The sequence below is a fragment of the Lithobates pipiens genome, unplaced genomic scaffold, assembly GCF_037356315.1.
Source record: "Lithobates pipiens isolate NorthernLeopardFrog02 unplaced genomic scaffold, aLitPip1_a1.2 Scaffold_27, whole genome shotgun sequence".
Lineage (NCBI taxonomy): Eukaryota > Metazoa > Chordata > Amphibia > Anura > Ranidae > Lithobates > Lithobates pipiens.
The window spans coordinates 149,758,005-149,818,952 of record NW_027507788.1 but is presented as its reverse complement, the minus strand read 5'-3'; the positions used below and the strand labels follow the sequence as shown (position 1 = coordinate 149,818,952).

The 60,948-nt window shown below is 44.2% G+C and overlaps 1 long non-coding RNA gene across 1 annotated transcript; it reads left to right on the top strand.

The window, feature by feature from the left end:
- The first annotated feature begins 338 nt into the window (after nt 1–338).
- On the top strand, nt 339–33,792 carry LOC143934230 (uncharacterized). The gene is made up of 6 exons (XR_013263228.1): nt 339–455; nt 8,175–8,318; nt 9,081–9,392; nt 13,318–13,455; nt 14,074–14,124; nt 33,575–33,792. It is a non-coding gene; the product is annotated as an uncharacterized LOC143934230 (long non-coding RNA).
- The last annotated feature ends 27,156 nt before the right edge of the window (nt 33,793–60,948 follow it).

Genomic DNA, 60,948 nt, shown 5'->3' with positions numbered 1-60,948 from the left:
TTCCTGTTCACACGACTTTTGTAGAAGGAGCTGGGTGGGAAATAGTCGGCTGAACAGTGATGCATTTAAGAAGATGGAGGAAATGTCTCTTCAGAAAGCTGTGGGTACTGGCTGCTAGAATACAATATCCATCCTGGTATTTAGCATGAATGGAGCAATCTCTGCATGTTTGGCTATTTAATAACCTCAGAAAGTCAACAAAAAGGAAGTCAGACTATGTGCCTCATATAGAGAAACTAAATCGGCTTCTTCCTAAAAAAAGAATCTTGTGATTTCTGGTGAGGTAACCCTATCCTTCTGTGTCTTGTAGTGACGCGGACGTTGTTGGGAGGAACCATTGGCACTGCAGGGGGGCACATGGAGATCGACATTCCCAGAAGTGTTGTTTCAAAACAGATTTGGTGGATGATTCCTTAGTAACAGCTTAGCGTTTGATGGCGCTGCAAGCAGTAGTCGTAAGTATTTATATTTTTTTTTTCAAGTAACGTCTGTACATAGAATAATATTTTGGTGACAGGGTCACTTGAAGCTCCCAGACCTCATCTGTTAGATTTATATAAAAATAAAATGGGGGGGGGGGGTGGCAGTCAAGAGTTAATGCACATTTATACTCCACTAAAAATGATGCAAGAACTTTTCTTCTTCATATATATATTTTTTTTACTTTTCCATGTTTTTATTTGTATTTTGCTTTTCCTTTGCATATATTTTCATTTGCATAGTTCTGCTTTTACTATGTATAGCATTGGTGACGTCCTTGTCATGCTCCATAGAAGGGAACTCACAGTGAGGTTCCTCCCTTTGATATTTTTGTCCTAGGGATAGCTTCATGAAATGTATACTGCATTGTTTTGCAGTATAATAAATGATGCTGTTCCAAATTTGTTCAGGATGCGTTTTACAGGAAGGCTCTAGTACATACCACTACACAAAATAAACATTGTGTGGCCCATGGCCTGGAGGTCAGCAGAATTCCTGACATCTCCTCTGTATACAGCGGAGAGACGAAGCAGAGACGCGGAAATCATAGTAGCCCTAGTATCCAATGCAGACATTAAATGGGTTGTTTCTTTTGGGTGATCACGTGAAGATTTGCCAGTTTGTTATAAGCAATCAAAATTACTGTTTGTGAAACACAGAAATCCATTCTGCAAAATACAATTTGGTCAGCTAAAATATGGTCAGCTAAGGCGCTGAAACAATTCTTGATAGGTATAGTCTTTAAGAGACCATTTACACTGTTGCACTTTAATGGATAAAACGCATGTTCCCAATTTCCCCATAGTAAAAATAGTATCTATTCCCATCTCAGTGCGGCAGTGCAATGTGTTTTAAAAAATACAAGGCGTCCGGTTTTTTTTTGCCTTTTTAATTTGTTAAGAGGCCCATAGAAGTCAATAGGAGGTCATCAAAATGCATAAAACTTGTTTCAAAGTATTTGTGTTGGCAACATGCATTATTAAGTCTTGATCAATGGCTGTTAACCACTTCAGCTCCAGAAGGTTTTACCCCCTTCCTGACCAGACCATTTTTTGCGATAAGGCACTGTGTTGCTTTAAAGAGGAAGTAAACCCTCAGCAAAGAAACAAAAAAAACAAAAAGCCCTGCAAGACAAAGGCATAATTAGCTAGTATGCATAGCATACTAGCTGATTATGTATCACTTACCTCAGATTGAAGCCCCCGCATCGGTCCACGTCTCCCCCTCCGTCCGCCAACATGTTGTCCCGGAGTGACTTCCAGGTATCGTGGCTCCGGCGCTGTGATTAGCCGGAGCCGCAATGATGTCCCTCTGTGCATGCGTGCGGGAACGGCACAGTACAGCTGAAGCAACGGCATTTAGCCCCATTGCTTCAGTTGTCTTAAGTGCACATGTGCCGAATGATGTCGGCACATGCAAATACCATGCAGGTTTAGGAGATATCCTTGTTAGCTACAGGTAAGCCTTAATATAGGCTTACCTGTAACATAAAGTTGTAAACAAGGGTTTACAACCACTTTAACTGACAATTGTGCGGTCGTGCGACGTTGTACCCAAATATAATTGATGTCTTTTTTCCCCCCCACAAATAGAAGCTGCTATTGGTGGTATTTGATCACCTCTGCTGGATTTTTTTTTTGCGCTATAAACAAGAAAAGACCGACAATTTTGAAAAAAAAAACAATATTTTTTATTTCTGCTACAAAACATATCCAAAATGTAAAAAATCTAATTTATTCACCAATATGTATTTTGCTACATAGTTTTGGTAGAACAAATCCCAATACACATATATTGATAGCGTCTGCAAACGATGGGATAGATTCATGGACTTTTAACTTATTTTTTATTGTTTTTACTGGTAACGGCGGCAATCAGCGATTTTAAGTGGGATTGTGTCGGGCAAATATGACACTAAGTGAAATTTTTTGGGGACCAGTGACCAATACAGTGATCAGTGCTAAAAAATGTAGGAAATGGGTTAACATCAGGGCCGATCAAAGGGTTAAGTGTGCTCCTAGGGAATGCTTGCTAACTATGTGGGGGGTGCTGACACTGGAGGAAAACAGAGATCCGTGTTTTTTACCAGTATAATTTTGTATATACCATACCTGGCCGATGGTCCCTGGAAGCTGGAAATCACTGTTGTAGACACCACAACTCCAGTGATCTCAACTTGCATCAGGATCCTGTGCCAAGCGGCTGCCCTGCTACATTATGAACTGGTCAGCACAGGCACCATTTAAAGAATGCTTTGCATTCTATTAATTAATGCAAAGCATTCTCTGATTGGAGGAGGTATAGAGTGTTGCATCACCGACTTGCCTCTCCACCTCATCCAATTAGAGAATGCTTTACATTCATTCAATAAATGGAAAGCATTATCTGAATGGCACAGCTGTTCAGCATGTGACCTGGAAATAAGTGGCTGGAACAGTGACATTGGCCAGGTATGGTGTGTGTGTGTGTGTATATATATATATATATATATATATATATATATATATATTGCTGGAATGTGACTACATATAAAATATCCATACCTGGGATTCTTCTTTAAATATGTTATCCTGCTGCACTGACATTCTAAAAGTACCAAAATAGTTTTTTTTTCTGTTTTGTTGTTTACAGTTTCTTTTTTTAACAGCTTCAGATTTTACCCCCTTCCTGACCAGAGTACTTTTTGCGACTCGGCACTGCGCCGCTTTAACTGACAATTGCACGGTCGTGCAATATTGTACCCAAACAAAGTTTACATCCTTTTTTTTTCCCCACATATAGAGCTTTCTTTTGGTGGTATTTGATCATCTCTGTGGTTTTTATTTTTTGCGCTATAAACAAAAAAAAGCAACAATTTTGAAAAAAAAAAACCCACAATACTTTGTACTTTTTGCTATAATAAATATTCCCTTTTTTTTTGCTTTTTAAAAAGTAAATTTTTTCTCAGTATAGGCCAATATGTATTCTTCTACATATTTTTCGTAAATTGAAATAAGCATATATTGATAGGTTATAGTGTCTACAAAATAGGGGATATTTTCATAGCATTTTTATTATTATTTTTGTTTTTTTACTAGTAATGGCGGCGATCTGTGATTTTTATCGTGACTGCGACATTATGGCGGACACATCGGACAATTTTGACAAATTTTTGGGACCATTGCCATTAATACAGCGATCAGTGCTATAAAAATGCATTGATTACTTGTTCCCTAATGTGTGTTCTAACTGAAGGGGGGCGGGGACTGACTAGGAGAGATGACAGATCGCTGTTCATACTCTGTATGAACAAATGAACTGTCACTTCTCCCCTCAGAGAACAGAGATCCCGGTTCTTGGCGTTTTATGAGCAATCTTGGTCATCGAGACTGCCGGATACTCGCATCGGCACCGGGGGCAAGCAGCGGGCACCACTGGCAGCACATGTGCGCCCCTAGTGGCCACCTTAGGAATCAATGTAACATAAAGGCGTTTCGTCTGCCTGTGCCATTCTGCCGCAGTACAACTGCGGCGGCTGGTTGGCAAGTGGTTAAATTAAATTCAAATGCTGAAAACTCACAGTGCAATGGGAACATATATTTATTAATGTTTCCACCCTAGAATTGCACTACTTTCACCTAAAATTCACCCCTAAGACACTGTTAGAAAGCGGGAGAATCGTGGATAAACGTTATGTGGATCTGGGGTGAAAACATTGATCAATAGACCTTATAGTAAGGGTTTGTAGCAAGAGCAAGCATTGGGTCTTATGTTGAGTTACCAAAATTTTCTATATCAGTAGACTATAGCTATTGGGTTTCCCAGTATGTATAAATTTACACATGGTATGGAAATTAGATGGTAAACTGGTACACAAGGACTAATGTTAATGAATAAACACTTATTGATTGTACATTTGAAGTTTAGCAAACAGAGGAGTATAATATTGTATAAAGTGTTGACCTTATTTCTCAGGCCTTGTATTGTCTTCTGTCAGAAAACAAATGCATTAGACCCCTTTCACACTGCTTTTAACCCTCACTAGCAGCCGAATAAAGGGTTAAATGCACCTGAAGAGCGCTGCTGCCGAATCACTTTGCAGGCGCTTCGGCAGTGGTGCCCTTTCATTTCAATGGGCAGGGGCAATGAAGGAGCGGTGTATACACAGCTCCTAAGATGCTGCTTGCAGGACTTTTTCCAACGTCCTGAAAGTGCACCTCTCCAGTGTGGAAACACTGAGGCTTTCACACTGGCGCTGCAGGGGAGGCGTTTTTCAGGCGCTTTACATGTGCTATTTTTAGCCCTTTAGCGCCTGAAAAACTCCTCCAGTGTGAAAGGGGTCTTTGTGCTGTTAAAATATTGTTCATAGTAAGAATCTGAAATATAGGTAATTAGCTAAGACTGTTGTGTTTTTTTTTTTTTGTATGTTTGTTAGTTTGTTTTTATTGTACCCACTGAACCTTCTATATCTATACTATACCAGGACTAAACCAATTGCAAGTGCCAAGTATTTACAGTAACTAAGAAATAACTAGATTGTCTGACACTTTCATACTGTTGTCAGTGAAACCACATCACATCCTAGCCTTAAAAAGTGCCTGCTGACAGATATAACTAAGGGACTAGATATTGAATTCTACATGAATTTACCAACCCCTGGTAACACATGATGGGGTACTCTACATCAGTGTTTTCAGTTAAGGCACCCTTTAAATTTATAGGCATTCTTAAATTACCTTTTGAAAGTATGGACAGCCTCAAGGCACCCCATTCTAAAATGTAAAAAACATTCTAATAGTTTTACATAATGCAGCAACATCCACACACAAGACATTCAACGTTAGAGGTGATTTATTCTCCTAAAGCAAATACACTTTTACACACTGGTACTGACTAGTATTTCTTTGTTTCTCTTCTCCCTCAATTCTCTCCATCAGTCAGCTAATGTGACCCAAATGCTGAGGGAGAGGAGCACAGGAGGGTCAAACAAGGATGCTGTGGAGGCAACAGACATCCTCCTTATCAACTGATGGCGTCATTGGTTGTTAGGATTCCAGTGTCTAGAAAGTCTTAATGGTGCATAATAAAAACCCATAGATTTGTGTAATTAAAAGGCAGGCTTGATACACCTGTTGGCTTGTATACAATTTTTGATAAATTTTTCGGCATTTTGCCAAGGCACCACAGGGTACCTGGGCACCCTGGTTGAAAAAGGCTGCTCTGCACCAACACAACCCTAGTTTCCGTGAACTATGGGGATGCAATACTAGATTGCAGCTTTAGTACCATCTGCTGGTAGACTCTGGTATTTGCAGATCTTTAAGTCAAAGATAATGACAGTATATGGATACATTCACAAAAGAAAATCTGTAAAACCAGCTGATGAGTACAAACAAAAGAAACATTATCCCCATGTTGGTGTTCGTTTAATTGGACAAATTACAGTAAACAGCTGTTTTAAATGTGGGGCCATTTTAAGTAAGTCTTTCATACCTGTAAACCTTTAGATCATAAGCTCTCACAAGTAGGACCTTCCTAAACCTCCTGTTTTTAATTGCATTTTAATTGTACTCCTTCCCTTTATTTTGTAAAGTGCTACACAAGCTGCTGGCACTTTATAAATCCTGTATAATAATTAAGCTGACAGCAGGTTTTAAAAGCAGGCACCTACAGTTGTCTGTTACTGTACGTAGATCTCAACACTGATGAAGAAGGTCATGTTCCAGCCCCAACCTTCTGTACCTGGTCAGTGAGACTGCCTATCAACCTGGCCAATGGCAAAGTGTAGAAGACCTGGTGCTCAACATCCTCCATTGAAATCAAGACATCCCACAAAGTTTCAAAGTTTTCTAGCTTCTGGGGCCCTCTATTAACTTAACATTATAATTAATGTTATGAGTTTAGGAGCATTCTTTTAAAGCCTGCTAAAAAAAATAAAAAAATGAATTACTTGTGTAACAACGTTATTGCTATCTGGTGCTGCAGATGTCAAACATGGTGCATACATCCATTTACCAAAAGGAATGTGATACGGGGATTATTGCCCTGGGCCTACTGCACTCTGAGTCCTAGGGACTTGGTTTACTGAGCAATAGATTGAATTGGGGGAAAAATTATAATGAACACTAGGTATTTTATATATATAATGAGGGTTCATGAATTCAAAAACTCATTTTTAAGTAGAGGGAGCCAATAGATTCTACCATTGGTTCTCAAGGGAAAATGTTCGGCCTGGAAGAGGGGGATACAACCAAGTGGCCCTTTCATGGTAGGAACAGATTCCTTTGCGCCATACAAAGTGTACCTTTTCATATCCTCCATCATCAGTTTTCTTTGGAGCTCTTGGCATTCAATCTTGACATATGATCTTAGAGCCACAAAGGAAGTTGATGCTGGATCAGTTCCCTCTGCCAGACGGTGTGATCACATGTCTGAACGGGGCCAGATAGCTATATAACACCCACCATGTGTCGCTGACTGCGCATCGCACTCGTACTGATGTTTGAATAATTAAGTATCTCTACTGAGGACCACCAGCCCAGCATACTGTATCTTATTAGTACTGGCCCAGAGAGCACATGCCCCCCAGCTCAGCCCTCCTGCTGGTCACAGAGGTAAGTAAGCTTACAGCATAATCTATATTCATTTTCAGTACTGAGTGAACTTAGCCTTTTATTCCAACTGGAATGCGCCCATAATAAAACTGGCAGGCTAAAAGAACTAGATGGTTTTCTCAGATGGTTTTCTCACTTCCCATAAAAAATCTGTATTTCTGTCTATGAATGAACATCCAAGTTAATAATGACAGTCAAGTACTCATACTGCTTTTTCCCTTCTGTACAAATGTACTTGGATTCCAGTCACTCTCCCAGAGACAATAATCTATTTAAGAACAATCACTTATCATATGCCGCATATTGTTTGGTCCATAATGCCGGAAGATACACCATCTGCTGACTGATCAACAATATTCAAATCAGAATTGTAACAGCAGAGGCCCATGAATTAGGTTCCTAAAAAAAAAAACCATTAACATGCAGCTTAGTAGACCCATATTTTTCGACATTGCTCATGTGCCAGACACTACATTGGACACATATGTTTGGTTGTCGATTACCTTCATATTCAACTGTTATTTTACAGAATGTACACCATTGTGTGTGTATACACTCAAACTACTCATCAGATCAAATAGCAAAGGGTATTGGAGATTTGTCTTGCATTCAGAATTTAGGGTTACTAAACAGGAAAAGTTTGACACTTATTTCAATCAAATGGCCCAACATCATCCATGGGCAAGAAGGGATCACCCCTTATATCAGAAACCCCCTCTATAGTCTACCACAGACAACACCTTTAGTACTTTGTATGATTGTAATTTATCTTGCCTTTGTTTAGTTATATATAGAACATCAGGAGGAAGTACAATCAGTCTGTCGGACTTCCAAAGAGGTCATAGGTGCTTCTATAGCCTCAGGGCTAGTTTGTGCCTTCCCCCCAATAAAGCAATGTAGGAGAGCCAACTCATGTTTTTATGTCATGTGAACATACTTTAGATTTAAGAAATGACTTGTTATTATTTAATTTTCTTCAATTTTAACAAATACACATGAATATGGTTCAGAAATAAGCGGACTGACATTTTATAAATAGTCAGTTCACTGTTTAAAATTACACATAATTCCCAGCATGCTGAGCATTTTTTTTTTCTGCAGATATTTTGTTTTAGAAGAGAAGAGACGTCTGGAATGTCAACGCGTCACAGCTTCAAGCTAAACCTGTCTTGATGAGTCAAGAATTGCTAGTTCCAGGAAGATTGTATCCCTCATGCCCCCAGCTGGTGACACTGAATATTACAGGTTAGTAGAAATGCTAAGTTTCTACGGTCATTTAACCACTAGCCGACCTGTCACCGTCGTCATACTGCAGCAGGTTGGCTCTCCTGGGCAAATCGCTGTAGCTGTATGACGGCCCTTTAAATAGACTTAGCAGGCGAATGCTCGCCACGTGATGTAGGAGCTGATGCACGTGCCCGGCGGCTGTGTTGTCCATCTGGCACCTGCGATCGCACCTCAGAGAGAGAGAGAGAGAGAGAACAGGAGATCTGTCAATGTAAACAGAGATCTGCTGTTCCTAGTGATTAGAAACAGTGATGTCTCTCTACTCCCAGTCACTATACTGCCCCCACAGTTAGAAACACCTCCCTAGGGAACACTTAACCCCTTGATTGCCTCCTAGTGTTAGCCCCTTCCCTGCCGGTGACATTTATACAGTAATCAGTGGCTATTTTTAGCTCTATGTATAATTCTCACTGGTCCCAAAAAAAGTTTCAAAAGTGTGCGATATGTCTGCTGCAATGTCGCAGTCCCACTAAAAAAAAATCACAGATCGCCGCCATTACTAGTAAAATAATAATAATAAAAATGCCATGAATCTGTCCCCTATTTTTTAGACGCTATAACTTTTTTTTTTACCAAAAAATATGTAGAAGAATACATATTGACCTAAAGTGATTAATACATTTTTATTTTTTATCTTTTTGGGGGATATTTTTTATATCAAAATAAAAACATATTGTTTTTGTTTTTTTAATCAAAATTGTCTCTCTTTTTTGTTTTCAGCGCAAAAAATAAAAAACTGCAGAGGTGATCAAATACCACCAAAAAAAGCTCTATTTGTGGTAAAAAAAAGGACGGAAATGTTTGGGTACAGCATCGCATGACCGCGCAATTATCAGTTAAAGAGATGCAGTGCTGTATCGCAAAAAATGGCCTGGTCATCAAGAGGTCAAATCCTTCCAGGACTGAAGTGGTTAAAAAGGAACAGTCCACACTGCGCACCATCTATGGAGCCTATGACAAAGGGGGTACTGCCTGGCTGCATTTTTCTAGTGGCATTTGACTAATAATTCTGGATAACATGACTACCTACAGGTATACTGTATAATGCAGTCTTCTATCGGACTGAATACTATTATATTGTTGTACAATTTCACTGCTTATAGTTTTTTTTACTGCTTTGATAGATTAAAATGATTGTAAAGGATTTTTTTTTTTTTTTAATAGCAAACATTTTCTACTTGCCTTCTCTGTACAATGATTTTTTGATTTCTTCTGGGGCCCCTCCCTGTCCAGTACCCATTATAGCAAGCCATGTGCAATAGAGGCACTCATGCAGGCTGAACACTGAGCCGGCTCAGTGCATTCATAGACACACAGAGCTCAGTAGTTCGGCTCCACCCCCAATTCCCCACCACTGGCTGTGATTCACAGCAGCCGCTGTGTCTGATTCAATGAGGGAGAGAGCGGAGAGAGCCTCTGCTCTCTTGCACACCACTGGATCAAGATCAAGCTCAGGTAAGAATGGGGGTGGGGGTGCTGAGGGAGCTGCAGGTTTTTTACCTTCATGCACAGATTGCACTGAGGTAAAAAAAAAATTGGATTTTATATATATATATATATATATATATATATATATATATATATGTGTGTGTGTGTGCGTGAACCCTTACCTTGGAAAAACAACCCATTCAGTTTCAAATAGAAATGAAAGGCAAAAAAATGACAAGTTATCACGTACCCTCTGTTTTCAGTTGCATAAGGAGCTTGGAGAGCTAAGGCAGGAGAAACAGCAGCACACTGGTCTTCCCAGTGAATGCTGGAGAGCAGGCTGAGTTTCCAGCACAGCCAGAAAACTGACCACATTGTGCTCTCATGCCTAATTCAGTTTTTAAAAGGAAAGCAAAGGGACTGGCAGGAACACCAGGCATTTCACACAAACACAAACTACTTTTCACTTACTTTTTCAAGTACATGGTACAGCAGGCACATATCAGGTGTATGAAATGTTGGGTTAACACATTCTTTAATAAAAGAAAAGTTTAAATGTATTTTTGCATACAGCTAATATAAGTACCTGAATCTGTTTTGATATTATTTTTGTACACAACAGCACTTAGACTAAGCAATGAATGGGAAGCAATGTGAGCCAGTTAGGCTCTACTGTTTTTCTCATGGAGAGGAGAACATTGGGATGAATTGATCAGTAACGGTGATGCTCCTATATTGTGCAATTTGGGGTGAACATGCTGAATTGTCTGGAACTGTGTATGGATGACTGCTGCGTTAAAGTAGAACTGTTTGTTTTATTCACCCCCAACAGTACAGTAAGCATCAATCTTCCAGTGCTGACACTTTAAGTGCTGACTCTCATGGCGAGCATAGAGTAATGACTGCAAGTCACTTATATTCCACCTCCTCCATTCCTAAAACAGCTTGTATTCTTTTCACAGAATGCAAAGCATTTTTTTAAATGGACGAGGGAGGGGGAGTAGTGGATGCCCATTACAATCTCCCCTCATCCAATCACAAAATGCCCTGTGTTCTGTGAAAGATTTTAAGAATGGAGGAGGTGGTGTATGAGCAGCCCACTGTCATTACTGTGTGCTTTGTATGAGAGAAGGAACTGTGAAGTGTTAGTAGTGAAACTTCGTCATTTGGCATACTGCCGGTAATGAATGAAACTAAGAGCTCTAACTAATGCAGCAGCCACCCCCACATGGGACATACCAAAATAAAAGTCATTTTCTGAAGTTTAGCTTTAACCACAATAGGGCCTCATGCACACAGACATATGAATTTATGCTCAAAATATGCCAGCATTATTACTTCAAGAACGTGACAAAAAATGGCTCCAATGTCGTGTACATATGCCCGTTTATGTACTTATGGCTTTGAGCGTAAATGCATTCTGCAATATTAATTCATTCTGGCCATTGGAATACGTTTATGAGCATACATGTGAGTTTATGTATGACTGACCTTTGGTGTGTTATTTTTCTGCCTGTAAACGCTGTTCTTCAAATTTTCCTCTATGTGTGCATGGCCATGTAGGCTAAAGCCTCATACACACGGGATGATTGTTGGACAACCCAGTGCCTGATTTTTGTCAAAAGGGCATGCGCCAGGATCTTTTCTTGCATACTAACATTACACAAATTGTCGTGCCTCAAACACAAACGTAGTGACGTACAATGAGGAATTTCAGCTCTTGAGCTGCTAATCTTGTGTTTGGTATGCATTGATACAGAGCATGCTTGTTTGTACTTTCGACTTTTGTGTGACAGATTTGTGTACTGACCATCTGAAAATCTGACATGGAGCTGTCATTTCACAAAAATTTACTAGCCTGTCATCCAACATTTGTTGGCTGAAAATGGAAAACAATTGTTGAAAGGAGCATACTAACGGTAAGAACTTTGGACAACAGCATGTCAAATGACAATCCCCTTCTGATTTTCGTACCGTGTGTACGAGGCTTAAGACCCCATACACACTATCAGATTTTCTGCAGATTTTTTCCTTCAGATTTACCAAAACCATATAATATGAGGTCAAACCTTAGGAGTTTCAATGTGTATGCAATGAGGCAGGCCCTTGTACTACATGGTTTTGGTAAATCTGAGGACAAAAATCTGCACAAAATCTAATAGTGTGTATGGGGTCTAACAAGGAGGTGTGTTTACAGGCATAAAAATAAATAAAAAAATGCTGAACGCCTGTATAAGTGGTGTTTTATTTTAAGCCATGTGTGCAAGAGCCCTAAAGAAATTGAGGTCACCAGCTTAACTGCACTGTTTGGCAGGAGTACCTGGATCATAAGGCTGGATGAACAGAATTGCTTTAGCAGGAAGACCGTTCACATATATGCCTTTCATTTATGTATTGTGCCTGTATTTTGTTGCTTTAAGACAGAGGCTGAGCTTCAAGGAGGCCCCATAATTATGTGGATCACCATCATGTATAGACACATGAACAGGGTAATCACATAGCTAAGGAATCCAGCTGTAAGAGAATGACATCTTCATTACCGGCTTGTAAGAAAGGGCAGAGATACAAACTGAAAATCTAAAATCTTCAATTGCTTGTGTATCTGAACTGAAAAACTAGTTTTAGGTGATGTTTGCATTGAAATATGTTATTTTATATGTGATTATCACAATTTAAAAACAGCAAAGTGTGCTGGTATTTGTAGTTTTCTGACATCAGAAAGCTAAAATGACAATTCGGTTCTTTGCAGCTTTTCACTATGTAAAGTAGTTCACTATACTTTTTGTTCTACAAAAGGCTATAAGATCGGTATCCTTCACATTATAAATCTGCTAGTATGCCAAGTGCGAGGTCACTTTCACTAAATGCAAACAATTTCTAAGCCCAGCTTTTTGTGAATGCAAAACTTTCTAAACACAATAGCACAAATAACAGAAAACAACATTGAGCAGAGCTAATGCCATTCCCAAAGTGTTAGCAGCTGCGTGAGAGACCTTAATAAACCTTTTGTAAGTTTTTAGGGAATAATTCTAAAAAACGAAAGCATTGTGCAGGCATGAGGTGACAGTTACCCAATGTGGCCATTTTTAGATTGCATTGCACAGTGGTTTCATGTCTCTACCGACGGGCAGATGCTTGGTATTCTCTTGGGAGTAACTGATCACTAATATAAGCAATCACTAATATCCTCATATCCATGACATAAGCAGTGCTGGCAGGTAAAATAAAAAAGTACACAAAAGCCGCATACATACGACAGTTTTTTTCATCAGAAAAAACCCTGATGGTTTTTCCGACAGAATTCCAATGGAGTTTCGCTGAAACGGACTTGCCTAAACATGATCACACCAAAGTCTGATTGTTTAGAACGTGGTGATGTACAACACGTATGACAGGACTAGAAACAGGAAGTTCAATAGCCAGTAGCCAATAGCTGCCCTTGTGTCGTTTTTGGTCCGTCGGAACAGCATACAGACGGCCGGTTTTCCCGATAGAAATTGATTCAGTTTAATACATGTTCTCTTTCTAGGTCTGTCAGAATTTTTGGAAAAAAAAAAGTCAGCTGAAGCCCACACACGATCGAAATATCCGATGAAATGATTCCGTCTGACTTTTTCTGCCGGAAAGTCCAACCGTGTGTACACGGCATTAGGCATTCACTCTTAAGGTAAGCTTACCAGCCATCCACACTGGATTGCTTCTCAGTAAGGATGAGCTCCAGCGTGTTTGCATGCTCCACGTGCAGAGCCCGCCAGGAAGTCAGCGCAGCGCTGCGCTAATCACAGGCAGTGAGACATTTCCCGATGCGCGGCTGCAGAGATCAGGCAATGTCTCACTGCCTGTGATTAGCACAGCGCTGCACCAATTTCCTTGCGGGCTCTGCACCTGGAGCATGCAAACTCACCTGAGCTCATCCTTACTTCTCAGAGGGCAGTATAGTAAATTTTACCCCATTGCCAGCTATGGAACCATTCATATCACCGCGACTCATGTTGCAACAATTATGAAAAAAGTTCCTTCACTACTTTTTACCGATTTCACTTCGACTTATTTGCATAGACTTCTGTTAAATGAAGTCACAAGCCGCAACGAAATCGGAGATACAAATTGCACTGATGTCCAGCTTTGAAATCATGCTGAAGTAGTATGATTTCAAAGCCGCACTGGTGTGAGCCAGGGCTTAACAGGTGTTTAGGAAGTGTTATTGCTGCCTCCCAATGCCTGTTTTTTTCTTCTTTTTTTCTTCTTTTTTTTTTAATTGCTGAACTACAATTTTATATTGCAGGACCACACCGCAACTACGAGCCAAACGTTGTGATTCACATTGAGTTTGACGGTAAGGGCAGCTAAGAGTTAAAAATGATATGGCCGCAGTATGTGTACAGCCCTGTCGGGCTGTAATGTTAGGACTTGGTCCCAGGCACATTGAAGACAGTAATATTTTAATGGATAGATATAATTAATTTCCTATATTTTTATACTCTACATCTATATTACACCATCACATCACATTTTCTGTTTTGTTGCCATTATGGGTACCAATGTTACAACTTATTGTTTCAATAATACAGTAATAATATCCTGATGTTGCTATTATAGTCCAAGCTGGCTGTAGCTATTGGACAAACTGATACACATTTATTGATCTATTGCATTTGAAAACACAGACATTGCAAAGGACACCCCTTGTTCCACTTCTATGCTCACTTATGACACTCCTTCCATGCGCTTTGGAAAAGACCTGATTCTTTCGGGAAGGAAATTTTCTGGTTGCTGTGTCTGTGAGCCCTCCCTCTTTCACTTTAGCAGTAGCTAGACAGGCTAGCCCTTTCAGCTGGCTCTGCAGAGTCAATGGTGGGATGTCTCTTGTGTCTCCTAGTAAGTGCGGGGGAAAGTCTCTTATAGCTTTATTAAAATAAACGGCTGCCTGGCATGGATGCTACAAGGAAATGTAAGGTCTGATGGATATACACAATTACCTAGCATGCAACCTAGACACTGACACTTGCTATTTTCTGCATAGATATACAATGACAAAAGGATTTCAATAATACCGGAAAATATACCAGATAAATCAGGGCTCTGGCTTGACAGGCCTTCCACGGCCAATAAAGACTTGATGAGAGTGAATTTAAATTTTACTCTGGAAAGAAATGACAATTTGCTTTAGGGCACATTCACACTTGCCGTTCTTGTGCATTGCTTTAGTGCAGACTCATTTACACACGTTGTGTCATACATGTGTGTTGTGAAAGGGCCTTTTTACACTTGCGGTGTATTATTGCACATGCATTAAGGCGCGTTATCCTAGCTCCCAACTGTCCCTGATTTCAAGGAACTGTCCCTGATTTGGAGCAATGTCCCTCTGCCCCTCTTTCCTTCACATTTGTCCCTCATTTTGGTCTGATCTTTATAGTTGTATATAAAATGCACCTTTTATCTTTCAAAAAGTGTTTCCCAGTGCTAAACCTTTCATTCAATTTCTAAATTGCTGCATTTGTAAATTTTAAAAGCCAATATAAAGGAATAGTAGTGGTAAAAAAAAAAAGCCCTTGTGGATTTAATGAACTTTTTTTGGCTTAATTCTCCTTTAAGGGGGTGTGGCAGGGGGCATTTCCTATGCCTACATATGTTTGCTAGTTGGTGTCTCTTATTCCCATCTCAAAATGTTGGGAGGTATGTTAACATACACTGCATTAGGACAGCCTTTTAAAATCAATTCATGAAAATATACCAAAGATCGAACACGCAACAAAATCTGTGATTGGATGCAGCACAGTATGGAGCATTGCTGAGTTGCACCACAAGGCTTTAGAGCATGCAATGTGCATTGCAGTAACTTGTGTCTCCCCCCCCCCCCAAAATATATATAGGAGGTCCCCAGGTTACAAACCTCCGACTTAAGAACAACTCCTACTTACGAACGATAGGTGGCGCCGGGCACATCGGAAAACGACGTTGGAAAACAGCGGAAACCACCATTCTGCGCATGCGCGTCCGAATTACGAACAAATCCGACTTAAGAACAAACAGGCAGTCCCTTACCTGTTCGTAACTTGGGGACTTCCTGTAGATGTAAATAGGCCATTAACGACTTGAAGTTCAGGCCTTTTTCTGACATTTGTTGCTTACAAGTTAGAATCTGTATTTTTTGCTAGAAAATTACTTAGAACCCCCAAACATTATATAGATTTTTTAGCAGAGACCCTAGAGAATAAAATGGCAGTTGTTGCAATATTTTATGTCACACTGTATTTGCGCAGTACAGCAATCTTTCAAACACAAATACACTTTAATGAATGAAATGAAAAAAAAAATGTTTTTGTATAATGTGAACGATGATGTTACACAGAGTAAATAGATACCTAACATGTCATGCTTTAAAATTGTGCTAACTTGTGGAATGGTGACAATCTACGGTATTTAAAAATCTACTACATCCGCAGGCATCATTCCAGTACAACCACTTGAAGCCAAATGACCTAGAGGTGTGTGATATGTGTTTTGATTTTTGTCATTTTTTTTACACAAATAGACCTTTTTTTTGGTGGTATTTAAACACCACTAGGGTTTTTATTGTTTGCTAAACGTGAAAAAAAGACACGTTTAAAAAAAAAATGTTTTTCTTAGTTTGTGATAATATTTTTCCATAAGTAATTTTTATTCTTTACTGATGGGCATAAATGTGGCAGCACTGATGGGCATTGATAAGGGGGTGCTGATGAGGCTGTACTGATATGGGGCACTGATAATCTGCACTGATATGCAGATCATCAGCGATGGGCTATGATGAGCTGCACTGATAGGCAGCAATGATGGGCAATGAAAACTTGCACTGATAGGCAGCACTGATAGGCACTGATGAGCTGCACTAATGGGCACTGATGGGCTCTGATAGGGGTCACTGACAGATAGCACTTATGGGCACTGATAAAGTGGCACTGGTGAGGCAGCACTATTATGCGGCAATGATGGGCACTTATGGGTAGCACTGACACTGATAGGTGGCACTGATAATCTGCACTGATAGGCAGCACTAATGGTAAATGATAGGTGGCACTGATGATCTGCACTGACAGGCAGCACTGATGGTCAATGATAGGTGGCACTGATAAACTGCACTAATGGGCACTGATGGGCAGCACCGATAGGGCTCTGATAGGTGGCACTGATGGTCAATGATAGGTGGCACTGATGAGCTGGACTAATGGGCACTGATAAGGTGCCACTGGTGAGACAGCACTATTATGCGGCACTGATGGGCAGCACTGATGTGTGACACTGACACTGATAGGTGGCACTGATGATCTGCAGTGATAGGCAGCACTGATGGTCAATGATAGGTGGCACTGATGAACTGCAGTAATGGGCACTGATTCAATGCACTAATAGGCACTGACAGGGCTTTGATAGGCGGCACTGATAGTCAATGATAAGTTGCAGTGATGAGCTGCACTAATGGGCACTGATGGGCTGTGATAGGCGGCACTGACAAGCAGGACTCATGGGCACTGACAAGGTGGCACTGATAGGCGGCGCTGATCAGCTGCACTGATAGGTGGCACTGGCACTGCTGAGCTGCAATAATGGGCACTGATAGGTGGCACTGATGAGCTACACTGATAGGTGGCACTAGCATTGATTGGATGGCACTGATGAGCTGCATTGATAGGCAGCACTGATAGGAGGCACTAATAGGTGGCACTGATGAGCTGCACTGATAGGGGGCACTGGCATTGATTGGATGGCACTGATGAGCTGTACTGATAGGTGGCACTGATAGAGGGCACTAGCACTGATAGGTGGCACTGATAGAGGACACTGGCACTGATAGGTGGCACTGGTACTGATTGGTGGCACTGATCGAGGACACTGGCACTGATAGGTGGCACTGATAGAGGGCACTGGTACTGATTGGTGGCACTGATAGAGGACACTGGCACTGATAGAGGACACTGGCACTGATAGGTGGCACTGATTGGTGGCACTGATAGAGGACACTGGCACTGATAGAGGACACTGGCACTGATAGGTGGCACTGGTACTGATTGGTGGCACTGATAGAGGACACTGGCACTGATTGGTGGCACTGATAGAGGGCACTGGTACTGATTGGTGGCACTCATAGAGGACACTGGCACTGATAGGTGGCACTGATAGAGGGCACTGGTACTGATTGGTGGTACTGATAGAGGACACTGGCACTGATAGGTGGCACTGATAGAGGGCACTGGCACTGATTGGTGGCACTTATAGAGGACACTGGCACTGATAGAGGACACTGGCACTGATAGAGGACACTGGTACTGATAGGTGGCACTGATAGAGGGCACTGGTACTGATTGGTGGCACTGATAGAGGGCACTGGTACTGATTGGTGGCACTGATAGAGGACACTGGCACTGATAGGTGGCACTGATAGAGGACACTGGCAGTCTGGCACTGATAGGTGGCACTGATAGAGGACACTGGCACTGATAGGTGGCACTGATAGAGGGTACTGGTACTGATTGGTGGCACTGATAGAGGGCACTGGTACTGATTGGTGGCACTGATAGAGGGCACTGGTACTGATTGGTGGCACTGATAGGTGGCACTGATAGAGGGCACTGGCACTGATTGGTGGCACTTATAGAGGACACTGGCACTGATAGAGGACACTGGCACTGATTGGTGGCACTGATAGAGGACACTGGTACTGATAGGTGGCACTGATAGAGGGCACTGGTACTGATTGGTGGCACTGATAGAGGGCACTGGTACTGATTGGTGGCACTGATAGAGGGCACTGGTACTGATTGGTGGCACTGATAGAGGACACTGGCACTGATAGGTGGCACTGATAGAGGACACTGGCAGTCTGGCACTGATAGGTGGCACTGATAGAGGACACTGGCACTGATAGGTGGCACTGATAGAGGGTACTGGTACTGATTGGTGGCACTGATAGAGGGCACTGGTACTGATTGGTGGCACTGATAGAGGGCACTGGTACTGATTGGTGGCACTGATAGAGGACACTGGCAGTCTGGCACTGATAGGTGGCACTGATAGAGGACACTGGCACTGATTGGTGGCACTGATAGAGGGCACTGGTACTGATTGGTGGCACTGATAGAGGGCACTGGTACTGATTGGTGGCACTGATAGAGGACACTGGCACTGATAGGTGGCACTGATAGAGGGCACTGGTACTGATTGGTGGCACTGATAGAGGACACTGGCACTGATAGAGGGCACTGGTACTGATTGGTGGCACTGATAGAGGACACTGGCACTGATAGGTGGCACTGATAGAGGGCACTGGTGGTACTGATAGGTGGCACTAATAGAGAGCACTGGCACTGATGAGATGCACTAAATAGGCACGGATGGGTTGCCTGCACACTTGCACAGTCACTATGGAGTTGCAGTTAATAGACTCCGCCCCCCCCCCCCATGTAAGTTAACCACTTCAGCCTGAGTCTAGCCCCGTGGCTTACTTTAACTTAATTGTGCTGTCCAGGCTGTCCTTAATGAAGATATTATTGTGGCTCGCCTCGCCGCTCAAAGTACCGCCCGGCGCCCGCACAGAAGTGTCCGTCCAGTCCACCTTTCCCAGGCAAGCCTCAGGACGCTGGGGAAGGCCTCCGGATGACGTCACGCCAGCCGGGACGTCAAGCTCCGCCTACAGCCGGATGCTGCCGAGCAGCTGAGCACGCTCAGCCTCGGTGGCGCACCGCAGTGTCTGCAACTGCAAAATTATATCAACCGGCCGCGCTGGCGGCGGCGCTGCAATTACATTAGCTGGCTGAAATGTCTGTCATATATCTGTGGGCCTATAATTAATAATGCAGCTGCCTGGCAATGAAGATATATAGCGGCCGGCGGCCGACGGCCGGGCCGTGGTGATTGGCTTTTTTGTATGTACTTAAGTGTTTGGGCCTATAATATGATGGGGGCCTGGAGCTTCAGCTCCAAACGCCCCTATGTTAATCCGGCCCTGTGTATAGGCAGTAAACCATGCTTGTTATACTCACTGTGGAACCTAAGGGGTTAATCCTCTGCATTGTGTAAATAGGCTGTTTGCGCCTGTCTTCTCTGATCCTCCCCTTCTTCAACTGTCCCCAATCCATTTCCTGATAGAACAGAGCCCTGGGGGCACTCTGCACATGCTCAGTTTGGTGTGTATTGCTAGAGAGTTGTTTTTTCTTTTCTTAGAAGGGTGCATTTGATTAGCACAGGGACAATCAGCACTTCCCAGACAGAGGGTCAGGGGTGCTTCAGCCTCATAGGACAGTCAGAGTAGAATGAAAACTCATCCTACAAGCTTTAACCAGACACTAATAGAAGTAACAAGACTGCTATATACTACTGATAAGAAAAGATATTTAGCAGTTTATATTTACTAAAATAATTAAATTTTCGTATTCTGTGTACTGGGGGAGACCAGTTATAGTGAATGCAGAGTCCTGGATTTAGTAACACTTTAATTGTGTTGGTGTGCCATTCAAAATAAAAGGCAACAAAGCACGCTAACACTTACATGTGTTGCATTAACACCCCTTCCTGCAATGCACTGAATTGGAGAAGTGTAAACAGGGTCTTAAGGTGACCCTGTTGCTGACAAAAAAGTTAAAACTATAAGCATTTGTAAAAAGGACAGTTTATACTTGCCTTGTCTGGCACCCCTTCAAGAAATCTCTGCAGCAGAGTGGATATTCCATGAATAGGTACCGGATTGAGATAAAAAAATGTCTCTTGTTTAATTGTCTTTATGTCTGTGACAGGGTCCCTTTAAGAAAAAATAACCTTTTATTAATTTTGCAATGCTTTTGTGATTAATATTTTAGAAGAGAAAAGGACAGTTTTCAAATCCCTGTATGGGACATCGCCACCAAAACAGATTTTTCATGTTTTTGATAGTGGGATCATATGTTGGCTGATTCCCTTTGGAATGCTAATGACAAAAGTTCCTTGCTAGAATTTCTAGTTTCTTCAAAATACCAGAGCCGTTCCAAAGCCCTGTGATGATTTCACCATATTTTTTATATTATAGAACAAACAGATATCTATGGAATCCAGCTGACAGGCTGATACCATCATTCTGGCTGGGTGGGAGGGGACAGAGACACAAACAGCTATTATAAGGAATTCCTACTACTTGAGTCACCAAGAAAGATTCCAACTACATCTGTATTATCAGTTTGGGCTGGAGTTCGCTTATAAAGTCCAACCCTAGCCAAAATCTTTTTGTTTTGAATAAAACGAGGAAGGGCTTTAAAGCCAAACTTCAGAATAAGAAAATATTGTCTACATACAAGAGGAATGAGAATTCGTACTTAAAGCGGGGTTCCACCCTAAAGTGGAACTTCCGCTGATCGGAACCCTCCCCCCCCTCCGGTGTCACAATTGGCACCTTACAGGGTGGAGGGGGGTGGAGATACCTGTCAAAGACAGGTATTTACACCCACTTCCAGGCATAGACTCCCGTCATTTCCTGTCCTGCCGCGCTGTCTGCTGGGACACACACGGGTCCCAGTGACAGCGCGGAGAATTCCTATTGCGCTGCGCGACTCGCGCATGCACAGTAGGGAACCGGGAAGTGAAGCCGATTCGCTTCACTTCCTGATTCCCTCACCTAGAATGGTGACGGCAGCAGCCGAGAGCCGAGCGATCGATCGGCCTCGGCTGCCGGCATCGCTGGAACCCGGGACAGGTGAGTGTCCATTTATTAAAAGTCAGCAGCTGTAGTATTTATAGCTGCTGGCTTTTAATATTTTTTTTGAGGTGGAATCCCTCTTTAAATCTGGGTGTGCTTTGTGCATTTCTGCAACATCTGTGCAATAATCCTGTGTAAAAATGTATCTCTGTGCAGAAGCTTCCTCTAATAAAGACCAATCACTGCTGCTCTCTCTCCTTGTGCAGATTGACTGGTCTTCTCTATGCCCCCTCTTGTAGATTTCTACAGGCAGCCTGCGATGGATGGAGCTGCTGGGCTCCTCCCAAAGTTCTGCCCTCTGACCAGGCTTTCTGTAGCACAGGGATGATGTCACTGCTACCTCTACAAGGCGAAATGCAGGTTTGTAAAGGCATTTCATGCACACAAAGTGGATTTATATTCTTTGTGGCACATCAGGAATATATTTCCATTAAAGATTTTGTGCCTAGAGTTTGGCTTTAAATGCTTTGTGTCCCCTTTTGGGGTCTTGTCACCAGGATAGGATGTGAGGGTAAAACTCCCTGTTGTGAACACAGACAGTAATAAAATTCTAAAGGTATATACTACCATTTTTTTTCATAATTTAACTTGATCTATCACAATATCATTGATTATAATATTAATGTAGTCACCAAACGTCAGTTATTATTCCTTATTGATATTCTCATTTTATTCTTGTTATAATCATGATTTATTGATGTAGTTTTTTTTGTTATATAGTTTCTCTTAGGATTCTTAAAATGTCAAATACAATTTTTGTGAATGGTATAACTTGATTTTTCTATATTTGTCTTTTCTATAAAGAAGGGGTGCATTGGTGCCCTCAAATTCAGGTAGCGGTTGGTCAGTATTCGCAATGACAGCTTTGTCAATGAATTGCTTCATCAGTATCTGGGAGAGACCCAATCAGTTTACTCTTGGTGCAAGTGAGTTGCAGCTGTGATTGAAGTCATGACAGCGCCCTCTTCTTTCTTCAGCAGGAGCAGGGGAAGAGCACTCTTCCCGGACTAAGCAGAACTCACATAATGACATGAGCACTATTCAGTCCTGGAGTACAGTGAGCCCAGCCTGCATAATGATGCCCTATGGGCTTGTCATTAACCGTCTAGGCCAGTGATGGCAAACCTTGGCACTCCAGATGTTTTGGAACTACATTTCCCTTGATGCTCATGCACTCTTCAGTGTAGTGGAGCATCATGGGACATGTAGTTCCAAAACATCTGGGGTGCCAAGGTTTGCCATCACTGGTCTAGGCTCATGGGAAATGGGCAAAGAGACATGACTGTCATTTTGTCCAAAGAATTCTGGCGGTGCTGGACCAGGGAGGCAGATGGGGACATTTGCAGAATTTGTATTCTTTCTTTTAATAGGCAGGTTAGGGGGAAGGGACTAAACATTTCTTAAAAATTGTAACTGGAGTTACACTTTAAATATCTGTGTTCCATTGGGGAGAGTTCCCTGGCTTTCTGTGCCCAGGAACACAACAGGAAGTGAGATTAAGCCTCTCTAAAGGCCCCATTTACACTAGTACAATTTCTCCTGAATCTGCCATCATGCTGCAAGGCGCAACAATGGAAATCACATTATTCTCTATAGTGATCATTCCCATCAATGCAACATGGTGCAGTGCAATTTTTTAAAAGGTGCAGGTGCTTCTTTGTTGCAGCATTGTGCGTTTTTGGCCACTTATACTACAATGGAAGCGCATGAAAAGTTAATCTACATGCATTTTTGGGGCTACATAAATTCACTGAAAAATGCATAAATATGCAGCAGCACTAGTGTAAACCTAGGATTAGTCAGCTGTTACTAGAACATGTGTCTCTATTAAAAGATGAACCTCCAATGCAATACTGACAATATACACGTTTCTGCACAAATGACTGTATCTTAGATTGGGTGCTGAAATGACCAATGGCTGGAACCGACTCCAATCATGAGAAGGAAGTGTCACCAGCACACCAGGATCTCCAAAATTGGATCCAAAACTTTAATCAAAGCGACGCTTCTGACCCATTCAGGACCCCTTCATCAGGCATGATGAAGGGGTCCTGTGTGGCTCCGAAATATCGCTTTTATTTTTTTTCTACTATGTGATTAAAGTTTTGGACCCAATTTTGGAGATCCTGATGTGCTGGTGACACTTCCTCCTCCATTAAAAGATTTCCCTTTTTTTCTGTTTTGGTGAAAATTGTAAATTTTTGTCTTTTTCTTTACTTTCTGTATAAAAGAGAAAGTTAATTTCTCACCAGCATAACACAACATAGTGACAGAAGAGAGTAGGTGCAGCAATCCCATAACTAGAGAGGAATCTGTGGATCTACTAACAATTAACCAGGGAAACTACTGCCTGGCAAACTAAATTTACTAGCAACCTTGCCTAAACACCACGGTGCTACATCCTCCTCCTACCTATGAAACAATGTCTCAGAGAAAATAATTTAACTCTGAAGCCTGAGTGTGGATGTCCTGGCAAAACTGGGATGTCCTGGGGAAACAAGGAGGTAAGAAAAAATAATGACAAGACATGCGGCGTACCACATTAAATAACAGTGTATTTTTATAGGCAAGTAGCATTTCACACAAGGGCATATAAATAGCAGATAATATATACAATTTTACATGTGGCATACCACCCGAACAATATAAAAGGGGAAAATATATAGGGACAACTGCAGGGACAGAATGCATGGCTGCAGTCAAACAGCAACTTCATCAAAAGATCCCCTTGCATGTGGAATCTCAGTCTGTCCACACAACAGCCGGGGACTGAGAAAAGATTTCCTCATTTGTTGAAGAAACAAAACACGTCATATCAACATGATACTTATCAGAGGGAAGCACACTGGCGATTCCAGAACAATAGCCAGAATGACTCAAGTGGGCACTCCTGACCTCTGCTGGCAGAATGAGATCCAGCAGTACAGCCAAGCAGGAATGTCCCCCCTAACAACTTTCCAGAGCAAAGGTGGAGTGGCTCTCAGCATAGCGTCCTGACTCCATAGAACACACATTTGTAATCCACATGGTTTTGATGAATGAATACAGTTCAACAATATTTTACCAATAGTACCTAGGATCCAGTAACTGTAGAGTTTCCCCTCTTGTATACACAGTGGTAATATGATAACCAATGTCTTTTTTATTAGGCCTGCGGATGACAACACAATGGGGATTGATTTGACGACCATAGTCCCAGGTTTGTAGAACCGAAGGTTCTTTCAGCCATTCTGGGTGACAAATGGTTAAATTCCAAGTGTAGAGGAATTTTAAGAAAGCTCCGCACGGCCTTATCCACCCACTCAGTTGTCTTTTCCTGCAACTCCCCCCTCCAGTTGCGCCTGTATATAGAGATACAAGTAGCCATACTCCTCAGCCACTTTCTTGATGACTATGCGCTGTGATTTAGACGACCTGGGCAGTGTTTTAGGGTCTCCATACCCAGTTAAGGCATTGGAATTGTTAGCCAGCAATGACATTGGGTTTGCAATCAAACTTAATTACGTTGGTTGGTTTGGTTGGCACAACTTTACGGACCCATTTTGCCCAGCGATCCTCCTCAAAGAATTTAGTAATACACACAGTTGGAGCTGTAATGGCAGACAGTTCAATCTTAACACTTGCAGCTGGCCCAGAAGGAATTTCTTCCTCCTCCAGGTCACATAATTTCTCTTCTTTACTATCACCCCACTTTCCAGTCCATAACAAATTATCTCAAAACAGTTCAGAGAGCCGATCGGATGAGATCAGAATTGGAGATAGGGGAGCACTTTTTGTCCGGGAGTAGGTTGCGCTTGGAACTAGCAGCAACTGGTGCAACAACCTTGTCTCCCCAACTGGCCACAGGTATTTCCGCCCCCATTGGTACACTATTTCCACCCATTTCAGGGTTATGTGACTCCAGCATCTTTTTCCCCGGTGATTCCACCATCAAGGAGCACAGATGGGGCCCGTCCACGACCTTGAGGGATAACTGGAGTATTGGGTCCTGGAGCAGCCACAGATATAAGAGGAACAGCTTCTCGCACAAGCTGGGTGATAGCAAGGGGACTCTTAGTTAATTTGGCTGAAACCACAGTTGGGTTTCAGGACTATTTCTCTAAATTTCTGGTTTCAGTACCAGTCCAGCTGGGTTGCACTGGGTTCTCCTTGACTGCAGGTGTCGCTTTCACCGCCGCCAAGAGTAGAAACGCAGTCTAGCTGGGTGAATTGAATGCCATTATTTTCTCAGAACCAGCCCAGTGGGAGTGTTTTCCTGCTGTGCATTCTGGGAGGTGGTATTTAAGGTACCAATGCCACGTGGCTCGGGGTTCCATCTTTTATTTTCTATCTGTTCAGTTCTGGTGGTCCTCCTGACCAAGCCCCATGGCCCTCCTGGCCTGGGGTGCTGAACCATGCATACCGAGTCTCGGGGCCGGCTGGCCCGAGGCGACGCACCTGCAGGGACAGGCCCGAGTGAAGTTTCGGGGCCTACTGATCCAAGGGTGGTCCGGTGCCGTCTCATCTGAATGGAGAGGCACAGCAACTGAAGAACCCTAGGGGAGGACTCTTCAGGAGAAGGCAATGCGCAAGGCTGGGTTCTTTGAAGGAGCCTGGAGGCTTAGTTGAAGGACGCAGCCTGGATCAACACTCATACGGTATCGACGGATCGGCTGAGAGAACCTGGTACCGTATGATAGCTCTTTAAATTTATCTACGTCCCTCAGTAACGCTCACGTGTACATCACAAGTCTGTGGCAGAGACTTTGTCGAGCACCCTACCGGCTGCTAGGCCTAGTGAGAGGAGGTCTATCTGGAGGTTTTAAAATCCAGTTGTGAAACAGTTGCTATTCTCTGGATTTTCCTATAAAAGTACAAGTAATACAAGTACCTGAACTCACTCCTAACCCTCTACCTTTTATTGAAAGACTCTGTTTCTGTTCTAAATAAATAACCCAAAAGAAGATTCAGTGTCAGTTTCCACATTCTTTGGGCCATCTATCACGGGAACCCCTAGATGGAGAAGCAAACAAGGAGGTAACGGTAAGCCCAAATAAAACCAGCAGCTCCTTCGGGGTCAGTGCTACATAAATTTAATAGCAACCCTGCCTGAACACCAAGGTGCTATATCTGCTACATGGTGTGTGTGTGTGTGTGTGTGTGTGTGTGTGTGTGTGTGTGTGTGTGTGTGTGTGTGTGTGTGTGTGTGTGTGTGTGTGTGTGTGTGTGTGTGTGTGTGTGTGTGTGTGCGCTCTATATATACACATATGGTGAGGCAAGCGCTCTTAAAAATGATCTTAGAACTTTAACTTTTTATTTTTATTTTTTGATCCACAAGTCTTAGCGCTTGGGCTCCTGCAGAAAATATTTGTCTCTTATCTGTGTTCCTTCATACAGTGTTATTGCAGCTGCTGATACTACCATTGCAACACTGACATCTAGAGGGCAGAAAGAAACAGGTTCTGCACATCGTCCAATATCTACTTTTATCGATAAGCCCCATGCTTCCTCTATGTTTGTGTAATGCAATTTATTGATTAATAACATATTGGGTTATTTTGAATGAACAGATTGACATCAGCGAGCCAACAAAAGTTACTATGCCAGCATTTTACACAGTGGATTTATAATTTGACTCAATCCCAAATTGTGAGTTGTCACTGCAGTAGGAGTAGCATGGAAAGATTCCAGAGGGAAATAATAGGGGATTTACCTGGTTTGGAGAGAATTCTCTTTCACTTCCTGTTGTCGCTACATAAAACGCAGTGAAGGAAAAGAACATCTCTCGACACAGATGGTCCAAATAAAAAAAAAAATGTTTTAACAATTCCCTTCTCTATCCAAAAGGACTTTAAATATGCTTTATTTTAAAACTTAAAATAAAAAATATAGATGTCTCAACTGTATACCAATATTTTTAGATGCTAACAGACTGGTTAGCTGTGGACAATATCTCTGTAAATGTATCAGAGGAAATGCACATTTTCGTAAAAAAAAAAAAAAAAAAAGGCATGATTATAGTCTGGCGGATTAGGTTTATAAAAAGCTGCAGCTCTGCTGTGTGCAAAGAAAGGGGCTCCTTATTCCCAACTACCCACAGCAAGCCATCACACCGCAGGTCTGTAAAATGAACAGAACAAGCAGAGTGTGGAAAGTTTGTTTTTAACTTGCAGCATTATGAAGTATTCTGAACATTTGCTGTATTTTGACTACGGTGGAACTCAAAGACGCACGGCTGCTAGATTTGAATCCAAAAGGAAGTGCTTTCTTTTTGTGTTTGAACAAAACAGCTTCAGATTCAAGAAAATTAATTGCAGCTTTTTGATCTTTCATATTTGACCAATGTATTTAAAAAAAAACAATTGTGCAGATTTACTTTAGTAACAATATTCTTACCTTAAAGCAGACCTTCAGTCATATTTTCATATTTCCATCTATTAAAGTGGAGGGCCACCCTAAAAAAAAAAAAAAAGACATTAACATTCACAAAAAAAAAAAAAATTGAAAAAAAATCTTTTTTTTTTTTTTTACTAACCAGAAACCCCTGATGCTAGGCAGTCTTCAGAATCTGCCTCTTCCTATTCCGCTGCGCTTCTTCCTCTTCGGCGAGTTGGCCCGTTGTCTTCTGGGACATGTGTGTGTCCCAGAAAACAACAGGACCATTCACAAAATGCCGCGCGACTCGTGCATGTGCAGTAGGAAACTGGCAGTGAAGCCGCAACACTCCACTGCCTGTTGCGCATTGTTAAGATGGCAGTGGCGGCACCCGGTCCGATGGACGGATCGGCCTCGGGCGGCCGACATTGCAGGCTCGCTGGACAGGTAAGTGACCTTATTAAAAGTCAGCAGCTACAATGTTTGTAGCTGTTGACTTTAAAAAAAATAAATAAATTGCGGCTGGAACAACGCTTTAAATCTTCTGCCCTTGTTGTTTTAACTTTGGATAGTAAAACATTTTTTTTCTGCTAGTCAATATCTTATACAGCCCACGTCCTGTTTCTTGTCTGGTAATTAGCCTAGGTTTATGACATTATGCACAGCTCTTTTTCTCATTCTGTAGGGTTTGCCAGGAAGGAAGGGGGGGATGAGCCATAAAAGAGCCAATGAGAGCTGCAGGGTTGGAGGTGTGCCTCTGTGTGTCTGTGTAAATCCAGGAAGTGAACAGGCAGCAGCTTCAGATGCCCACAGTTAAAATAAATGCAGCCATACTTAGTGGAGGGAGATTTCTGCAGCATATTTGGCAAGTATAGAATCACAGTATATATAAAATAATATGCAAATTGTTTGGAGGGAAGCTTCAGAATGGCAAAGATGTTACAAATTTTGTGGGCAGACTGCAGTTCCTCTTAAAAGTGAACCTGTGGTATGTCCTTGCTGGTTTTGAGTGCATGTAGACAGTGCATGTAGACATGAAATGAGTGAAAGAGGCTGGAAGAGATCAACATCACAAAACACACCACATGTGTTCAGGTGCCATCCATTACATTGCCATCTAAATGCGGTGCGGTTTTGCCATGGTTGTCACATAAAAAATCAATGCAAACCACAACACATGAAGTCTGTCGCCCAAAAGAAGCTCCTGCTTCTTTTTTGGGTGACAAGCTGTGCGGGTTGCGGTTTGCTGAGCGATTTATCGAGCAAGAAACACGGCAAAACCACATCGCATTTAGGTGCCATTGGAAATGAATGGTGTCCAAACATGCATTTTGTCATTATTGCAGTGCGATTTGAGATGTGGGTAGAATCTCAGTGATTCTGTGTAAGATCACAAAACGCCAGATGTTAGCTGGGCCTAACATGCAAAAGTAGGTGAAAACATTCAATATTTTAATAAGACAAATTGCAAAAAGTATGATAACCAATGCTTTAGCAATATCAATGTCAACAAATAACATTTTAGATCGAATTTAAAGTGTTTGGTAAGCCACTACTATAAAAAAAACTCCCATACCCTCTGTAACATAACAATATGTGTCCCTGTGTTATATAAAAAAAAATGCCAGTTTGTACTTACGGTATATCAGAGAATCTCCCGGTGCTCATGTGACTCCTGGGCTCTCTCTTCTGCCCAGCTGACAGCGCCAGCAGGCGGGGCTGAGCACTACCAATGACATCAGCCAGGGAGGCGAGGAGAGGGAGAGCCGAGGAGTCACGTAAGCGATGGGAGACGCTCTGATATAGGTACAGATTGGCATATTCTTTATATAACACAGGCACAGGGACACATATTGTTATTGTCACAGAGGGGATGGCAGGAATTTATTGTAGTTATGAGAGCAGCAGGAGGGGTGGGGGTGGGCACTGACACAAGCAGACAGGCAGAGAGAGGGGGGAGAGCAGGACAGAGAAGGACAGAGCAAGGCTGCAGAAGACAGGGACGCGTAAACTGACCACGGTGTCAGGGCTAAGCAGCCACTATAAACCGTGGTTAGTTTACGCGGGGAGGGTATAGCCAGTCAGGATCAGTCAGGTTTTTTAGGTGACAGAAGGGGCCAAATTACACAGCACGAGCACTGTGCTGTATAACATGCTTTAAGGGAACAGGATCTGTTTGTCTTTGTTTGTTTTTTAGGTTAACATACACTTTAACAATGACATCATTGTTGTTATAGTCGAGTAGTGACTGGGTGTGCAAAGAGGAAAGTGCCAAAAGTAGAATGTACATTATATTGTACAGATTCAATTTTGGTTATCTCTTATATCATAAAAATCCAACGCGTTCAAAGGGTCCCCATACATCAGGGTTTGGTACTTTTGAACAAAGTGTGCATTGGACTGAATAAAATTAGGAGAGATCTTGAGGGGTAATTATTATGATTGTCCCAAATGCTGCATAAGCTTTAAGTAGCATCATACCCTTATGTCTCAAAGGGAAAAATGTAGGTGCCGCTCAAGTCAGAGGTGCAATCCAAAGCCAACCGAAATGAGTGGTGGTCAGGCTCCTTGCTGGGGATGGCCATTATTAAGCTCCAGGAGCAAAACACGTTGGGCGCATGGCCTGGCCATAGCCTAGGCTGAGGCTGGCATTTATCCTTTCACACGTGTCTGCTTCACGATGTGCGGCTCACAGACATTTTTTTCTGCCACAGCATCACAACCCTTCATACGTCTCTCCTCTGCACAGTGCCTGTTGTTATACCCACTGAACTTTTGCACATACTGCTTGCCATCATACTCTCAACACTTCTCGCTTGAGACATCATGAAACCCTACACACACACCTCTTCCCAAAATACTGCCCACCTTCATACCATCCACAGTTTCTGCTGCACATTCTGCCTGCCGTTATTTGCTTTGCACTCTTCTCCGGCACATCATGCGTGCCATCATACCCTCTGCACTAGTCTCCTGTACATACTGGCTGTCATAATACTCTACTTATTTCTCTCCTGAACATACTGCCCCCCCCCTTCTTCTATTGAACATACTGCCCACCATCATACCATCTGCACTTTTCTGAATATCCTTCAACTATCATATCCTCTCTCCACTCTTCTCCTGAACATATTACCCTCTATTATACTCTACGCACTTCTCTCCTGCACATACTGCTCACCATTTTAACCTCCACTATTCGCTTCTGTAGATAGTGTTTGCAATCATTCCCTCCACAATTTGCGAATCCACATCTACATACTAAAATACTTCTTCCTTTTCTTCATATTGTTTGTAATATAACTGAAACAACTCACATTTTCTAGTCTACATGCACCACTGCAAAGAGCTTTCATGGAATCAGGAATTCATTCAGCAAGCTCAGAGTTCACTGGGTACAAACTCTGCAAAACATGTACTTAGCCAAAGAGCCCCATTGGGCTCCCTGTGGAGGCACAGTCACTTATCTCATTTAACTTGCATTATATAACTAAGCGTGTGTAATGTCCACATTATGCTATTCAATGACATCACTACTTGTGGGACCAGAATTCCCTGTTATGGGTTGACGAGTGTAATTACATCAGAGTTCTAATCTCTGTGACCTGTAGCCATAAGAAAATGTACATTGAACTTCCTGCAGAAAATGCCCCCTAACCTTTTCAACTGTATTTCACCTTACCAAAGTCATATGATATTAACTAGGCAAGCAAAACATTTCCCGTATGTTGAGTATGTTAGAAAATCTTTTCTGGCTGTTACAGGGCTATTTTTCATGTACACGGGTTAGATTTAGGTGGCTATAGACTTCAGTGGGCAAATTCATACATACACTTTACGTTCGTGAAAAACTGAGCTCCATGGAGATCCAAATAATTTACTCATTATATAAAATGTTATATAACATTGCTACATGTGATTTTTAGATAATTCTTATGTGGTTTACTATGTTGGACTTGTTGCAAGAATGTGTGCTGGACTTCTTGTTGCAAGAGTCTGTGCTCCTTTCCTGTCTGTCCCAGAGACTGAAATTAAATTTCAATAGATGTTACTTGGAATAGCAGCCTTTCACCTAAACTTGGCTAATCATGAACTGATCTGCATCACCAGATCAGCAGAACCAAGTAGACTTTATAGTGCACCAATTATTAAAGCGAGCCCAAACCCTCCTATCCATTACAGCAAGGGAATCTGCCTCTGTTTGATCTGTAGTTTCCATCATGCTGCACTTGCGATCAATTATGACACCAGCTATTTGATGGCGTGACGGTTCAGTTGAGAGCACAAGCATTTTTCACATTTATGGTTAACAGCATGCCTATAATGTAACCGTTTTGGTAACTAGTTCAGTCAATAGGTTTAGCTTCAATTTAAAGTGAGGCTCAACATTATAATACAATTCTTGCAAGCAGGCAGCTCTTTATTGCAGAAGAGACATGCTGCTCTTCTGCAATAAGACACACTTGCCTGTCTGCTGGCAGTCTCTGTTAAATGTACACTTAGTGGTTGATTTACTACAAGTGGAGAGTGCAAAATCAGGTGCAGCTGTGCATGGTAGCCAATTACAGTATCTCACAAAAGTGAGTACACCCCTCACATTTTTGTAAATATTTTAATATATCTTTTCATGGAGCTGGTGGCTGTTAGAGTCCCCTCCACTTTCCGTTTGAGGATGCCCCAGAGATGCTCAAGGAAGGTAAAAGGAGGAGAAAGGGGAAGGAAAGAAAAGGAAGTGGAGATAAGAAATAAGGAAAGAAGGAAAATTACGTAGGCCTGTTTGGACGCTCCATAAAAGGATGTTCATGGCGGCCCTCATTCAGATGGCCGCCACCCGGGGACAGGTCCTAATCTAGAAACCACAAGGTAGGGCTGTTCTGTTTGATATTTTACTAGCGCGGGTCCAAAATGAGGAAGTATCTGACACATTGTCATCACGGCCCATGTCATTTGGCTGCCGCTCCTGGTATGGAGTGGCTGTTTCCTTCCCCTTTTCTCCTGCATACATTCATTGTACCTTACTTTTTAGCCTAACGGCTGCAGAGGATCTATCTATTGACTGTGGTTGAACATCGGAAATGGCCATAGCCATTTCCGATAGACATTTCTATACGTCATTTATTGGGTGGGTCAGTTTTTATCTGGATTGATGTCTTTCCCTTCCCATTTCTTTCAACTTTTCTTCCTATTTTCCCTCCTAGATCCTCCTCCCAACACCTCTCCCCTTTCCTTTTCCCCCCCAACACCCCCCCTTTTCCCCTCCTTTCCCCCTCCTTTTTCTTCCCCCCTTCCCTTTTTTCTTTTGCCATCCCTTTTTCCTTCCACTCCCCTTTTCTTTCCCCAATATTAACCCGCCATTTTTCCTTTTTCCCTTATTTCTTATATCCTCTTCCTGTTCTTTCCCTCCCCTTTCTCCTCCTTTATCCTTCCTTTCCCCCTCCCCCCTTCACCTTCCCATTTCCCCTCCCTTCCTTCCCCTTTCCCCTTGTCCCTCTCTCAGACATAGTATACAGATTATACAGACCCACATGGGCTGATTTTATATTTTCAATCTTTGCCGCGGGGGGAATACCCTGTCAGGGTGCCTCAAATTGCGCCGCTTGATACCCTTCATTGGGGTCCTCACTGGTAAGCCATGCCCGACTATAAGTACCCGAATATCTATGTTGATGTAAATTGTGTATATTTTTCATTGATTGTGACCATATAACTATAAAATTGTATCTCTTTATAGATGTTTTAAGGTCAATTTCTCCTGAAGAAGTGATTTTTATTGGGAAGCATGTTGAGGATCAAGTTTTGGACCTACATCTCTTTTTTCCATACTACTCTGTGGGGTTCACCAATCTTTTGTTTATACTATTTGTAATAGTAAGAAATAACAATTTTTTTATATATTGTTGTATCTAATGTTTTTTCAATTTATGTTTCTTCAATAAATGAACAATTTTATATTTACCGTGTCCAATCCCTGAGATATTCCACAATAATCCCTGTTGTTGTGGGGCACTATGTTGGAGTAGTAAAAGGGATTTTCTTATTGGCTCCAGGGTTACAGAACAGCCGACTTGTTTCATTATGTAGGTGTGGTGAGCTTTGGTATTGGCCAGTCAGGTTGATTTACTAACACTGGAGAGTGCAAAACTTCAGCTTGTTCAATTAAGCTTTGAAAAAAAAAGTGGAAGCTGATTGGTTTCTTTACAGAACTGCACCATATTTTGCACTCTCTGGTTTTAGCAAATCCACAGTGAACAGTTTTAGTTTTAGTTACAAATTATATATTATAATACATTTGTTGAATATTATGTGAACAAATGTGCTAAAATCCTTCCAGTTGGGATCATCACCAGATTGGTCTTTTATGCTTTGGGCATGGCTGGTACGGGGGGGGGGGGGGGGGGTCGTTGCATCCTCTGTTGCTCCTACAGTCTGCCCAGAAGCGGGGCTAACAATGTGCCCACACCTATTGGCTGCCTCCTCTGTACAGTGACATCCATGTCCTATCTCAGAAGCTAGAGGGACGCTCTCTCCCAGGCCAGCCTCGAGTTCCTCTCAGTCTTGCCGACTCCATTGGGGCTGTCACAGAAAGAGCTTCTCTACAGGGGGCAGAGCAAGAAGATAACACTACACTGCAGCCCAGATCACTGCTTCCCGTCCAGCACTGCAGACAGCAGAGCTCAGCACAGGGCAGAGTGAACATGTGAGCGGATGGATTCGCACTTCTTGAACATTGCTGGATAGAGATGGGGCTCAGGTAAGTATTAGGGGGGCTGAGGGGGACTGCAGCACACAGAAGGTTTTTTTTTATCTTAATGCATAGAATGCAATAAGATAATAAACCTTCTGGTTTTACAAATCACTTTAACAACCAATGAGTCATCAGCTGTCAGCTGGCTTCCCCACTGACAACTGTAATGTAAACAAAACAATGCAGGCAATAGAAAATTCTGATAAAAACAGGGTGGGGACCCCCAATTAATATCAGGCCCTTCGGGTCTGGTACCTCACACATATTTCTTTTTAAAAAAACAGCATGGGGTCCCCCACAAAATCCATACCAGACCCTTATCCGAGCATGCAGCCTGGCAGCTCAGGAAAGGGGGGGACGAGCAAGCGCCCCCTTCTGAACCATATCAGGCCACATGCCCTCTGCTCCCCACCTTAAGGGCCTCATACCCAAAAACCTGGCCATTGGTTGTGGGGGTCTGCAGGCAAGGTCGTTATCAGAATCTGGAAGCAACCTTTAACAACTGGGACATGGGAGTATGGGATACAGAGTATCACTACTTATTCACCAAAAATGTGTACAAAGTGAATAAAGACTGTAAATTCGTTTTTGACAATTCCTTAACCACTTACGGACCGCCCGCCGTTTTACGTCACTACTTTGAAGAGGAATATCGTTATTATGGCAGCAGCTAGCTGCCATAACCCTGGTATCCTCTTCTTCAGTGGCCGATATGCTTTCAGATAAAAATGGTCTCTGCAGCGAATTCGCCGCAAGATCACTTTTATCGGCGACGAGAGAGAACCCCCCTCCCGTGGAGCTCCGGTGCCCTCCGCTGCTTACTGGAGCCATCGGTAGCGGTGGAGGTGGTCGGTTCTTCTCCCTGCTATGCAGGGAGACGAGTGGGGGGAAAATGACCCCCACCTGTCTCCATATCAAAGCAGGGCAAAAGCAACGTCAAAGCGTCACTTCCGCCCATAGCTCTTAGCCCTTGTACACACGGTCGGAGATTCCAACAACCAAATCTGTCGGAGTAATTCTGACAGATTAATTCCGGAAGAGGTCCAGAAGTGATGTTGCATACACACAGTCGGACTAAGTTGTCGGAAAATCCGATTGTACATAACGTGATGACGCTATTTCGTTAGGACGGGACTACGTTCAGGCTAGTAGCCAATAGCTTTGGTCTAGGAATTTGATCTGAGCATGCGTGGCACTTTGTCCGTCGGAGTAAGCTACACATGATAAAGTTGGTCCGTCGGATATTCCAACAGAAACAGTCCGATGCAGACCACACACAGTCGGAATATCAGACAAGACGGTCCGATAGGAAACATTCCGTCGGAATCTCCGACCGTGTGTACAAGGGCTAAAAGGGACTTTTTTTTTATGACATTTATTTTTATTTATTTTTTTTTATTACATTTTAGTGTAAATATGAGATCTGAGGTCTTTTTAATATTTAAGAGGTCCTGTCATGCTTTTTTTTCCATTACAAGGGATATTTACATTCCTTGTAACAGCAAGAAAAGTGACACCATTTTTTTTTTTTAAAGAAAAGTGTAAAAATAAAAAATAAAAGGTAAAATAAATAAGAAAAAAATTAAAAATAAACGTGCCCCGTCCGACCAAGCTCGCGTGCAGTAGCGCCCGCATATGAAAATGGTGTTCAAACCACACATGTGATGTATCGCCACGGTTGTTAGAGTGAGAACAATAATTCTAGCCTAGACCTCCTCTGTAACTTTAAACATGCAACCTGTAGAATTTTTTCAAAGGTCGCCTATGGAGATTTTTAAGGGTAAATGTTTGACGCCATTCCGTGAGCAGGTGCATTTTTTAAGCGTAACATGCTGGGTATCAATTTATTCGGCATAACATTATCTTTCACAATATAAAAGAAATGGGCTAACTTTACTGTCTTATTTTTTAATAAAAAAAAGTGATTTTTTTTCCTAAAAAGGGCGCTTGTAAGACCACTGCGCAAATACGGTGTGACAGAAAGTATTGCAACAACCACCATTTTATTCTCTAGGGTGTTAAAAAAAAAAATTATACATATAGATAGAACTCCTTTATATATAAACGCTTTGCGTTCACAGGCAGATCAGTGGCTAACACCGCTCAATTTGACAGTTGGTAAAGTGGTGTGTGACAATGGTGCCAATCTGCTTAGCGCATTGAAACAGGGCTTAAACGTGGTCATGCAGCGATTCGTTGTCAAATACCCTGGGATCCAGGACATCTTGCGGCAGGCAAGGAAAATCTCGGCCCATTTCAGAAGATCTTACACGGCCATGGCTCGCCTTGCTGACATTCAGCGGCGACACAATCTGCCGGTCAGATGTCTTATTTGCGATTGCCCGACGTGATGGAACTCAACCTTCTATATGCGTGATAGGCTGCTCCAGCAGAAACGTGCAGTTAACGACTACCTGTACGAACTCTGCGGCACAACAGGTTCTGGGGAGCTTGCTTTTTTTTCACCGCGACAGTGGCTGCTCATGCGTGACGCATGCAGACTTCTGCGGCCATTTGATGAGATCACCAAACTGGTCAGTCGCAGCCATGGCGCCATCAGTGACATCGTACCTTATGCCTTCTTTATGGAGCGTGCACTGCGTCGTGTCATTGATCAACTCGTGGAGAAGCAGGAAGATGAGGAAGTCCCAATGCTGGATGAATTCCCAGGGGGGCTATTCTATCTGAGACAAGTCAACAACAGGAGTCTGAAAGGAGTCAGAGGAGGATGGTGCCGGGGCGGATGAGGAGGAGCAAGAAGAGCATGCTTTAAACCTTTCTGGGATCCCTGTTGTTGTCTGTGGATAGGGAGAGGAGAACGAGGAGGATGACATTATCCTGGATGATGAGCAGGAGCCAGGCCACCACACTGCTTCCAGTTTAGTGCAAATGGGGGCCTTCATGTTCCAGTGTTTTAACAGGGACCCCCGTATAAAAAGCATAAAGGTCAAGGACCAGTACTGGGTGGCAACGTACTTAGACCCCCGGTACAAACACAAAATGGCGGAAATGTTACCACCATCACAGAGGGCTGTCAGACTGGAGCACTTCCAGGCCTTGCTTAGAGAAATGCTGCATTCTGCTTTTGCGTGCGCTGGCAGAGGAATTCCCACTCCCAGAGAAAGAGTTGCGGGTACCAATCCAACAGCGCCTGCAAGAAGAGGGCGGTTTGAAGATGTGTTGGTCACTTCTGATATGAGATCATTCTTTCAGCCGACCCATCGACAGGTCTCATCCGGATCCAGCATCAGGGAATGCCTAGACCAACAGGTGTCTGACTACATCGGGTTAGCGGCCGATGTGGACGCTCTGAGGAGTGATGAACCCCTGGACTACTGGGTGGGCAGGCTTGACCTCTGGCCAGAGCTTGCCCAATTTGCAATGGAACTGTTGGCTTGCCCCTCGTCCAGTCTCCTGTCCGAAAGGACGTTCAGCGCAGCAGGGGGGATCGTGACCGATAAGCGCACTCGCCTAGCTCACGACAGTGTTGAATACCTCACATTTATAAAAATTAATGAGGCATGGATCTCGGAGGAATTCAACACATGTGACCAGTAGACCATGTATATGCATAACTCTATAAACGATTTATATAATCTAGCACACGGACCTTTTTCTACCTTTTGGCTCACTTCCTTGTACAAAAACACACCGTACTATATGCCCATACCCTCCTGTTTGAAGAGGTTGAGCAGTGTCATATTTTTGAGTCCTGCAGCGAGTTGCTGGTATCAGTGCTGGTGTCAGTGCTCTCAATCTCGGTGCTGGTGAGGTGTCAGTGCTCTCTATCACGGTGCTGGTGTGGTGTCAGTGCTCTCTATCACGGTGCTGTTGTCAGTGCTCTCTCTCTATCTCGGTGCTGGTGTCAGTGCTCTCTCTATATCTCAGTGCTGGTGTGGTGTCAGTGCTCTCTATCTCGGTGCTGGTGTGGTCTCAGTGCTTTCTATCACAGTGCTGGTGTCAGTGCTCTCTATCTCGGTGCTGGTGTCAGTGCTCAGTCTCTATCGCGGTGCTGGTTTCAGACAGTGAGGAAGATAGCAGCGGAGAAGCCAATCAGCAGGCAGTGCCAGTACCATGGCTGAGGATCAGCACTGGACTGACACCTCCAGACCACCGCAGTGGAGCCCTGCATAGGTGGGGGTAAGGGCCAGGCAGAGGGAGGGGTCAGGGGCTCAAGCACAGGTTGGCACACTGGGACAATGGCACAGGACTGCGCTGCCCGGACTGTGGCACTGATCATCTCCTGCACCTCCTTCATAGCCTGGCCTGACCTTGCCTCTCCTCCATGGCCTTCACGCACTCCTGAATTGACAAGATTTCACAGATAAAAAAAGAATGCTTGTCGTTGTCGATCCCAGATTCACTTAATACTTCTGGTATGTCAGTGTCCATGTTGTGGGACTATGTGTGCACAGCTAGTAAGTATTTTGTGGCTGAAAACATGACCTGGAGGTTTTTAAGGTTCACCCGCCATTAAAGTCAATGGGGTCCACCAACTTTTGGCCACGTTCGTGGTTCGCGTTCGCGAAACCTCCCGTCAGAAGATCGTCCATCACTAGAGAGGACTTACAATATAAAACAGGGTATATATCAGTACTCAATGAGGTACAACTCGTGCCATAAAGGTCACTTAATGTGGGCTGCCAGGTATATGTTAGAACACTGATCAGTTGCATTCCAGTCCTATCAGAGTTAAGACATTCTTTTTGTAACACCCTGTTCAAGTGCCTCGTATTAAGAAAAATAAAAGTGAGTCTTGAACAACTGTACCCGATAAAATTGTGTGTGGAATTTAGTAGAAGTGCATCAGAAACTTTAGAAATGGTCAGGAGAGCTTATGGAGAAGCTGCGCTATCATCTGCATAAGTGTGCAGATGGCACAAGCAGCCTTCAAAGGAGAATGAGAAGGTGTTGAAGACGAGCAATTAGGACACCCCTCTTCGGGAAAAAAAAAAGGAAACAGAATGTGGATACAGTGAGGTCTGTTCTCAACCGTGAGCGACAGTTCACTAGAATCAAAATGATTGCAGAGGAAACTAAACTTTCCAAGTCAATTGTTCATGAAATCATGACTCAGGATATGAATATGAGTAATGTGTGTGCAAAACGTGTTCCAAAGAACTTGGATCACCTGATCAGAAGGAACACCGTTAACTTGTTTGCCAAGTCTTGTTGGTCCATTTAGAAAGAGAATAAATAAGGTGGGGGGGTGCTGGATAACTAGATTAATAATAACGCTCAACAGTGATGAATACCATGATCACAACGAATAACAATATAAATGTGTTACCAATGATGGGTTCGGATCACCCAAAACCACAAATACATCAGTGTTGCAAAATTATGTATAAATAGTATATACATAAAAATTAAAAATGTTCAATCAAATGTGCTCTGCAAGTGCTAAACAAAGCTTATCTTCAATCATAAAGAAAAGTTCACTGTGCAAAATTCTAATCCAAAGTGCAAATAGGCATCAAAAAAGTGCTGCTTCCACTATGTAGATAAGCCACCTTCACCGACTGCACTGTACACCCAAAAGTGCTCTGAAGTGGATGTTTGCTTACCAGAAGTTGTTGAACTTATTAATTAAAAGAAGGTCAAATACAGCCTTGAGCAAGAGATCGCTTGCTACCATGAGCAGGATGAGCCATGTGGGAAATACCCCCTCCTCTCCACCAATATGGGTAGCCGGACATATGTGTAAAAAGGATGCAAAGATCAAAATAGTGTAATCCCATTTATTAAATCAAAATAAAAACAGAGGCCAAGTGGCTGCTTACATTAGAAGGTGCCTTCGCCCGGCGCTCGTCTCTAGGTGGAAATTCCGCTCTGCGTGTGGTGGTTTCTTGGCGTGCGTTCCATCGATAGCCGCCAACAACCAGAGGGACCGGAAGTGAGGATTGAATTGCGTAACCAGGCACACCTCTTTGCACTTTAGATTAGAATTTTTCACAGTGAACTTTTCTTTATGATTGAAGATAAGCTTTGTTTAGCACTTGGAGAGCATATATGATTGAACATTTATACATAATTTTGCAACACTGATGTATTTGTGGTTTTGGGTGATCCGAACCCATCATTGGTAACACATTTATATCGTTATTCGTTGTGATCATGGTATTCATCACTGTTGAGCGTTATTATTAATCTAGTTATCCAGCTCCCCCCACCTTATTTATTTTATTTTCACTAGAATTTCTATATCTAGCACGGGGATAGCAGCTCTAATAATTTTTTCTCATTTATTCATTTTTTTTGGTGTGAAAATTTTATTCATTTTCATCATTTAGAAAGAGAGCCTGATTTTTTGAGTCGAGCCACTAAACAGGGTCTGAACGCTATCCCACTTGAAGACTTTCAGGGATTCTATGAAGAATGAAAAAAATCACTGGGAGCATTGTGTACACACAAGGTGCACACTTTTAAGTAACCAATGTTCAATTGTAACATTTAAATTATTATTTTTTTAAATATCATTCTCATTACTTTCTGAACACACTTCGTATAAATATACCAGGTATCACTTAAAGCCCGGATCGGGGCAGTGGGGCTGTGCCTGCACCGCATGGGTCAACTGCTTGTTTTTTCTAGAGGTGAGCACAAAGTTTATACTCCCCTCACCTGCCAATTCTCCAGAAAACTGAGCTCCCTCACAGGAAGATTTATAATAAGCATAGAAACACAACCAGAAGATATTATTAGTAAATAAAATGTTTTATGCATTTGTTTAGCTAGCTGCAGCTTTTAGTACATTCTGTTTGTAGTGCTGTAACCCAGCAGCTCTTTCAGACAATACAGTGATAAACACCAATAATGTTTCAAACACATTTGGCATAAAATATTCAGAAAACATAATTTGCCACTAACCTTTCTGCTGTTGAGCCTCTTCATTTTCACATATCCCACATTCTTTTACCCACAAAATATGCTTTATTAACTGTGCCACACATGAGAGTCTTACAGACATGTTAAAAAAACAAAACTGTTTGATTACCATTCATTTTTGCACACAATCTATCTTAAAGAAAATCTCTGAGTACTTTACTTAACCACTTCAATACAGGGCACTTTCGCCCCCTTGCTTCCCAGCCCAATTTTCAACTTTCATCGCTCTAGCGCTTTCAGTGACAATTACGCGGTCATGCTACACTGTACCCAAATTAAATTTTTATCATTTTGTTCGCACAAATAGAGCTTTATTTTGGTGTTATTTATTCACGACTCCGTTTTTTATTTTTTGCGATATAAGCGCAAAAAAAGCGGAAATTTGGAAAAAAAAACAATATTTTCTTTTTTCTATTTTAAAAGAAATCCAATAAAATCAAATTTTGTCATAAATTTAAGCCAAAATGTATTCTGCTACATTTTTTTGGTAAAAAAAATTCCGTTAAGTGTATAATAATTGGTTTGTGTGATCACAGACATATGTACCCAAATGATCATGTACATATGTGTGCAGGTGATCACGTACATATGTGTGCAGATAATCATTGGGACATGTGATTTTAGTGGGACATATGTGGGGGACATGTTTTTATTATTAGGGACATGTGTTTTTATTATTAGGGGACATGTATGTTTTGGGGACATGTGTGTTTTGGGGACATATGTGGGGACATTGTGTTTATACTGTGTGGTGTGTTGTGTGTTTACACTAGACTGATGATCAGTCTGGTTCGATCGGTTCGATCGGACATACTCCGATCATGTGTAGAGAATTTTGATCGGACCAAGTGCCACGCATGCTCAGATCAAATTCCTACATCAAAGCTATTGGCTACTAGCCTGAATGTAGTCCCATCGTAATGAAATTACGCCATCACGTTCTGAAAGATCGGATTTTTCGACAACTTAGTCCGACCGTGTGTATGCAACAGTTTCGGACAAGATCTGACGGACAAAATCCGACGGGCAAAATCCGATGGATTTGGTTGTCGAAATCTCCGACCGTGTGTACAGGGGCTTAGAGTGCAGTAATCGGGAGTATGTTACATTAAACTCAGTGTACAGAGTGCAGTGGTCAAGAATATGAAATGTACTGCATTGACTGCATATCCCATGGGGTGCTGGGGTGAGAGGCATGTAATGTACAGAATACAGAGGCCAGGAGTGGTTATCACAAAGAGTGTAGGGACCAGGCATGTGTAAAGCACAGGCCCATGTACAGATTACAACCAAAACTTTCCCCCTTCCCCCAGTACAAACCCCTCTTCCCCTCCAGCCCATATCAGCCCAGTACAGCACCTTCCTCACAGCCCCAAATACCCACCCAGTACAGATTTCCCTCCAGAGTCCTAAAACCCCCCCAGCACATACCCCCCTCCCAGCCCCTTCCAGTAAAGAACCCCCCCCCCCCCCCCACTGCAGACCCCTTCCCCAGTACAGCCACCCATCTCCACCAGTACAGACCCCCCTCCAGGACAGTCCTGATCCCTCCCCACCAGTACAGACCCCTCTCCAGTACATATCCCTTCCCTCTCTAGCAGAACAGACTCCCCCCTCCTGTGTATTCCTTCTTCCTCCCAATTGGTACAGCCCTCCCCCCCTTCATCCCACCAGTACAGACCCCTTTGCCCTCTTTAGTTTACTAATTAGATGCAAAGGAGACAAGCAACAGTCGCAGGAAGCCCTCCCTTTAGCTGTGCAATGTGACTGGTGCTAAAGATGACTTTCCTTCAGATTTCCTTAAATTGGTTGTAAACCTTTACATACTGAATACCCAGTGAAGTGACTGGCCTCAGGTTATAAGTGACTCATGCTAATACCAGAGGAACATAGCAGCAACCAGAAATGACACTTTGTGCTCTGGTTTGAGACAAGTACACACTATATAGGGATATGCTTTGTTCATATTTAATATCTGAGGTTTAAAACCACTTTAAACCTGGAACATGCTAAAAGTTTTTTTTTTTTCAATCAAGCGTGCTGAATGGGAAAAAAAGAGAGATTGCTGTACTTACATAAGAGATGCTAGTGTGCCGATATCCACTGCTGTGCTATTTTATTCTCCTTCCCCACCAGAACTGATCAGTGCTCACCGCCATTTGCTTCAAACGCTGATTGGATACTGGTTTTTCATGTCCATTCGACAAAAGCCAGTCATTCTGTCAGTCAGGATGCTGTACACACTGATTGAATGTTGGTCAGTTTCTGCAAAACTGGCCAACATCGGTCGATATTCGGCCCATGTATACCCACCATTATAAATGAGCCGAAGGGGAACATGCATTAAAATGATCCAGTGAAGCTCGTTCATATGAAAATCCTGCCATGGTTTCATGCTAATGCATATCCTATGCCGGGACATACATACTGTATGCAAATCCAGTAGCGGTTTGCAAATGAATGAGCTGTGGGCACATTGTACAAGGGCAGAATCTTTACAGACCACAGTGCCTATAAATGAAAAATCAGGAGAGTTCCGCACAATCTGGGACTGTTTGGAGTTATGCCCTTATGTATACCATGTAAATGTAGGACTTTGTTCACCAATCTAACATTGCCTGAGTAAACAGAAAATCTCCAAAACAAATTAGATATTCATTCGTTGTTTGATTGTATTGACTTCAGTAAATGTTGATTGCACAGGTTAATGTCCTTTACATATTGCCTTGTTTATCACATAAGCCTGCATATGTATATTGTATGGTGGATTTGATCATATTGTCTTAATTTCAGCCACTCATGCAATCCACTCTGGCTGTGCCCATCGTGTTCTGGTTCCTGTAATTGCCTCCTCCTCCAAACAATTAATTTGCAGAGCAGCCAGAGTCACTGCAAGCCCAGTTTTAGCCAGCAAGGGTTTCTCCACCAAGTACATGTTTTGCTTGGGGATCAAATACTTATTTTTCTGACTGAACTGCAACTAAATTTATAACATTCGTTTCATGTGCTTTTTTCTAGATTTTTGGTTGATATTCTGTCTCTATAATTTAAAATACACCTATGAAATAATGAAATAAATAAGGGTAATCCTTCCAACAGTCATATAGAGAATAATGATACTTCTTGGAGATGGGTAATAATTTTCTGTTTTGAATCACTATTTTTGTCCCCATTGGGGACCTGTGTGGTTACCAGGGCAGGAAGTGAGTGGAAACCTCTCCAACGTGGACACAAACAGCTATAAACCTACCTGACAGAGATCTTGGCCTTTTTATATAAATCTATTAAAAATAATTTGGCCTATAAGTGGGAAATACCTCAATGGGCTTCGTGCTGAGCTAAAGCCTATATCCATATAACCGCCGTTGTTGCTGTTTTGTTCTTCGAAGTGTGCTCACTCATCTGCCCCTAGCACCGTGTCTTTGCTGTAACCAACGGCTGAATTGAATTGAACCTCTGTCCAGGCAATGGACATTTGACTATTTACATATTCTTAACAAGCAGTCACTTTACAATATGCTGGGTGTTTATACATTATACATTTATTATTAGTGTGAAAGGTCTTCCAGCTAAGTTCAGTATTTTTTATGGTCAGCTAAAACCACTAATCACTAGAGAGTAATTACCACTGTTATGCCTTTCTGTAGATTTCTAGTGAATAATGGGCCACTCTTTATATATACACATACTATATACTGTTTACACTGGCTGCATGTCCTCAATGGAAATTGATGATTTTTCTCATAGTCAATGGCAGTAAAGCTTTAAATGCTCTCAGACCTTGTAAACTTTCCAACACAACAACAGCTTTCCTTTATAGAACTGTAAAGTTATAGCCAAGGATAACAAAGTGGACAGATACTAGGTAGATGCATAAAAGATAAGTGGCCACTGCAGTGCTTAATATACTTTCCTTGGACTTGTTCTTCCATTAGGGCCTGCTACTGTATGTCACCTATTACCTGCTGTTTTTAGGAAGCAATGTTTGTGCATGATATGTAATGGTGTCACGGGATGTAAGGTTCTTTTATTTGGAGCTCCCACATCAAAGTTGCTTGGGGACCATTTCCTACCACTAATACTTTGGAAGCAGGGTATATAGGGAATGGTGGATGAAGCTTTTGGGCAGTCATTCAATAGAGGTTTTCATCTTCCTGTCTAAAATGGTCAGACGACAACATGTGTCTGCATGGGGTGCACACCCTATTTGGGCAGAGCATTTGGATTATTCCACATATGTCCAACACAAGGCCCACAAGCCGAATCCGGCCCACCAGGCCTCATCATGTGGCTCTCGCACCCAGTTTGCAGACATAATGTGGCAGAACTCTATTCTCCCACCTCTGGCTATCACCCTCCACTCCCTGCTGTCACTTGTAAACACAGTAGGCTTCTGTGTTTATAAGGGACAACTTTGCTCTCTGCAGACCCCAGATCTAACAGATTTCTGCACGCACTCCCAACGGGGTCAGATCTCCAGAAAGAGAGAGAATGATCTCCAGAAAAGGAGTGAATAATCTCCCTGCAAGGCGAGCAGAGCTGCCTACACAGGGAGGTTCTAGAGCTGGGACAGGTACGAGAGAGAGATGTAAGCAAGCTTTTCTTGGGGAGGTTGTTGGGGTTGCACACCCTGTACATAACGCACTCCTGAAGCTTGCACCCTTGAACGCTGCACTCTGTACATAGCATAATCCTAAACTCTGTACATAGCATAATCTTGAACCCTGCACTCTGTAAATAACTTACTCCTGCTCCTGAAGTCTGCTTCTGTACACAGCACACTCCTGAGCTCTGCACTTTGTATGTGGCATACTCGTAATCCTGAGCTCTGTATACAACATACTCCTGAATTCTGCGCTCTGTATGTGGTGCACCCCAGATACAATTGGTCCTTTGAGGGCAATCATACTGTCGATGCGGCCCACAATGAAATTGAGTTTGACACCCCTGGATTGCTCTCTAATGTGAAAGGGAGGGGACCTAGACTCTAGCCTCTTGGTTAAAAGTGTATGTTAGCTAAACCATGGCAAACTGTGGATGTGGGTCTCAAATTTGAAGTTTAATGTTTTGGAACTTTGCAAAGTTTGTGACCACAGGAGCATGGGGAAGTACCTGCACATTCTGTTGATGTTGGATGCTTTGTTACTGAAACTTTGCAAGTGTTTATAATGTTAAACCAGCAGGGGCCAGTGATGAATATGGGGCTATGGGCACTGTGGTGGGCCTGTAATCTGGTTAGGCTAGGTTAAACTTTGCCCAAAGCTCCTATATGGGTGGTGGTATCCTGTTGTTACATTCTAGGGGCCACTTCACACTGGGATTTCACTGAAATGTATGCTGAGTTTCCATACGATTCCCATACGTTCTCGTTTTGTAGCTAATTCATTTGATTCTCACCCACCTAGCAATCTAACATTAGCTAAGAAGATTGTGCATACAAAATGGTTACCTACTGTATGTAGCAGAATCTTATGATGTTTAAATAACGGTGGTCTTTCTTCAACCTGACAAGGTTGCTTTATGGTAAGCAAAAATAACCTAAAATATGTATAATACCCCTATAGTAAACCACTTGTGTTGCAACAGCAAAGGAACCTCTTGCGGTAATAACTCTCAAGACTTTCTTGGTATTTGATTGTCAAAGTCACTATATAGCTGTCAGTAAGGTTCACTGAACTCTATTTCTGGAAACTTCCAGTCTCTCGTAGAACAAGAAAAGCTACAAATGTCACAGATGTCAATCTGTCTCAACCAAAAAGACTTCCACTTCAATGTTTTCACTAACAAATCTATGCAAGTATTTTTGTTACATGCATAAAGAAGTCACACATCTGGCATTCCATTATGTGTTGTAAATAGAGAGGAATGTCAGGGTGTATTGGATCAGCCACTCCTAGGGTTTGATCCGTCTCAAGGATTGAGCCCAATACATGACAGGTGATGTATTTTTGACACACACGTATAGTAACTTTTGCACACTGATACTACTAAACTCTTAGAGAGCAAAATTTTCTTACTGTCACATCCTGCCATCTGGAATGTTTGATAGTATGATTGCTGGGGTTAAAGCCCAACTCCAATCAAAACATTTTAACAAGTTGAAGAGTTACAACCTCTACCAACATTTACTGCTGTCTGTGTCCCTAATTTGGCTTCTCCTTACCTCCTGTCTGTTTGAAGGGTGTCAGACAGAACAGCAAGTTAGGGGAAATCACCCGAAGGGGAACTCTGACAGCAATAAAAAAAAAAGTTTACTTATAGCGTGAAGGTTTACAAACTCTGTCAAGATTGTATTGCTTTTGTTGACATTATAAAGGAAAATTTCCACCCCCTCGATTCCTGACCAGATTATTGGTCTCAGAATAGGAACTGAGGCAAAATCTCCTCCTCAATGGGGCATTTAAAACCTGACATGAATTTTACCTTTCACTGGTCTATCAAAAAAAAAAAATGGATACATTTTTACTGGAGTTGGGATTTACAGCTGAACTCTAGGCAGATATGAAAGACACATTAAAATAACTCTGTATTTATTAATACATCACTAAATGTATTTTATTTTAAATTCAAGATGTATAAGTACCAAATATCAGCCTCTTGTAGTCCCCTGTACTGCGGGGCTGGAGTGTGAAAGGAAGACACAGTACAAAAAGCTGGTCAGTCATTCACTCATGTGCTACAAGAAGCATGCTGATAGGAGGAGTGAGCAGAGTGTGAGAGAGACATAGTTACATAGTTAGTAAGGTTGAATAAAGACACTAGTCCATCCAGTTCAACCTGAGTGAGTGTCTACAATTGTCCCTATCCCTGTACATTATATCTCATTAAGATACTCATCTATTATATTATATTTAGGGTACCCATATAGCACTGTCAATTTACACAGCACTCAACACTCACATCTGTCCCTACCCTCAAGGAGCCCACAATCCAAGGTCTCCAACTCACATTCATATACTAGGGCACATTTTTTTGGACAGAAGCCAATTAACCTACCAGCATGTCTTTGGAGTGGGGGATGAAACTGGAGTACTCAGAGGAGACCCACAAACGCACAGGGAGAACATAAAAACTCCAGGCAGGTAGTGTCATGGTTGGGATTTGAACCAACAACCCTTTTTACTGCTAGGTGAATGTGCTAACCACTACACCACTGTGTCTCCCGCGTCTGCTGCTTCTCCTTTTGCTTTCCAGTCACAGGACATGGTGGTTCCAGGACATCCTGGGTAAGGATGAGCTTTATGTTCGAGTCAAACGTATGTTCGACTCGAACATTGGCTGTTTGCACGTTCGGCGAATACCAAACGTTATGGGCCGTTCGCGCCAAATTCGGGTAATCAGCCAGGCCAGAAGTCAGGGATCCAAGTAGAGCAACAGCAAGCAGGATAAGGAGCCAGAAGGGATGTCAGCAAGCCAGATTTTAAACAGAACCGCAGGAGATGGTTTCTTGTGATGTGAACAAGGCGAAGGCAGAGGTGAAGTGACCTGCATAGCTTTAAGTAGGCAGGTCAGACGAGCATGATCAGGAACAGCTGGTAACTGTGGAGACAGATGAGAGCTGGCAATTAGCTGACAGCTGAGCAGCCAGCCCAGAGAAGGAAGGGCTAAGCCAGCCCTGACAGTACCCCCTCCTTAATAACCCCTCTCCCTCGGAGGGCCACCGGGCTTGAGGGGAAACCATCTATGGAACTCGCGGAGGAGGACAGGGGCATGTATGTCCGAGGATGAAACCCAGGAGCATTCCTCCGGACCATACCCCTTCCAATGCACCAGGTACTGTATGCGCCCACGGAACCTACGGGAGTCAACAATGGATTGTACCTCATACTCCTCATGGTTCTCAACCTGAATAGGGTGAGGCCATGGCACCAAGGTGGTAAATCGGTTACAGACCAACGAAGGTCCAACGCGTAAGCCACTGGGTTAATCCTGCGAAAGATATGGAAAGGCCCAATAAACCGAGGTGCAAACTTCAGTGAGGGAACACGAAGTCGGAGGTTGCGAGATGACAGCCAGACCCTGTCCCCAACCTGGCAGGAATGCGCAGGCAGGCGTCTGCAATCAGCATGGAGTATGTACCTAACATTAGCATGACGCAAAGCCTCCTGGACTTGTACCCAAGTGGCACGAAGACCGCGGAAATGCTCCTCTAACGCAGGAATACTCTGCGGAACAAACAAGACAGGCAACATGGAAGGTTGGAAACCATAATTCGCCATAAATGGAGACAATCAGGAGGCAGACTTCAAGGCACTGTTGTGAGAAAACTCTGCCCATGGTAATAGATCTGACCAGTTGTTATGGTGGTCAGAAACATAGCAATGTAGGAATTGCTCCAAGGACTGATTGGCTCGCTCTGCGGCCCCATTAGACTGCGGGTGATACGCAGAAGAGAAGGCAAGCTGGATTCCCAACTGTGCACAAAAGGCTCTCCAGAACCGGGAGACAAACTGACTACCCCTGTCCGAGACAATCACCTTGGGTAGCCCATGTAAGCGAAAGATCTCCCGAGCAAAAATGGAAGCCAGTTCCTTAGAGGTAGGCAAATTCTTAAGTGGAATACAATGACACATCTTTGAGAACGGGTCAACCACAATAAGAATAACAGTGTTGCCTTGGGAGTTGGCAGCTCCACAATGAAATCCATTGACAGGTGAGTCCAGGGCCTCTCTCCATTGAGTATGGGTTGTAGGAGGCCCACTGGAAGGTGTCGTGGAGTCTTACTCTGAGCACACACGGAACAGGCAGCTACTAAGGCAGTAACATCAACCCATAGACTAGGCCACCAGAAATGTTGGGAAATGGCCCAAATTAGTTGATTCTTCCCAGGTTTGCCAGCTGCCTTGGGAGAATGGTAAGTCTGGAGCATAGCAGTACAGAGACTCTCTGGGACAAAGCAGCGGTCACAAGGTTTCTCAGGAGGAGCATGGACCTGAGCAGCAAGAATTTTGTCACCCAAAGGAGAAGTAAGACTGGTGTGAACCGTAGCCAAGATAAGATCAGGAGGAATCATAGGAACGGGAAATGACTCCGACTTGGAAGTGGAGTAAAAATGTTGTGACAAGGCATCAGCCCTTACATTCTTAGTAGCGGGTAAGAATGAGACAATGTAACTAAAGCTGGACAAGAAAAGAGCCCATCGCGCCCTTCTGGGAGAGAGTCGCTTAGCCTCAGACAAGAATGTAAGATTCTTATGGTCAGTAAGAATAAGAACAGGCACAGTGGTACCTTCAAGGAGATGTCTCCATTCTTTCAGGGCTAAAATGATCGCCAACAGCTCTCTGTCACCAATTTCATAATTGCACTCAGCAGGTGAAAATTTCTTGGAAAAGTAGCCACACAGATGCATATCGCTCTCAGAGTTAGAACGTTGAGACAGAAGGGCGCCAACTCCAGTCTCAGAAGCATCAACTTCTAGGATAAAAGGCAATGTAGGGTCAGGATGTGCCAACACAGGAGCAGAAACAAAGGCAGCCTTGAGAGTCTCAAAGGCCTTAATGGACTCCGGAGACCAACTCTGTGGGTTACCGTAGTTTCTGGTCATATCAGTTAGGGGCTTGACCAGAGACGAGTAGTTATGAATAAACTTCCGTTAGTAGTTGGCAAAACCCAGGAACCACTGCAGAGGACTTAAACCCATGGGTTGAGACCACTGTAGGACTGCCGAAAGTTTCTCTGGATCCATCGAAAAACCAGCAGTGGAAATGACATAGTCCAGGAATGTAATCTGTTCACAATGGAACTCACACTTCTCCAGTTTACAATAGAGATGGTTCTCTCTTAGTTACTGAAGCACACGACAGACATCTGTGTGGTGGCTCTCCAGGGACTTGGAAAATATGAGAATATCATCGAGATAAACCACCACACATAACTGCAACAAATCTCGGAGGACATTGTTAATAAATTCCTGGAAAACTGCCTGGGCGTTACAAAGGCCAAAAGGCATTACCAGGTATTCATAATGGCCTGTTGTGGTATTAAACGCAGTTTTCCACTCGTTGCTCTCCTTAATGCGCACAAGATTGTATGCCCCTCTCAAGTCAAGCTTTGTGAAAACCGTTGCTCCCTTGAGGCGGTCAAATAACTCTAATAAATGGAATCGGGTAGGCATTCTTAATCGTGACCCGATTGAAACCCATATAATCTATACAAGGTCTCAGTTCACCACTCTTCTTCACAAATAAGAAACCAGCACCAGCAGGAGACAAGGATTTGCGGATGAAACCTCGAGAAAGTGCGTCAGCAACATACTCCGCCATGGCCTTATCCTCCTAGACCAACAGGGTAAACCCGGCCACGAGGAGGTATGGCACCAGGTTGAAGGTCAGTTGCGCAATCATAAGACCGGTGTGGAGGCAAACTACCAGCTTTAACTTTATTAAAGACATCGCTACTCTTCTGGCAGGGAGGGAAGTGAAGAGGTGCACAGGACCTTGGATACCTTCAAAAAGCATGTCTCACTGCATTGTGGTGACCAGGAGAGAACCTCAGCATGGAACCAATCAAAAGAGGGGTTGTGTCTCTGTAACCAAGGATAACCAATAACCAGCGGAAACCTGGGTGAGGAAATAACTTGGAATTGGATTATCTCATGGTGAAGAGCCCCTACGGCCATGGACAACAGAACTGTCTCATGAGTCACATGGAGAGGCTGTAAAGGTCTTCTGTCAAGGGCCTCAATGGCAAGTGGAGTGTCACGCAGCTGCAGCGGAATTGAGTGCTGCGAAACAAATGTAGCATCAATGAACAGGCCTGCAGCCCTAGAGTCAATTAGAGCCTGTATCTCGATGGACGACTCAGCCCAAGAAAGGGTGACCGAAACCAGGGGCTTATCCTTCTGGATAACTGGGGACGAAACAACGCCACCTAAGGTCTGTCCATGACAGAACCTCAAGGTTCGGGTGTTCCCTGGACGGTTAGGACAAGACTTCAAAAAGTGACCTGCCTGGCCACAATAAAGGCACAATCTCTTCCTCCTCCTAAAGGCTCTCTCATCCACAGAGAGACGTGTGAAGCCCAGGTGGATGGGTTCATCTTCACTGACCGACTCGGTACCAGGACTGAGGGAGGCATGGGTGGGACTACAAAGCTCGGAGGCAAACATACAGGAGGCTTCCGCAAGCGCTTCTTATGAGAAATTCTTTCTCTGAGTCTGAAGCCAATGAGGATGGCAAATGAGATCAAGATCTCCAGCTCAGTGGGTATATCTCAGGCTGCTATCTCATCCTTGATTTAATCTGAGAGACCATGAGAAAAAGCAGCCACGAGGGCCTCATTGTTCCAAGCAACCTCTGCTGCCAGAGTACGGAATTCAATGGCGTAGTCGGCAACAGTTCTCGTACTCTGTTTCATGGACATGAGGCACTTGCCAGCAGAAGTGGAGCATGCGGGAACATCAAATACCCTTTTAAAAGAGGCCACAAAGTCAGGGTAACTCAAGACAAAAGGTTTTTGCGTCTCCCATAGAGGGCTAGCCCAGGCCAAGGCTCTCTCAGAAAGCAAAGATATCACAAAACCTACTTTGCTTCTGTCTGTGGGAAACGCCTGGGCCAGCACCTCGAAGTATATCTCAACCTGATTGAGAAACCCTCTGCATTGAACTGGATCGCCCTCAAATCGCTGGGGAAGCGGAGCGGAACCAGACATACCTCTTATAGAGGTAATACTCGAGGCGGGTGCCTGCACAGAGACTGGTGCCGCAGCAGGGATGGCCTGCGACTCAGGTTGTACCAGAGCAGCCACCATGGGGGATTCCAGGTGAGCCGTGCGACTCAGGAGCATTTGTAACGCCATGGCAAACTGATCCATATGGTGATCTTGCTCATCCAATCTGGAAAAAATATTACCAACAAGTGGATTGACTGTATGTTCTGAATTCATGGCCTTCGCCTACTGTCAGAAACCATGAATCAGACCGAGACAGAAGTACAATTAAATCACACTTGTTTATTAAATAAAAATAAAAAGGTAAATAGAAAAAGCGTAGTCAAAGCATAGCCAGAGTCCATTAACTGGATCAAGTAGTCAGCCAGACCAGAGTTCAATAACCAGATTGGGTCATCAGCCAGGCCAAAAGTCAGGGATCCAAGTAGAGCAACAGCAAGCAGGATAAGGAGCCAGAAGGGATGTCAGCAAGCCAGTTTTTAAACAGAACCTCAGGAGATGGTTTCCTGTGATGTGACCAAGGCGAAGACAGAGGTGAAGTGAGCTGGACAGCTTTAGGTAGGCAGGTCAGGCGAGCATAATCAGGAACAGCTGGTAACTGTGGAGAGAGATGTGAGCTGGCAATTATCCGACAGCTGAGCAGCCAGCCCAGAGAAGGAAGGGCTAAGCCAGCCCTGACAGTAATGTGTTCCGGCGTGCAGGGAAAGAGCTAGATAGGCAGGGACAGTGTGTTCTTTTCTCAGGCATCTGCGGAAGTTAAAGTGGGTGTTGTGTGCCTCCAGCACAGTATAAACCTGTATCTACCCTTTATTGCTGGTGTTCTTTAATACAGGCATCTGCAGGAGTTAGTGGGTGTTGTGTGCCCCCAGCACAGTATACACTTGTATCTACCCTTTATTGCTGGTGTTCTCTAATACAGGCATCTGCAGGAGTTAGTGGGTGTTGTGTGCCTCCAGCACAGTATACACCTGTATCTACCCTTTATTGCTGGTGTTCTCTAATACAGGCATCTGCAGGAGTTAGTGGGTGTTGTGTGCCTCCAGCACAGCACAGTATACACCTGTATCTACCCTTTATTGCTGGTGTTCTCTAATACAGGCATCTGCAGGAATTAGTGGGTGTTGTGTGCCTCCAGCACAGCACAGTATACACCTGTATCTACCCTTTATTGCTGGTGTTCTCTAATACAAACATCTGCAGGAGTTAGTGTGTGTTGTGTGCCTCCAGCACAGCACAGTATTTACCTGTATCTACCCTTTATTGCTGGTGTTCAATAATAAAGGCCTCTGCAGGAGTTAGTGGGTGTTGTGTGCCTCCAGCACAGTATACACCTGTATCTACCCTTTATTGCTGGTGTTCTCTAATACAGGCATCTGCAGGAGTTAGTGGGTGTTGTGTGCCTCCAGCACAGAACAGTATACACCTGTATCTACCCTTTATTGCTGGTGTTCTATAATAAAGGTGTCAGGAATCCGTCCGTTCTGTGCGATCGGGTCTCCGTACGCGCACGCGCGTTCGTGCCGCGGGTCGTCATGGGCACGCGCGTCTCCAGACGCGCGCGGGTGCACGCCGTTCGTATCTGCGCGCGGCACACGCACGCACGTGTGCGCGTTAGCGCGATTGGCGCCAGTGGCCCTTTTTAAAGGCACAGCTGCGGGTGTTCTGTGCTGTTCGTCTGCAGCTAGTGCCTGAAGTTATCTGTTATTCTGCCTGAACCCTACCTGATATCTGACCCGGCTCAGTTTGACTCTGCTGACCTCTCCTGCTCCGACCCCCCGGCTTGTTTGACCCTTCTTGGACTGATACCTGTTGCCGAACCCCTGCTTGTTATCTGATTCTTCTGCTGGCTCCTGCTTGCTTCTGTGTCTGCTGTTCCCTCGTCCAGAGATCCATCCGGGCCTGCCTCTGCCTCTCCAGATCCGTGCACCACCCGTCCTGGTACCACGACCTGTTGCCAATCTCCACCGGCAGCCTTCCTGCTACAGAGAGCTCCTGCACCTGAAGATCTCCATCTTACTTGCACCTGCTGCTGCATCTGGCCGGACGCTCCTACCCCGCTGTGCTCCTGTCCCTCTGTTCCCACTCCAGAGAGACTTGAACCAGAGTCGTAAGAGAGGTCTCCTTCCACCAAGTCAGACTCACCATCTGAAATCCTTAACAGTACGAACAGCCATGACTGAGTCTGCGGAAGGGGCCTCCGCCATGAAGGAGATCTGCTCGCACCTTGCGGCCCTCACCCAGGCCGTGAAGTCCCTTCAGGATGGTTACACCAGGTTGGAGGAGCGTGTTCAGCATCTCTCTACTCCCGGTTCATCAGTCACCGCACCTCAGCCTCCTCCTGTTCAGCCAGCCACCCATTCGGCCATTATGATGCTTCCACCTGAACCTAGGGTTCCCATCCCGGAGAGGTTTGCAGGGGACCGCTCTAAATTCCGGGCCTTTCGCAACGCCTGCCAGTTATATTTTGCTCTCCAGCCCAGGACCTTCTCGCTGGAAGCAACTAAGGTGGGGTTCGTTATCTCCCTTCTGCAAGGAGAACCCCAGTCCTGGGCCCATCACCTTCTGGAGAATGACAGTCCCCTTACCCAGACTCTCTCTACCTTCTTCGAAGGGATGGCTCAACTCTACGATGATCCCCAGCGAGCCGCCACTGCGGAATCTGCTTTAACTGCGCTCCAGCAGGGCCGTAGGACGGCTGAGGACTATGTCTCGGACTTTAGACGCTGGAGCGCAGATACCCAGTGGAACGAGTCGGCCTTAAGACATCAATTCCGCACGGGCCTTTCTGAGGGTCTTAAGGATGAGTTAGCCCGCGTTGGTACCCCCGACTCTTTGGAAGACCTAATTGCCTTGGCCATTCGGATTGACCGGAGACTTCGCGAGCGTAGGGCCGAACGCTCCTCCCAACCCCAAAGACCAGCCTGGATGACCGCCAGAACCCCTTCTTCTGCACCTTTCTTCACTCCTCCCCCTCAAGGGGGGCCTGCCAGTGTTGCTCAAGCTACTGAGGAACCCATGCAGCTCGGATTACTCCGGCCTACCCTGTCACCTGAAGAGCGAGCCCGCCGCCGACAGATGAACTTGTGCTTGTATTGTGGCGGTTCCGGACATTACGTGACCAACTACCCTGTTAAGACACGTAAGTGCCTCTCTTCTGTGTCTCACAGTTCCGTAACCCTGCCTTCCAACACTTTCCATGTTGCCCTTCTGCTCTCATTTCAGCTGCAGGAAAGAACGATCCACGTCAACACCATCCTTGACTCCGGGGCCTGCGGTTGTTTCATTGACGCTGCCTTCACCACCTTACACTCCATTCCTCTTCAGAAAAAGTCTCAAGGACTTTCCATCTTCCTGGCCGATGGTTCCCAAATTAAATCCGGCCGAGTCACCCAGGAGACCCTTCCTCTACCAACCACCACCTCCTGCCAACATACGGAACTATTAACATTTGACGTCATTTCATCACCTCTTTTCCCTGTGATCCTGGGCATACCATGGCTGCAGGCTCATAACCCCTCCATTGACTGGTCTTCCGGGGAGGTGAGGTTCCTCTCCCCTTACTGCCAGGACCACTGTCTTCCTGGAACTCCTGTACAGCCCAGAACGCTTCTCTGCCTGGACCCAGACCTGGACTTATGTCAGTCAGTCCCCGAGCCTTACCACGAGTTTCTGGACATCTTCAGTAAACGGGGGGCTGATTCCCTTCCCCCGCATCGCCCTTACGATTGCCCCATTGAGCTCCTTCCTGGGGCAGAGATTCCGTTTGGGCGTGTCTTCCCTTTGTCCGAGAAGGAGCAAGAGGCCCTGAAGGTCTATATCTCCGAGAACCTCAAGAAGGGGTTCATCCGCCACTCCACATCTCCTGCCGGTGCCGGAATTTTTTTTCGTTACAAAAAAAGACCAGACCCTTCGACCCTGCGTGGATTACCAGGAGCTAAACAGAATCACGATTAAGAATCGCTATCCCCTACCCCTGATTCCGGAACTTTTTCAAAAACTGAGGTCAGCTACTATTTTTACCAAGTTGGACTTGAGGGGAGCCTATAATCTGGTCCGTATACGAGCAGGTGACGAGTGGAAGACTGCGTTCCGAACTCGTTTTGGGCACTACGAGTACCTAGTGATGCCTTTCGGGCTTTGCAACGCCCCAGCCACCTTCCAGCACCTGATTAACGATGTTTTCCGGGACTTTTTGGACATTTTCGTCATTGTATACCTAGACGACATCCTGATTTTCTCCGGGTCCCTGGAACAGCACCGTGGGCACGTCGGCAGAGTACTGCTTCGGCTCCGGCAACACGGACTTTACGCTAAAGCCGAAAAATGTAAATTTGAGCAACAAAATATCCAATTTCTCGGCCTTGAAATCTCCCCAGCAGGCATCAAGATGGACCCGCAAAAGGTTTCTGCTGTCCTCGAATGGCCAGCCCCCACCGACAAAAAGGGAATCCAACGCTTTGTGGGCTTCGCCAACTTTTATAGAAAGTTTATTAAGGGGTTCTCGGCCATTATCTCTCCCATCACCCAGCTCACTAAACAAAATATGCGTTTTCATTGGGGTCCTGAAGCCCAGGCCGCCTTCAAGAAACTCAAAGACTTGTTCACCTCTGCTCCCATCCTCAGCCACCCGGATCCATCTAGAACCTATATTCTGGAGGTAGACGCCTCTAAGGTAGCAGTAGGGGCGGTGGTTTCCCAGCGTCTAGGTAAAGATGACCTGATGCACCCCGTGGGGTTCTTTTCTCGAAAACTCTCTCCGGCAGAGAGGAACTATGATGTGGGGGACCGAGAGTTACTTGCCATTAAGTCTGCTTTGGAGGAGTGGAGATACTTACTAGAGGGGGCGGTACATCCCGTACTCATCTACACGGATCACAAGAACCTCGAGTACCTCCGTACCGCTAAACGTCTAAAACCTCGGCAGGCCCGCTGGGCCCTCTTCTTCTCTCGGTTCTGCTTTCACATTACCTATCGCCCTGGGTCAAGAAATGTGAAGCCAGATGCGCTCTCCCGCATGTTTGATAGCTCCAAGGACATCGCACCCCCGGATACCATCCTCCCTAACACCTTCCTACTCGTTCAGCCAGACCTTTTGTCCCAGTTAAAGAGAGCTTCCACCACATCCTCCTGTCCCCCAGGGATTTCATTAGCATCCAGAGAAGGGCTGCTTTGGAAAAACAATCTGATCTTCGTTCCGGAAGATGTCCGAATAAAGATCTTGGGTCTCCTCCATGATCATCCTCTCGCAGGGCATTTTGGTGTCCGCAAAACTTTGGAGCTTGTACAGCGCTCCTTCTGGTGGCCAGGCATGAGGGAATTCTGCAAGCAATATGTGAATTCTTGCCCCGTGTGTTGCCGGAATAAGGTCCCCAGAAACCGGGCCTGGGGGCTGCTTAAACCACTTCCCGCACCCGACCGCCCCTGGTGGATGATTACCATGGATTTTATTGTGGAACTCCCTCCTTCTGAGAACTGTACAGCCATCTTTGTGGTTTGTGACCGCTTGTCTAAGATGGCCCACTTCCTACCCTTGAAGGGAACCCCCTCCACGACTGAGACGGCCCACATCTTCATCAAGGAGATAATCAGGCTTCACGGGGTACCCACCAACATCGTATCCGATAAGGGGGTCCAGTTCACCTCTCGTTTCTGGAGAGCCCTATGTGAGGCTTTGAAAATAGAATTGGCCCTGTCCTCCGCCTACCACCCGCAGACCAATGGGCAAACGGAGCGTACCAACCAAACCCTCGAGCAATACATTAGATGCTTTTCATCCTTTGTTCAGGACGATTGGGTTTCCCTTTTACCTCTGGCGGAATTCGCCTACAACAATGCCAGCCATGCTACCACAGGGCAATCCCCGTTTTTTGCTAATTACGGTTTTAACCTGTCCTTTCTTCCTGATATCCTTACAGAGTCCCATGTTCCAGCGGTACAGGACACAGTATCTTTTCTTCAACGGAATAACCAGACCCTGCAGGAGGCCATAACTAAGGCTCAGGCTGACAGCAAGAGGAGCTTCGATCGAGGAAGAAGGGGAGAATTGATCCTTCAAGTCGGGGACCAGGTATGGCTTTCTTCTTCTAACTTAAAATTAGCTTGCCCCTCTAAGAAGTTGGCACCCAAATTTCTGGGTCCATTTCCAGTCAAGAGGAGGATTAACGAGGTGTCATATGAACTGTCCTTACCTGATTCCTTAAAAATACACCCAGTCTTCCATGTAGCTCTGCTTAAGCCTGCTGTACCTGATCCCTTCCCCGGTAGAGGAACAAGGCCACCTGACCCTGTGCTGATTGATGGTAGTGAGGAATATGAAGTAGAGGCCACCTTGAACTTCAGAAGACGACGAGGACAAGGTCAGTTTCTGATTAAGTGGAAGGGCTATGGCCCGGAGAATAACTCATGGGAACCTGCTCCTAATTTACATGCTGATAGGTTAATCCAGGCCTTTTTTACTGCACACCCGGAAAAAAGAGCCGCTAGGGGCACCCGGAGGTTGCCCCTTGTGGGGGGGCAATGTCAGGAATCCGTCCGTTCTGTGCGATCGGGTCTCCGTACGCGCACGCGCGTTCGTGCCGCGGGTCGTCGTGGGCACGCACGTTTTCAGACGCGCGCGGGTGCACGCCATTCGTATCTGCGCGCGGCACACGCACGCACGTGTGCGCGTTAGCGCGATTGCCGCCAGTGGCCCTTTTTAAAGGCACAGCTGCGGGTGTTCTGTGCTGTTCGTCTGCAGCTAGTGCCTAAAGTTATCTGTTATTCTGCCTGAACCCTACCTGATATCTGACCCGGCTCCGTTTGACTCTGCTGACCTCTCCTGCTCCGACCCCGGCTTGTTTGACCCTTCTTGGACTGATACCTGTTGCCAAACCCCTGCTTGTTATCTGATTCTTCTGCTGGCTCCTGCTTGCTTCTGTGTCTGCTGTTCCCTCGTCCAGAGATCCATCCGGGCCTGCCTCTGCCTCTCCAGATCCGTGCACCACCCGTCCTGGTACCACGGCCTGTTGCCAATCTCCACCGGCAGCCTTCCTGCTACAGAGAGCTCCTGCACCTGAAGATCTCCATCTTACTTGCACCTGCTGCTGCATCTGGCCGGACGCTCCTACCCCGCTGTGCTCCTGTCCCTCTGTTCCCACTCCAGAGAGACTTGAACCAGAGTCGTAAGAGAGGTCTCCTTCCACCAAGTCAGACTCACCATCTGAAATCCTTAACAAAAGGCATCTGCAGTAGTTAGTGGGTGTTGTGTGCCTCCAGCACAGCATGCACCCGTATCTACCCTTTATTGCTGTTGTTCAATAATAAAGGCATCTGCAGGAGTTAGTGGGTGTTGTGTGCCTCCAGCACAGTATACACCTGTATCTACCCTTTATTGCTGGTGTTCTATAATAAAGGCATCTGCAGGAGTTAGTGGGTGTTGTGTGCCTCCAGCACACTATACACTACCCAATTGCTGGTTTTCCCATCTCCCTGCAGGCCATTACTATGTCTGGAAGGCCAACAAAGAGAGGCAGACAGTCACAAGCCAATAAAAGAGGGCAAGCAGGTTCTGTGTCTAGAGACAACAGTGCTGGTCGTGTACGCGGTGCATCGTCATCAGCACGTAGCCATAGGACATGCTTGTCCTTATTTTCGGCAGCTGGACGTGTTGAGCCGCATCATCCCGAAGACTTGGTAGAGTGGATGACCAAGCCCTCTTCACCCTCCTCATTCTCTCTCACCCAGGCTCAGGGTACTAGCAAAGCAGCTGCCAACGTGTCCTCTTCCCTTGTCTCAATGTCATCAGTCACTCCTTCCCTAGACCCACC